The following is a 71,049-nucleotide window of genomic DNA, read 5'->3' on the forward strand; positions in this document are numbered from 1 at the left end:
AATGAGTGTGCACAAGACATAGAATCCCTTCAGTTTTTTCAGGTGTAAAAGCCACAGCAATTACACCCAATTCCCAGTTACTGTAAGGATGAAATTAGATTGTGTATGAATAAGCAGCCCCCCGAGAGCTGTGGGCACTGGACAGTGGGCCAGGCTTACCCACCAGGCTCAGCGACTAGGGGGCCAAGCCGAGAATCAAAGTTACACTCTGGGAGGTTATAAATTACTCCTGTCACCTGTGAACTGTTGAAGCCACAAATGCTAAAAATTCACAGATCTCAAGGGTAAAGCTGTGATAATTCAAGTATAAATTAAGCTTTAAAAACAATCTTCCTCCATTGTTCCATATTCTTTTGGCACGTTGGATACTCACGAAAGACAAGGTTCCTCCACAGATGAACCTAATAGGAAGGAACTTCCAGCAGAAACTCCACTGGGCCCTTTCAGGACCTGCCTGCTACCTGTACACCCAGCTGTTGAGAAGTCCTCAAATGCCACATGGCATTCTGGAAAGACTTCTAACTCACCCGAGCCTGGAGCCACATACTCAACCCACTCGAGCAGACAGCCGTCCACCCAATCCACCCTCCCACCTACCCATCCGCCCACCGAAACATGTTTCTTCTCCATAACCAACCCCCAAGAATCAGTGGGAACTCTCCAGGCAAACTAACAGGCTTCCTTATTATGAAAAATAACTCTTGGTCTGCACAGTCTTGGGCTAGACAGGAATCAAGGTACACAGAAGGACCAAAGGCCTAGAGACGCTAGCTTACTCATCAAAATCCAAAACTTCAGAAGTGGCACAGGACACCTTAGGAAGCTTGAAAGAAACTGATTCAAGTGCCCCTTCACCTAGCAAGAAATAACTTGTTAGCCTAGGAAATGACATTCTCCAGGAAAGCCAAATGGGTCCCAGTTTCTTGGCTGGTAGGTATGGAGGCTTCCTCAAGGGACATCGTGAAAAGGAGTCAAACTTTCCCACAAAATACCCTGAGGGAACCTCTGTCAGAAACTGTCCCCACTGGGTCCACACCCCACCCTTCCTGTGAGGCTTCATCTCATCTCCAAACCACGACCTGGCTTCCCCTCATCTCCCACTCTCCAAAGAAGAAAGTCATCCATGTCATGTCTTACTATGGCAACATTAACACAACAAGGCAAACACAGAGCACAGTGGCTATCCTGAGTCTCCCCTCATGGACTCTGTGGCAGGAAGCAGCTGCATCTCACTCATGTTTCTGGCCATCCGAGGGTCTACCATGATAGGCCCGGTACTTACGACAATCATTACTGTTAACAGAAATACACAGATGAGGCAAAATTTGAGGAAACCTCCCCGTCATCTCAATCAGCTGTTTTAAAATGTCAATATGGGGGTAAAGTCTTCGCCATTTTTCCCTACTTTAAACAGAGGATGGTTAATGATAGCAGAACCTCCACAGGATCTGTGAGGCTCAACTAAGAATCCCCCCATAACAAACATAAAAACTACCCAATCCTACAGAAGGCAAGCAGACTCTGAGGCACACCCCCTGGATGGCAAACCCGAGAACTGTGGGAGAGACTGGGGGGCAGTGGGTCAGAGGGAAGAGCTGGCCCTGATGGTCATGTGTCCTTAGGCGGTCATTCCATCCCCTATGTGGCCGTCAGTTTCCTCATCTGTGAGGAAACCACTAAGGCTCTCCACACACCCCTGTTGTGCGGAGGCCAGGCCTCTTGAGGGCTTCTGCCAGCTCTGGAGCGAATACAGTCTGTCTTATTTATTTTGCGTCCAATGAGGCCTCAGCTCTCTAATTAGAACACAGCACATCTATTCCTTCCATGGAAATCAGGCCCATTGTGAAAGAAAGAACTTTGGACCAAAATCTCAGCCAAGGTGGGAAAGAACAAAATCACCGCTACTTCTATATCCCCGAGGTCCCTGAAATCTTCACCTCAACCTGCATGCCCCACTCTACACAGTGACTTACCCACTTATGCACACACACAAACACACACCCCTACACGTACACATAGCTCAACCCCAACAGCTTCAACGCCAAGGATCTTTTCCTTTAGCTGTTCTGAGATGCTAAAGGCCCTGTGTAACTGCTACCCCCTCCCCCCGCCCCCCGCCCAAGCTGAGAAGCTCTCTCCCCACAGGGATATCAGAGCTTAGTGTACTGAAGTGAACCACACGCAGAATCAGGACCCAATTCGGACTAACATCTCCAGATTCCATGAAAGTCAGACAAAAGTGGGCAGGGTCCTGAGGCTGCCCCTGAGATGTGGCCTGACTGTCCAGTCTCCAATGCTACCCTACAGCCCAAAGATAAAAGCTTGAGAAATGCATTAAAATGCACTGAAATGGACAAAAATCACACCCAAAGTATCTAAAAAACTAGGCAAAACCCTAAAGCCACCTCCTACAGTGACTGAAAAGCCAGTCTGAGGCCCAAAAGTACAGAGAGACTTTGCAGAGATGCTGTTTCCATCCCTAGACCTGGACTGAGCAATGGGAGAGAGACAGAGGATGATGAGGTCAATGCCAGCGTTTTACAGGCGGGAGACTGTGATGCAGACGGGACCTAACAGCCAAAGCACACGGGGACCAGAACCCGAGCTGGCTGCAGGCCCTCGGCTGCAGGGGGTACATCACGTGCCCTCCCAAGAATACTCCCACATCCCAACATGGGGTCATGCTAGCCAGCAATGGGTGAGCCTCCCATCCCACTGCCCCAAGCCAGTCCTCTGAACCAGAAAGCCAAAGCCTGCAGCCAGTACACCACACTGTCTATGGACTCTACTGATCTTAGGAGGGGGCATGTCTCTTGACCTTCTGCCCTGTTCCCACCCATCAAGACCCACATCTAGCCCGACCTTCTCAGATATCTGCCATACACACGGTAGATGGACAGCCCAACCAGGACCTGGTCCAGTGGGGCAAGTCCTTGTCTGGGATTCAGAATGCCCAGGAGTGGACACGCCATGGCCTCTGGTCCTCAGCTTCTGCATCTATGAAATGGAACAGAGAGCCTCCGAAGCCTCCACCGGGCCTTTAACACACAGACCTCTCTGCACAGAGCTCACTCTATCAACAGGGAAAGGGAGGAAGGCATGTAAAATTCCCTCACAGATCCCAGGCACACTCAACCTCTCTAGAGGAAAGAAATTCAGAAAAGCAAGAAACCCAGGAAGCCAAACAACTAGAAAACCCTTCAAACCCGGGCCCAGGCTAACACAGAACTCCACATAGGACACAGCGTTCAGAGGAGCACAGCCTCTACTCATGCCAATTATCAGGCCCTCGGGTTTCTGGGCAATCACAGCCAGGGGGAAAAGAGGAGAAACAGAGCAGACCCCTCCGAGAAAGGTGCCTCCAGTTCAAGGTCACTCTAAAAGGAAGGCCCCTTGTAGACTGGGGAGCCTCTCTGGCCAGGAGAGTGGTGTGACCTCCCCCCACGCTGCGGATCCTGACTCAGGCAACACCCAATCAAAGTCTGCTGAGCGAATGAATGAAACTAAGCATTTGGTCCCACATCTTTCTGCTCTGGGCACAGGGCTGGGAGCACAGGACACATGCAACTAATGTGCAGAACTGAATGGAATTTCTGGACCATATCCACCTGGAGGAAAATATAAGAGGAGAGAGCCCAGTGTTGACACTGCAGTGGGGGGGACCTCCCCCCACCTTAAGGAGCCCCCTCCACAAATCTAAGGATTCTCATCCAACTAAAGAAGTTCCCTGAAAATCCTTCTACAAAGCCAGTCCCTCTCAAGGCACTAGAAAACAGAATTCAGTTGACACGGTGGTGTTCCAAGAAGGCAACTATTGTATGCAGGAAAGCGAACTCCAGTGCACAGCCTTCTATCCAACCCCTCCTCTTTGTGTGAGGGGACAAGCCCCACATTCGGGCTCCTGGAACCAAGCTCCCTCTCCTCCACCCACCCTGCCTGGCCAGACCCCCATTAACGCACTGCTAGTGCCATCAACACTGTTGTTTCGGAATGTGCCAGTAACTCTAGTGGCAGGAACAGCAAGCTTTAAGCTCAGCAGAGAAACCAGCTGGAGAGGCAGCCTCATGAAATAATGAAATGCCAAACCAACCCCTACATCTTCTCCAGTCTCTCAGGTCACCTACCAGATTAGAAGGCCTGTTGCTACGGCAACCATATCTTGCAAGTGCCGGCTGAACTTCCCCATAATATTTAACCCTTTCCCAAGCTCCAGGAGGGTGGTGTGCCCGTGAGCCCAAACCCTGGAGAATGGGCCGGCTCTGGCTGTGCTCTCACACATTAAACCAAGGCTGGAGGAAAACACTGGGCAGGGGGAAAGGGGAATGGGGGAGGTCCCACCAAAGCAAACAGATAAAACCGGAGAAAAGAAAGGCAACACATATCCACCTTCCCTTGCCTCTGACGCCAAGCCACAAAGCCACCGCAATAGGACCACGGCGACAGGCCACCGCGACAGGCGGCAGCAAACTTTCGGGGCACCTGGCAACTCATGCACAGGGCGCGGGAGCCAGGGAGGAGCCAGGAGTAAACAAAGGCAAGATGGGACCGTGCCTGCCCCTCCCGGCCAGGCTCCGTGCCCTTGCGCTGCAGACTATTGCTGGGCCCTTCTGTGGTAAGCAGAAGGCGGACAGGAGCCAGGCGGAGGGGGACAGATGGCCAGGCAAAGCACTGGCACTTTCCAGTTGTCTGATAGGCGCCTGCTGCCAAACAAGCTCCCACCTCCCCACAGCCCTCCCACCCCCCACCGCCCCCTACACACACACACACACACACACACACACACACACACACACACACACAGTTCCTGGAAACTGCGTGCAGGCTCCAAGGCGCTGGGGCTCAGGGGGCCAGTCTGTCCCTCCCCTGATCCCCTGCATCTCCAACAAATGGAAGATGCACCAGCAGGGACAGGGACGTTGCCCCTCTCCTTTCAGGGGCAAGGCCTCCCACCCACCCCCACCCACTAAACACTCTTTGCATTCAACGACCAGAGTTCATGGGGTCCAGAGTTCATGGGGTCCGTGGGGAATAAATCTTTCAGAGGACTTCCCTCAGCCTCTCAGATTTGACAGCAGAAACTTAATAAAACCACAAAGGGGCAAAAAAACGCCACACAGGCTTCAGCACTGGGGTGAAGCCCCCTTATCTCACACACCTTCCATGGCGGGCAGACTTCAAGGAGAAAGGGGCCAGGGCCCATCAGTGGGAGCAGAGGCTCCTGACCCATGAACCTACCAGTGGGGGGCCAGTGTGGTTTCCCCAGAGGACCAGAGAGGGTCTTTGGAAGGAAGGAAGCAAGGAGAGTGGGGCCAATTCCCCATGAGAGCAAAGACAAAGCTGAGGCAGGAGGGAGGGGAGGAAAGGAAGAAGGCACACTGGGAGGGACCCAAGGGACAGGCTGGGCAGCAGCAGGGGGTAAAGGTGCTGCCATGTGTCCCAGAGAGCCTAGCACGCCCCCCACCCCACCCTCAAATCCACAGCAGCAGGTACGGGACAAACGAGGCCACAGTGCCTCACACACATCACAGCCCCATTCCTGACAGAAAGCTGTGGATTCACTTAGAAAGTCAGGTGGTGGGGAATGCCTGGATGGCTTAGTCTTGTTGAGCATCTATCTGCCTCTTTGATCTCAGGATCCTGAGATCAAGCCTCACGTTGGGCTCCACGCTGGTCGCAGAGTCTGCCTGGGATTCCCTCTCCCTCTGCCCTGGCCCTGCATGCTCCCATGGGCTGGTCCTCTCAAATAAATAGAGTATTTTTTTAAAAAAGAAAGCCAGGTAGGGGGCAGGATATGCAACAAGGGGGTGGGCAGTACTTCAACAGGGTTTTCTGGAGCGCAGGAAGGGGTTGACTTGCCAGTGTCCTGACACTATTAGCAGAGAAAAAGGGGAAAATTCAACCCCGCCCACCCCTGTCACCTTACCACCCTCAACAATTGTCCAGCCAGCGTGGCTACCTCCACCTCTCTCACCCATGCAGGGGGACACCTGGGAGGAAATCCAGGCAAGTGATTTGAAGTCCTCATGTTCTCTTTGCCAAGTAATTAATAAGACATGCCACAAAGGGCACGGCACCCAGAGAGGAGTGATGATTTTTATGAGTGTGTTCACTGTCACCTAGGCCCTCTGCACGGAGAGTGGTCAGTCAGTCAAGTTCAACAGGAGCTGAGGAGAGGCCGTGGGGTGGGGGGAGGCTAAGGGCAGGTCCCCATCCCCGGGAAGAGGAAGAGCCGAGCTTTGGCTAGTTTTATCACTGGGCTGCACACCCTGGCCACTGGGATACCCAGAGGGATGCTTTCAAAAGCAGCTGGGGAGGGACACTTCAAGGGAGGACCCTCCAAAGCCAAGCCAGACAGGCAATCAGTGCTTACAGAATACTTCCCATACCATCCAGATATGGGGTGTCCCATACCATCCAGATATGGGGTGTCCTTACAGTAGGGTCTCCTTCCCTAACCTACTCAGGGGCTGGGCTGTGACCATACCTTTATATCCCTCTTAAGGTGTCCAGGATGAGCCAGGAGCTCCAAGAACATTTGGGAGATAAAAAGTAACTGGCTTTTTCCATTTCAGCCCACCAGCTGGGCAGGCTACCACCAAGCTTCATCCATTGTTTGGTCTCATTTATCCAAATCCTTTCAACAAATCCATATTGAGCACTTACTATGTGCCAGGCGCCAGGCAGACAAACGTGAAGACTGACACACCTGTCTGCCCTCAAGGAGCACCTCTCACCTGGTAGCCAGCCCCATACTCTGCCAGCTCTCCACCCCTGCCTTGTGCTCAGCAGGCTCTTGGAACCTGAAGGATACACTATACCCTGGGACTCTCACTGGGTGTGCCCCCAAGGCTTGGCCAGCACGCGCAGTTCAGCTGGACAGAGAGGAAGACAAGGACAGAGCCACAAGGTTTCTGTGTAAACCCCAGTACCTGTCGGCCAAAGCTAACCAGCCAGAAACCCCCTAGAGAATTCCACAACAATTAAACAAACTCAAGACCCTTTTATAGGGGCTGCAGCTCTGACCAGGAAAAAGAGACAAGCAGCCTGGCTTCCAGCCACAAAGGCCAACCTCACTGACCATGGGACTGGAGAATGGGGACAAGCCGACTTCTACCCTCTGGGCCACAGTATCCCCTGCTGTAAACCAAGGAGGCCGTCCTATCTCATCTCTGAAGACATCCTTATAAGCAACATTAGGGGAACAGCACCATCCTGGCTGGACAGGGCTTTAGAACAAAGGACCCAGCGAAGAGGATCCCAGGCAGAGTGGGCGTCCGGCTGCGGCGTCCCCACCCACGCTTTCAACAACACAGGGAAATTCTACCCACGGCTCTGAATAATAATAGAAGTAACATTTAGGTAAGGTTGGGGATTAAGCTAAACCTCACATAAGAGGCAGGGATGTTGGCATTTGGAAGCAGGAAACAGGCCTGGGAACGTACTTAATACCTACCACAGAGCAAAGCCGATCACGGCCAGCTCCTGACTCCAGAGCATCTTCGCCCCGCCACCCTTCTCCCTCTCGCCAGCTCCAGACACTTTGAGGGTGCCAGGTCAAAGAGTGGGGCTGGAGGTCAGTCTGGGAAGCCACCGTTTCAGAAGAACACTGGCAAACCAGAAGCCAGGCGAGATGCCTTCCAAAACAGAACAGGAGCTATTTTAAATGGAAACCCACTGGTGGAGGCGGAGAAATTTTATGGGAAGAACAGAGAACATGAATGAGTTGCTATAATTAACTTACCGCCCCCCCCCAAAAAAAAAAAAAAAAAACATAAGGAAGAAGGAGTCAAACTAATTCTAATTGCCTAAAACTGAAATGTGCCACCCCATAGGTCATGAGTTCCCCATCACGGATGGTGAAGCAGATGCTGGAAAGAAAACTTGGGCTGGGGAGGCTCTCCCCTTCAGAAGGGACTTTATCAATTAATAGAATGCTGATGGGAGGGAAATGCAAAGGGGAGCAGTCAGGCCTTTCATAATTTAAAATAGACTTTAAAAAAAAAAAAAGCGTAGGACTCCTCAGGGATGTGAAAATGTTCTTCCTGCCCCTCACTAACTTGCAGAGAGCTTTTCATCAGCAGAAAGTTTCCCTAGACATCGTTGGTCAAATTCTTCTGGGCTGCAGAGGTCATTGTTTTTCTGGCAAAAGCTGCAGGTGGTGACTGGGACATGGGATAAGTAAGAAAGTTCCATGATGTAAACACGCAAACGCTTAGGGTGCCTCTGCAGAGCACAGACTCGAGAGCAGGAATGAGGCAGGCTGGCATTCATCATTGGGGCGGGGGGGGCGGCGCGAGCCGCCACACTGGCAGCGGGCACCCCAGCATCACCCAACCTGGCATGCCGAGGGCAGACGGTGAGCCGCAGAGAGCAGTCAACACTCACCACCTACACGGGGACAATGTTCAGATCACAGATCAGCGATCACCCACGGAGGAGTCAGAGCTCGACCTCCGGCAGCTGTCGGGTCTCAGTGAGAACCAAGCGTACTGTAATCGCTAGTTCTTCCTTCAGAGCTTTGTTCACCTGCTGAATGCTCAGGATGGAGAACAGTGCCTGGCACCTAACATGTGCTCGAGAAATACTTATAGGAAGAATGGGTATTGAAAACGAATCAGCAAACCAAGTATCTTCTCCTTTAGTTTTGGAGTCGATTACGTAACTTCTTTCCTCCGCTGATTCACCTCTCTCCTTGTGTTCGGGCTCAAAATATTACACGAAAATTATTTTTGCATTCTCCGAATCTATGATGGGATAAAGGAGCTGTCTAGAACCTTAGGGTAAGGAGTTATGGCATGGGAATACGGGACCCTTCATTTGAGCTCCACAAGGGTAACAATTTTGTCTGCTTCATTCGCTGCTTTACCTTCAGTCACGGGACAGAACGCTGGTACGCAGTGCGTACTGGACGGACATCTAAAAAGCATCAGCAAACACCGTCACTGCACTGTCTTGGCAAGTCACTTCTCTTTACAGGCCATCTTTTCTCAACTATAAAATGCTAATGCCAAAGGGCTCAGGGAGTCCCCAGCCAGTTCTAATGTGTTCCAAAGTCTGTGACCCAGGGGAGCTGGCCTACAGATGGCTTTGATCAGAAGCCTGCCTGGGTCTTGCCCAGGAGCTTCCCTGAGGGAGGAAGCTAGGAGGCAGTGTGGTGCCATAGAAAGAACACAGGCTTTAGAGCCCAAATGTTTCAGTTTAAATCCCAGCTCAGTTCAAGACACAGGACTTAAGGGATGTCACTGAACCTCCTAGCGCCTCAACTTCCTCATCTGCAAAATGGGAGGCCACACCTAGCTGCCTCTTCAGGCTGCAGCCTGGATTACAGGCTAATGCATATCAAAGCCCCCCCCCCCCCCCCGCCCCGTGCAAGGATTAGGGTTAGTACAGAGGGAGTTCACAGACCCTCACTCACAGAGGGACCCATGCCACTTCCAGCTCTAAGCCTTCCAATCAAGAACCTCAACAGGAGGCTGCTGATCTGGGGCAAAGTATAACCAAGACCAGTTCACAAAATAACGCTACTCGAAGATTCACGATCTGTAACCTGGCCTGTCCTAACTAGAAAGATATCAATGTCTATCTTACACAGCTCATCTTGAGCTTTTTGCTCCTTTATCAGAAGAATGAACCGAGGTTTGAAGAAGAGAAGGGGAAATAGTTGAAACTGACCACCCCTAACAAAAAGACAAGAGCCTCTCAGAAGCTGCAATTCACCTCTCGCTGATAGCTGGCCAGCACCAAGCAGAGAAACGCTGCCCCCAAGAGAGCTAGCTCTCCCAGGCCCCGGGGAAGACGTAAGGAGGGTGCGGATCCTCCTCCCCACAGCGCAGCCCCCAGCAACACGAGCAAGGAAGGCCCTAATCAGTGGTACGTATCAGCACAGCATCTATGAGCTGCAGAAGTGACAGCCCAAATCAAGACAAGTGACCTTACTGGACACACTGGACACATTCAAGCCCTCTATACCACTACGACACAGTCGGGCAATGCACATTATCATTAAAAGGTAAAAGGCCTCATTTTAACTCTCCCTGACTGGGAGCCATTGTCAGCTCTCCCCGGCCCCGCCCCCACTTTGCCTCTCCCTGCCTCACTAAATGAGTGTGCAACCAACCAGAAGTTCTCTTGGAAAAAGACTGGGGGTGCATAATTAAAACAGCTCAGGAAAGAGGGGTGTGAGGCCTGGCAAAGGTTTCTGGGGTGGCTTAAGGCAAGATTTAGAATTCACATCTCTTCACTCCCAGTCTGGCACCTTATTTGATTATCTTTGCCCAGGTATCCGCCTCCGTGGTTAGGACAAGCAGGGGAGACCACAAGTCAACACGTCCACACAAATATCCTCACAAGGGAAAAATCCCTCCCTTTTCTCCCAGGTCATTCATTTCCTCACTCTGGACCAGGAGCTCCCCCAAGAGCCTGCTGGGTGTTCGCTGCCAGCAGTGGTCCCTCCCTGGACCATCCCCAACACCCACAGCTGCTCAGTGAAGAACAAACCTCAGGGCACCTGGCTGGCTCAGTCAGCAGAGTGTACGACGCTTGATCTCAGGGCTGTGACTTCAAGCCGCACGGTGGGTACAGAGATTACTTTAAAAAAAGCAAAACTTCCTCATGCCCACTGAGTGGTTCTAGTCCACAGAGCAGACTCTCCGTGGATAGTCCTCTCATCCCCAAAAACAGGTGTGGCAAAGAGTGGGGGCCACCAGGGCTCGCTCGCGGACAGACTGACTTAGCTGCTGAGTGGGGCCGGGGCCCCCCTAGGGTTGAGGGGTGGGGCAGGTGGGCGGCAGTCCACCGGATGAGTGAGGGCTCCATCAGGTTGAAACCTGCACCCCACCCCGGGCTCCCCCAGGCGGGTCCTCCATGGGCCCAGGCTCCCACAATCTGGAGAAGGAAGCTTATCCCACCAGGAAGGATGCCCAATGGTCCATTTCCCAACCACTATGCTCCCGGCCTTGAAAGCTTCAGGAAATAGCAGGCCCCCAAATCTAACTTTGTTCATAGACCAGGTAGTTGGTTTTATTTATTTAAGTCCTAGTTTATCTTCTTAAGCTGTCCAAACATTTGCCAGAGTATCTCAGCCACATGCTAGGCCGCCCTGGGGATTAGTTCTGCTTTTAGTGGTGAATTTTTTTCCCCTCTTTCTCTCCCCCCAGATAATAGCAGAGACTTGCATTTCGGAGAGCTGTGTGCTCGTCCTGGGAGCACTCATCTGATGGGCTGGGGGTGGTGGGCTGGAGTGACCGGTCTCAGTCTCAAAGTGCTGCTTCACGCAGCCACTGTGGAGTCTGGGAGAGAGGGCGGGGGCAGAACCCTCCCAGCCTTGGCCATCTCTCTAGAGGGCATTCCCGGGGAAAGGAGGCAGTAGGCCTGTCGGAAGCCCACTCTAGTGCAGCACCCCTGAACGCCCAGAGACTGTTTGCTGAGTCACATCTCTGTTTCCACAGGAAAATGATAAAGACGTTTGCCTGTCGCAGCCATGTGCAATTTTCAATCCAGAACAGCAAAGCTCGTAACGCATACTGCCTTGTTCTGCCAGTCTGGGAAATGGGGCCAAGTGTTCCCTTCTCCATTCAAAAGGGAAGGGCCAAAGGAGGAGACACACACACACACACACACACACACACACACACACACACACAGCCTTCAGCAATAATGTAAATGATGAGCATTTCTTCATCTGGAGCAAAAGTATTATTTAACACAATTCAAAGAAATGACAGACAACCCTGCTACCAAATCAGCCATCTGATACCACACTGACAGTCACAAAGAAGAGAGGTAACCTTTATTTATGCTCCTTTCCCCTCACTAACCACAGTCTCCTCGGGCCCTCAAGGAAGTAGCCTAGAAAAGAAACAAGACATCATAGACGAGTGGGGAGCACAACACTGGTATCCCTGAAAACTACCCTGTGAACCACCAATTGTTTTTATTAATGTCAAAATAGAACACCAAGAAAGCCATACAGTGACAGAAGCAAGCAGGGTTTGATTTTTTGCTCTCTCACTGTAGAGGTGTATCACAGGGAAAATACATAGGGAAAGGACATAGGGGAAAGGTATGCTATTTTGTGGTGAACTTCCTTACTCAGACTCAATAGATAAAAGACTCAGATTTACTCTATCTTACAACTCTTCAGAACACGGCAATCTGCATAGGGCTAGGCACTCCTGCTCTCTAGAGAAGTCCGGACAGGCCACGTCCCCGGTTACCAGAGGGGAAACATTGGGGACAGACAGGTTCCTGGCAAGGTCAAGCCTCAGAGGGCTCAGGTGTTGGTCTCTAATTCAAGTACGAAATTCTTACCTACAGACCAGTCTCGTGCACAAGAAAACATTAAAAAATCCCAAGAGAACACTCTAGAGCTGGGACTGGCAAACTAAGGTCCACAAGCCAAAGGCGGTCCCAAACCACTATTTGTTAACAAAGTTTTACTGGAACACAGACACACCCCTCCACTTCTGTATTCTGTGTGGCTGCGTTTGGGCTCTGAGGCAGAGCTGAGTTGTTGCGACCAAAAGCATACAACCCACAGAGCCTAAAACACTTATTACCCGGCCCTTGGCAGAGAAAGCTTGCTGAAACCTACTCCAGAGCGCAACACAAGGGGCGTAAAAACAGCCAGGTTTCAGGACAAGGACAGCTAGTTCAGCATCTCCACTTTAGAGATGGAGAAACCGAGGCATGGAGAGGAGGAGGTGACCTGCCAGGGTCAGACTGCCAGAAAGACGGAGGGGTGCCTCCTGCTTTTCAACCTAGCACTCCTCTGAACACGAAATAAAACACCAGTGACAGGCATACCTGGATGGCTCAAGAGGTGGCTGAGCACCCGACTCTCGGTTTCGGCTCAGGTCATGAACTTGCAATCCTGACAGCCAGTCCCGTGTGGGGCCCCTCCTCGGGAACCAGAGCTCTGTGGGGAGGTCTGCTTGGGATTCTCTGTCTCTCTCTCCCTCTGCCCCTCCCCCCATCACGTGTTTTCTGCCTAAAAAATAAATAAATCTTAAAAAAAAAAAAAGAAAGAAAGAAAGAAAGAAAGAAAGAAAACAAAACACCGGCGACAGGAAAAAATAGAAACAAAATCAAATTCTATAAAAAAAAATATTAATACTTAGCCCGGGGTTAACATTAGCAATGTAAAAAAATGGGGAGGGGAAGAGGACATGGGATGGTCTAAGCAAATTCATACTCAAAAGGACAGACTGTTTTGAGCACTTTAGAAATACCCCTTCCGGGGCACCTGGGTGGCTCAGTGGGTTAAAGCCTCTGCCTTCAGCTCAGGTCACGATCACAGGGCCCTGGGATCGAGCCCCACATCAGGCTCTCTGCTCGCAGGAGCCTGCTTCCCTCTCTCTCTCTCCCTGCCTGCCTCTCTGCCCACTTCTGGTCTCCGTCAAATAAATAAATAAAATCTTTAAAAAAAAAAAAAAAAAAAAAAAGAAATACCCCTTCCACTGTTTCCCTCCCTTCTCTCTGCCTACTTGTGATCTTTCTGTCAAATAATAAATAAAATCTTAAAAAAAAAAAAAAGATTTTTAAAAAAGGGAAAAAGGGGCACCTGGGTGGCTCAGTGGGTTAAGCCTCTGCCTTCAGCTCAGGTAATGATCTTGGGGTCCTGGGATCAAGCTCCAGCATCGGGCTCTCTGTTCGGCGGGGAGCCTGCTTCCCGCCCCCACCCCCCGCCTGCCTCTCTGCCTACTAGTGATCTCTCTCTGTCAAATAAATAAATAAAATCTTAAAAAAGAAAAATTTAGAAATACCCCTTCCACACATCCAAAGCACATGTGCTAATTACAAATACTGCCCTGTCCCTCCCCAGGCAGACGGCCACTCCTCCTTGCCACAGCGACAGTGAACTTGGTAGTACTGAACCAAAATGGTCTTTTTTTACCAGTTATCTGCAATTCCAGCTTCTCTTGGTTCTCACACAACTCTGCCCTGAAGGAGAACAAATTAGTGAGGTTTGTGCTCATTTTAACACTCTAATAATTAAGACCTCTCCCAAAAGGAGTACCCAGCACTCTCCCCAAGACAGCTGTGGACAACAGGGTTGAGAGGGAGATGAGATGGAAGAGACCCAGGCCCTCACAGAAGGGACGGGGGGAGGGTCAGAATCCACATCCGCCCTTTCCAGAGCTTTCCTCAAACCAGCACCAGGGAGAACATTGGACAACGTGAACGGCGCATGGAGATGAAGCAATAGGACCAAGTGAAAATTAATGAGCTGGCGTGTTGACAGAGGCTCCATTGTGCCGCACGGTGAAGCAATCAAAGGGCAAGGGCATCACACACAATGTCGAAAGGGCCTTGGCAGCCACAGGTACGAGAGGGGAGGACATGCTCAGTCGTGTCACCAACATGGCTCCTTCAAGGAAGGAATGCATACTGTGTGTGTGTGTGTGCGTGTGTAATGGCTAGTACGAGACAACTCTGGAAGTCGATTTTCTTCAATGAACTTCAATAAAGCAATGACCGCAATACCAAGAAGGCTCAACTGTTTCAAATGCTAGAAGGACCATGACGGCGGGTGACGCTTGCCTAGGAGCCACTGAGCAGCCAGCCAGAGAGCCGGGCAGGCAGGTTGGGAGTCATCACTCAACGGGTGGATGCCAGGAAGGCCAGAAGCTTCCCCCACTCAAGGGATGGAACAGGAGCGGGAGGAGGCCCAACCACCACAGATGCTAGTGGCTCTAGGTGCTCCCTTATCTGCTTACCATCACCCTATCCCGCCGTGTCAGGAACAGCCACTCCCCCCGCCCGCACACCCTGCCATTCCCAGCTCTGCCAACAGCTGCCTCCCCCACCGCCCCCAGCCCTGCTGGCCTGGGTTGCTCCACTCCTCCAGCCAGACTCTCCTGGAAATCCAGCGGCCTGGGCCACACAGCCACTGAGAGCACGGAATACAGAATACCTCAGCTCCAGTCCTAGCCCGGACACTTACCAGCTTTGTAACCCAGGGCGGGCTGCTTCCCCTCTGTCTGCCTCGGACCTCTCACCTGCAACGAACGCTATGCTTCCGGCCTCAGAGCTCCCAGCATGTCGGTTTACACGGAATGACGTGAATACCGACTGACACCAACTCAAGGCGACATAAGCTCGTACTATGAAGGCCCCCAACCCCTCCTTCTCAGAGGGCACTTCCCTCAGAAAGCCTTCCCTGGTTCCCTTTGTGGTTTAACTGCTCTGCACTGGAGCCAGGAGCCCCATCTGCTGCTAACACCTCTCTGGTGGCATTTATAGCTGACTTATAGCTTATTTTGTATTCATGGCAATTTATATCATTGTCGTCCATGTGACTCTCAGTCAGGCAGAGTACTAACTACACCCGTTCCCCACATAGCCTGCAACACTGGGGGCACAACCTTGGGTAAGCCTTCTCCTAACTTCATTTGTACCATACGCACTGGGCCATGACACTGCTATCTCATAATTCTCTCAAAACCCCCGTGACACTCCGGACTGTTACCCCAAGGATACAGATGAGGCACTCAACACTTACTTTCTCTTGGATCCACGACTTACCCAAATTACAGAGTTAGTTAGCACGCTGCTATCTAATTCAGGTTTGCTGAAATTAAAGAAACAGAGCAGGCACACAATAGGGCCTCCGGTCAGAATCGCAATGGCCTTCAGGGCTGAGCCAGAGCAGACATTAACACATGGAAATGCGCAGCAAGGGGCAGGGAGATGCTCTTCCCATTTTATTTCACACACCTCTGTGTTTTAACAATATTCAACACCAGAAGTACTTAGGTACTAATCACATAATTAAAAATTAAGCATCGTGTTGCCCTCATCTCCTACAAGACCTTATAACCACTCAGATTTTGTTCTAATAAAACGTTAGAGATTCCCAGACAAAATGCTTACTGCAGTCCAGCTTTGAGTTTGACAGACCGGGCTGCCAGTCTGAGTGCTGTGTGACACTGTTCAAGGTACCAGAACTCTTAGAGCCTGGAATCCCTTGAGCAGGAGGGGAACTTGACCTCCTGCTCTGGGTTTTCACAAGGCACCGGTGACGTGGCATGTGGTTCTGATGTGGTCTGCACACAGGAGGCCCGAGTATGACAGCCTCCCCCGTGGCTTTGAAGGGTTCATTCTAGTCCATACCCACGAGTTGGTTCTTCTCCGAAATGATCTACGTGGGCGAAAACAGAATGCCACCAACCACCGCTGCCCCTAAACCCCCACCCCCGAGGCTCCCCTCCTGAGAAGGCCAGCCACCCTCCAGGAGCCAGGCAAGATCCAGGCTATAAAAGCAGCAACAGAAACCTTCTTGCAAACGAAGCCCCTGATGCCCCACGGTCTCTGTCGTCCCATCTGTGCCTCTTGCACAAGGTTTCAGGGACATAAAAAGCATTCAGATAAATGGGTCTCCGCTACCAAGCTCTTACATGGGGAAAAACATCTAAATCTAAATCAATTAATATGTATGAAGTCCCGACCACTAGAGCCTTCAGCAGGCAGGGGGAGAGGAGATCGAATGAGGGGCCAGATTCCAGCCCTCCAGGGCCAAACTGGCTGGAGAGGGCAGTGCAGCCCACAACACAAGGCCATGCGTGGACTTCCCAGGTGCTGGTTACCAAGGTCAAGGCTTCCAGTGCGGCTGGCATCTTCCGATGCCAGGAACTTTTGCCGGCACCTTTGCCGGGAACTGCGCGGGCAAGTGAGACTCAGAAGCCTGTGAAGCAGTGTGGTGCGGAAACACTCGTGTTTATACAGTGTGCTGTGGATACCACGTGACCCGACCGTTTCACATCTACGAATGCCATCCCATCGATGGGCACAATCCTTTAGCCACGAGGATGTTCATCACAGTGCTGTTTACAGTACAAGAAAAGTGGAAACGATCCCAAAAGTTCCCTAGTGAGGGTCAGGTAAATTGTATCACACTTTAGAAGGCTTTGGGTGATCACTGAAAAAGACAGCAAGTATCTAATGATACGGCTGGGCAAGGGCTTTATGGGAGCCATGTGCCGGACACCCAACCAGACGCTTCATGAAGAACAGACAGCTGTGAGAGATAGAGAGGCTATGCCATAGTCCGGGGAAAGGGACTTGTCCCCTCGACTGACAACTGGATCCACAGTTGTCCTGGGGAGGGGTTGGGAATCGATCACCAACTCACAATGCAGTCACTTCCCACCTGCAGCATTTCTTTCGTTCTTTCTTTAGAGTGGGAGGAGGAACAGAGGAAGAGGGAGAGAGAATCTTAAGCAGGCTCCATGCCCAGCATGGAGCCCAACTCGGGGCTCAAACTCATGACCCTGAGATCATGATCTGAGCCAAAATCAAGAGTCGGATGCCTAACCAACTGAGCTACTAAGTGCCCCCCCGCCACTTTTAGTATTTCTGAAACCATTTTAGGATTCCTCAACCAGGTAAGGTCCTGTAGTCAAACAAGTTTGAGAATCACTGTATTGTGTACTGTCTAGCCACACCTCCACTACCCTCCCCTTCCCCAATTCTCAGATCTGCAATGCAACCCGATGCGCTGAAATCTCAAGAAGCCCTATGGTAAGGAAACCGCTTACCCCTGCATTTCTCACAAGCATCTGGCTGCAGACCCTTCCCTGAAACCTGTCTGAGCATCTCAATGAAGAGTTGGGGAATGCTGACAGACTAGGAAGTACCCCAGAGGTGGCTGGGAGGAATGGGGACCCCATGCCTCCCCCTCACTGAGGCATCACCCCTCCACCTGGGAGCTGGACTAAATCAGAGGGCCACGAGGGGCAGGAGGGGAAACATAAAGGTGGGAAGTTCAGGGGCAGGACTCTCAGCCCCCCACTTCCCTTACACTAGAGGACAGCTGTGTTTTCTGTTTTACTATTTGGTCTCCCACAGAAGACCTCATTTAAAGAAAGGGCTCTCCTACTACAAAGGGAAAAAAAGTAAGTTAAAAACCACTGAATCCTATGCCTGTACGGTCCCTTCTAACCGTTCCAGTTGACTTTCTTTAAATGTGTATTTCATGTGGGAAAAAGTCCTCTCAAATGGAGGGGCCGTGCCAGTCTTCCCGGAGAAGGTGAAGGCTTGAGCTGAACTTACTCCAGAAGAGGCTCCACGGGTTTAGGGTTGGGGATGAACCAGGGAGCCTTCCTGTGGGCAGGAAGGCAGGGAGCAGGGTGACACTGCTGGGGGAGATGAGAGGGTCTGCACAGCTAAGTGGACGGATGAAAAGGCACCTTGGAAACCAAGGTCAAGAATATCCATGTGGAGGCTGACAGCAAGAAATCGGCTGATGTTTGAAGAGTTACATGATCAAAACAAGAGAGCCACTAGTTAGGTGACCGTGGCGGATGGTTTCTGTGGCTCAGTACGGAGGAAAGGCTGAGGTGAAGAAGTGCTCGTGGTCTGGCTATCCAAGGTCAGAAGCAGAATTCAAAGTTCAACTTGAATGAGAACTTCAAACTCAACCTCCACCTGAGACCTGGTGTAGGAAGATACCCAGCACGGCCTGGGTATTCAGACTCACCAACCAGTCTGAGAACGTGTCCCTGGCCTTCTGGCCGAGAAGGGATCCCCCAGGATTCCCCCCCATGGCCTCCTAGGCGCACACACCCCTCGACGTCATCACCCCTGCACCACTGAGAAGCCCCCATCCCATGAGGATCTTGGTGTGGCATGGAGCTCAGGGTGTCTGGAATAGAAAGGAGCTGTGCGGCCTCCTCTACGCTTCCTCCAACCAGGAGGCTTCGATCCTGTCTCAGCAGTTAGTGCGTTCCACCTTTCATCCCCTTCTGGGGCCCCATCTGGCACTCTGACTCAAGCAGTCCTTCTTCAGGCAACCACCAGGCCTCTCACAGAGACTCTCCCGGGCCTTCTGGAAGCTGGTAGCTGGCTCTGGCAGGGAGGTCCAAGGCCTCCAACAGGAATCCAGTTACAGTACACATCTGACTTCCACTTATCTAAAAATCCAAACAATCAGGATACGCACACGACGTCACCGGCCAACTTCCAGCTGGTGCGGGACAATGATGACAAGGAACTTCTCTCACCGGCCGATGTTCTTCAGCTGACCGTGGCTGGCTGAACACGCGAGTGAAAATAACCTCGAGCCCGGGCACAAGAAAGAGTCACCATGATCAGTGTGCCATGTCTGACACAGGCAAGGGAGGAGCACGGGCGTGCGTGCCGAGCACCTGCCATCTGTCCCGTACCCCATGACTAGCCTCCCGACTGGATTTTACTCACAGCCTCATTGTACTCTGGACGTGTGACTGGGGAAAGTCACAAAAGCCACCTACCTGCCTTTTCATCAACAAACCAGGATAAGAAGCCTTGTCCATCACTCCCCCAGGACTGCTGGAGGGTGCCAAAAAGCTCATGTACGGGAGCCCGCGTTCCAAAGTACCCAGTGTGGGGGATTATGATATCTGAGGGATTACAGCTCCTCTCCACAAGAGTGGCCCTGAGGCACTACACGATCCTGAAGAGGCTTCTAAATCAACAAAGAATTAGCACGAGCGTGGGAGCTGTGAGGGTGGCAGCCCCGATGACATGAGGCTCAGTTCCAGACTTGGGAAGGGTTCTCTGCTCCCGGCACACGGGGCCAAGGGCTGCTGGGATAGCGGCGTCTTCACGGATGCTTCCCAGCATCGCTTGCTGCTGTGCTGCGGGGGCGCACACAGCCTGGGGACCTGAATGCCCAAAGCCAGAGGGCCCAGGGTGCAAATCGACAGGGCCGCCGCCTCTCCCCAGCAGTGGGGAGGTGGGAGAAAAGCCATGGCATCGCTGCCAGAACACAACCCAAAGGGGGCCTTGAGGTCTCCCAGCAGCCCCAGAGCTGCAGACGCTTCTCTCTGCGTTATTTTTAGAACTGTACTGGGTCACCATACTGGACTTTCTGCATAGGAGCTGCACATTCTTGCAAGACTTAGGTCTTCCGGACCTGGATTTGGCCAAGGGCAGGGTCATACACCCGCACCCAGGACGACACTGCTGGTAGAGGAGAGTCACTGTCTCGAGCTCAAGCATCCAGGTGGGAGGGGGTCTCTGGTGCCTGGCTCTCGGGGTTTGGATGCTGGGTCTTCCAAGCTGTGTGAGCCTGGAAAAGTCTCCGAACTTCTCTGTGGCCCAGGTTTCAACCGCAAAACAGCAAAATGCCTGCGTCACACGTTTATGGCAGTTAAGTCACTCCACGCAGACAAGACCAGAGCCTGGCACAGACTAAGAGCCCACATGTCCACAAGCACGCTTTGCCCTACACAACTGGCATGTTTAGAAGGCTGTCTCTGAGAAGACCTGGGTCAGGAGTTAAACCTCACCTAACGACACACGGGAGGGCCTCTGGAGCCTTCCCATGATGTAACACAGGAGGGCAGGGACAGGAGTGTGACACACCCAGCTCAGAATCTCCCCGGGTCCTGCCAACTACTGTGACTTTGGACGCATAACCCACCCTCCAAGCTGTTTCCTTTTCTATAAAGTGAAGCTAAAATCACCCCACAGGGCTGATGAGAGGACCATCAATAATAATTACTAATATCGAGAGATAAGACACAATAATGAAAATGACTACTGTTTACTGGGGCTGCGCGTGCCAGTGCTGTGCTGGGCACTTTGCCCACGTTTTATCTAATCCTGCCCAAGTCCCACAGGCTCCTGGCCTCTCAAACAATGACAGTGGGGGAGGGGAGCCTGCCTTACGGTTGAATATTTTCTAAGTTGCAACCACCCCTCCTTTAATTGCTGGGGGTGACAGCCCCCTGCTCACAGAGCTCTCTCTGCGCATGCCCCACAAGCAGACTCCATCTAAGAACCTCACTTTGTTTTCGTGGACATGTGTTATTCTCACTTTACAGATAAACGGAGGCGGAGAGGACTCCCCAACACGCCCAACTAGTGGGTCTTACCACTAGTTCATGAACTTCTGTCTCTCAGCAACTAGATCTGGATCCTGTCAGGCCAGGCAGTGACTCAAGGCCGTGGGGGGTGGTGGGGGTGTCTCTGGAGCCTGGCTCTAGGGGTCTGAATGCTGTGTGCGCCTGGAAAGCTCCCTTAACTTCTCTGTGGCCCAGGTTTTCAACTGCAGAATGGGATAAGGCCGGCCTCACAGGGTCAGTTTCGGGAACTGTCACCCCACACAGGCAAGACCAGAGCCCAGCACAGACTAAGAGCCCACCTGTCAGCTGCTACCAATGCCCACTGCCCACAGTCCTCCAAGACAAAGACCTGCGCCTGCCTGGGATGTGCTTCCCTCCGCTTTCTCTTTCCCTGTCTTCTCTGAAGCCCTGCTGCAATGTCCCCTCCAGAAAGCCCCCCAAACCCTGCAGCAGCCAGACACAGCCCTCTCAGGGCTCCCCTCAGATTCTGCCAGGGTCCCCAACCCAGCACAGACCAAGACCTATCCACTCGATGGTCAAATCCATCTGTTCTTCTGGACCATCAGCTCGATCCTCACCCAGTTTTGCATCCCTGGACACCAGGCTTTTGGCAGGACCTAGACGACACTCAACAGATGTAACTGACTGACTGGCCAGCCACCCTTCCCAGGTTTCCGGTTCTTACACCAGCCATCTTTCACTAAGGAGCTGGGAGTGTCAGGGAAGGTGCCGACCATCACACACCTGCGCTACTAACGTACACCTGTACCTTGCCCCGTTTTATGGACAGGTAAACTGAGGCTCAGAGGAGCCAGGTAACTAAGCAAAGGGCACAGAGCTGGAGAACAGCTGGGCCAGGACAAGAGCAAAGTCTACCCGATTCCAGCAGACCTTGCTGCCTAGTCGTCCTCTACTTTGCCAATGCTTTTCTCCCTTTTCTATTCTTTTGCGTGTACGGTATAACAGCCATGTGGCATCTTTTTGCACAAAGCGAGGGTCCCTGTGTGTAATCTCCCCGCTACTGGGAACAATTAATAGCAAACCAACGGGCCCCCACACTGGATGGCTCTGATGTGCCCAGGCCCTCCTCCCAGTGTCACCTGCACTAACCCACTGACACAGACACTCAAATGCCACCTGACTGACTGACAGCCAGGCTTCCACCTTCTTCCCTCTTCCCCTCGAGGGCCCCCAGAACCAACAGGGGAAGTTGGTTGCTAATGGCAACGGCCTTGGGAGCAAGGTGAGACCTAGCAGCCCGCTGCTAAGGGCTGGAGGGAAATTTGCAAGAGCCTCTGAGGCCTCTTTCCATCAATCAAGTCGGCCTCTTCCCTGCCTGGGCCTCAGTTTCCTCTTCTATATAAAGCAGGCACTGCCCTCCCTAATTCTAGTTGTAGAGCTGAGAAGCGTTACTGAAATCCAGCCAACTGGGCCTGGAGGGCAGGAGGCAGCGGGGGTGGGGGGGCGATGCTGGTTGGACTTAGGTGGGTCAGCAAGTGTTTTTAAAAAACAGGAATGCCGCTCAGCAGACTCACCCCCTCCATCCCCCCCAACCCCGCCAAGGGATGCACACCGAGGCCTCAGAGTTGCGTGCCATGGGCTGGGCCTGTCCCAGGCTATATGTGATTTGCGACCACTGGAGCTAGAGCTGCTATTATTTTCAGCCCATCATCCCTACGAGCCTAGAAACCTGCTCGGGCAGGAAAAACAAGCTATATTGCACCCAAGAAGTTCACAAGGTAGAGACACACGGAGCATCTGGGGGGTGGCCAGAGCGGCCAGGCTGGCTCCTGACTCCCACAAGGCGGACACGGGCTCCTCTGAGCACCCACCCTGAGAGGGCCGTCTCAGCCCCTGTGCCCTTCGGCTGGCCACAAAAGGGCCGCCATCCTTTTCTTCATCCTATCCACTGCCCTGCCCCTCCCAGCTCAAGTTCATGACCTGCTGAAGCCTTTCCAGGATTATCAGTACCAAATACCTAACATTTTCCAGTGAGAAACTGGTTCACAAATCACCCTCAACGATTACCCCACCTAACAGATGAAGATGCTGTGGGTCAGAGAACGCTGCGGACAGTGAAGCTGTTCATGGGCACAAGCTTTTCCTCAGGCCTCTGCCTCCCTCCCTGAGGCAAGCCCACCACACCTGCACCCAGCCTTGGCCCCTGGAGACTGATGTCCACAATACCCACATCCCCCTCCCAACCTGCGTGATCAGGGGAACTGGCTGGCCACCAGGGCAGGAATTTGCTTTGAAATGCTTTCCGTCCTCACTTTGTTGAAAGGTAACAGCCTAAGCCTAAGGACACAAATATGGAACTCTGGCCTGGGGGAGGGGAGAAGAGCCCCCCTGGGAAGACGTAAATGGCAGCATGGCACTCCAGGCCCTGGGTGAACAAGTAAGAGTCTTACCTCGCAACAGATAACTTTGTCTCGTGAAAAAGCAAACAAGACAGAAGAGAGGAGGGGAGAGGACGGGAGAGGACGGGAGAGAGGGGAGGAGAGGCAAGATGAGACAGACAGGCTGGAGATCGCTGACACTGACGAACCCTGAGCTCAGCTCCCCGCACTGCCCACTAGTTTTCTGCCCTACGGTCTCCACTTGTCCGGTCTCTACTTGTCCACAGAGCAGTCTAGGGCCTGCTTCTGTCCCCAGCTGCTAGGCAGGCCCCTCTGGTTGGAGCCTGGAGGACTCAGCGAGCTCAGCATTATGGCAAAAATCACCACAGTGAATCTCACTTGAGTCTCAGGACAGCCTGGCAGAAAAATGCCATCACCATTTCACCAATGGGGAAACTGAGGCTCAGGCAGGGAGGTGGCTCAGAGGTGGATGACAAAACCACTAGGTACTCTTTTATCCCTGCCTGACCATCCATTCAGTTACTGCTTTAACCAAGCTGTGGGGGGGTTGGGGGGTTGCAGAGGACACAGTACTGCTTCCAGCGTGCACCAGACAGCGAAACACGGAATTCACTCAAGGCCATCTCTAGCTCACCAGCCTGAGACTCCCATTCCGAGACTTGGCTGAGGCTGCTCTGGGCCACCCCAGCCACCAGCCCTCTCCTCCAGCAACCACCCTCAACTCCGGTGGATCCCCAAGTGGCAGGTTGTGGCCCCGGAAAACAGGCCCTGGGAAACCACCGTAAGAGAGGGGACATGGGCCACAGTCTCCCCCCCAGAAGTCTTGCCTTCAGGCAGAAAAGACAGTCAAGACAAGCATTTTGGAGTTTATACAGAAACTGCCTTTTATAAAGAACTAGCCTTTTTTTTTTTTGAAAGATTTTATTTATTTGACTGAGAGCAACACAGCGAGAGGGAACACAAGCAAGGGGGAGTGGGAGAGGGAGAAGCAGGCTTCCCACAGAGCAGGGAGTCCGATGCGGGCTCGATCCCAGAGTCCTGGGATCCTGACCTGAGCCACAGGCAGCTGCTTAACGACTGGGCCACCCAGGCACCCCAAAGTACAAGCTTTTAAAGAGAGATGCACAGCCAGGGGCCTTCCTTTGGACTTTATCTTGACTCCACAGGCGGCTGTGGTGGCCCTGCCTGCAACAGGAGCCTGACAGTCAAGACCTGTCAGCCGGGTACCAGGGCCGGGCCAACCCGGAGCCATCCATGAGGGCACAGGTGGTGCTGACCAGGCTCAAGGGCGCCAGGGGAGGAAAGGGGGGACAAAAGGGGAAAAGAGAAAGGAGGGGTCTGGGAGGGGAGGAAAGAGCCTTTGTGCTGGCCTCCCTTCCCCCACCACAATCCCCTGGAGCAACAATCAGTTATGCAAATAGTAACCCCTCCCCACACCCAGAGCTGCCACCACTCCTAGGGCCCCCTCCCACTCCTTCTGGGTCTCTAGGTCCCTCTCTGGTATCTCCTTTGACCCTCTGCCCCCTCTCCATTCTCCCTCCTTCTCTCTCTCTCTCTCACATACATACATACATACACACACACACACACACACACACACACAGAGCTACAAGGCCCTTAGGCCTTGCCCATTCAAAAAAGAACCCTTGCCCCTGCCCCCCACACCATCCCTCAGTGTCTCCAAACTTTAGAAATTAATTTTACCCTGATTTTTACCACCCCCATACTCATTTCTCATTTTGGGGCCAGAAACCGCTGGTCCGGAGAAACAGTGCACAGCTGGAAAAAGCAATGCATGGCTTAGAGCTTCATAAAGTAATGTGAACACACCAGCCACTTCCATTTCATTTTGCTAATTCCCTCAATGAAATAGAGTATCTGAGGGAAAAGTCTGGCTTAGAGGCAGGGCCTGGGCCCGGGCCTGGCGGTCCAAGTGGACCGATGCCATCCACATGGAAAGCCCGAACTGGGTGATGACTTCTGGTGCAGGGGTGGGGCGAAGGGTCTTGGCCCCCACTGCTCTTCTTTTTTTCTCGAGATACATACTTCTGATTGTTTCAGTTTCAAATTACCATCAGCCATCTAAATCGGGCATCCCAGGGCCCGCTACACAGGTGCACCTGAGGTGGGTATTCAAAGCAGCCCTTATTTACAAAGGGTCATGCAAATGCGCCCTGTAAAGCTGGACACACGCACACACCCCGCAGCCACTGTCCATCCTCACCCAGGACCAGGGGTGTGCGTGTCATCTGTCACCCAACATGGTGAGATGGCAAACAATGACCATGACAACAACGACAGACATTGGGCACACGCAGAACCTGGCGGCCCCACAGGTCTTGAGTTAAGCTTTTGCCAGCTTTGAAGTACGGACACATGCAAGACAGAGCATAAATGTTTTTCTGAGTCCTATCTACAGACTGGTCAAGGCTTCTCTTACCTCCTGGGCAAAAAGGCTCCAAACCCAGGGAATTTAAAACATTCCACTCTAGGAATGCCAGAGGGCAGGCCCCGGGGACCGCTTCTCTGAGTCACAGGCCTCAGGCCTCCTCTCGCTCCCAAGACCACCACTCCTTTCCCTCTGGACTGGTTCCCCCACTCCAAAACCCCAAATCAAAACCCACGGGGGTCCTGGCCTCCCAGACAAGGACTGTGTCCAGGCTTCGCCTCATAAGCCCTCAAAGTCACTCTGCAAACCAGAAGGGCCAGAGTGCTCCAACCAGTCCAATCTCCACCAGCGCATTTGCTGGGAGCTCACTGTCCACAGGGCACCATCCCACGTTCTTCACATACTGAATCCTGAGAAGTGAGCCTTCGGCACTATTGTCATCTGTCCTGGATCACACTGGGCACATGGAAAGGGCAGCATCTCCCCCCCAACCCGCTCACCAGCATCAAAATGGGGGGTCTCAAATCTGCCAAAGCGTCCCCAGCAACAGATACCAAGGAGCCAAATGTTACAAATCTGCCCGTTTTCATGTTCTAACGGATCCCTGTGGCTTTGGATAAAATTCCCAGAGACGAAATCCTACACAAATTTAAAACATACCATCTATCAAACGATTCGGATGGGAGTATTGGTAAAACATGCTCGAAAAGTGGGTTAGAAGACAAAAAAGTGGCTTGGGTGACAGCATTTAAGACACGCCAAAAATGGACGTGGAGACCTAAAGTCAATTTTTTTATGTAAGTCGAGAGCAGAAGAGAACACTTCTAAATTTACACATTATCTCCTGTAATGTGATTTTTTTTTAAAGATTTTATTTATTTGACAGAGATCACAAGTAGGCAGAGAGGCAGGCAGAGAGAAGGGGAAGCAGGCTCCGCGCTGAGCAGAGAACAGATGTGGGCTCCATCCCAGGACCCTGGGATCATGTCCTGAGCCAAAGGCAGAGGTTTTAACCCACTGAGCCCCCCAGGCATCCCTCCTGTAACGTGATTTTAAATGCGCATCATTAAGTTAATAACTCAAAATACTTTAAGTAGGGAAAAATACTTGTGGGCAACAACGGAGCCACGCCAGCCAGCCTCGGTTCTGCTCTGCCTCAGCAAACCCAAAGCCGCCTCCACCTGACCTCCACAGGCCTCAGCTCCCTCAAGTCCAATGTGAGGTGCCCGGCCACACGGCCTCAGCAATCACACAGCCTCAAACCCTTGGCCACCAGGTTTGAAACCAGGCATTGGAGTTCCCATTTCAACCACAGAAGACTCACTGGGGCTCATCCTCTCCATATTCTCAACCAGTTAACAGCTAGATTTTTCCCCAAGTTCAGTTTTCCTCTCCCAATCTCTGCTTAACCCCCAAGTGATGGATAGCACCGGTTTAAAGATAATGAAGCCTATCTTATCCTGAAAGTGGGTGCTCTGGGGCCCAGAAGTGTGGTTTTGTCTCTTTGAGAGTTTGCCTATTGTTATTTCTAGGTGCCACACATAGAAACTTGTGACCAAAAGGGCCCCCAAACTGCTCAGGACAGGAGAAAGAAGAGCTCTTAAGGGGACCCCAGGGCCCTTCACCAGGCGGGTGCCCCTGCCATAGCTTCAGCCCCAGATCTAACTAGGGCAGCAGGCTCCCCAACAATGCTGTTCCTTCTGGAGGGGCTACCAACTGCAAGCACCAAACTTCAAAACTAACCACCACTTTTGGGGGGCTGGGGCCCCTCTGTCTGGTTCTGTTTAGTCCACGTAGAGACAGCCCAGCCAGGACCCACTGGCTACTTTCGTTCCACAGGGAGCAGACAAGGCTGGGGCCGGGGCAGCCACTGGAGGCTCCAGTTAAGTTTCACTGGTGAGTGAGTGGCGGGGGCACAAAGGAAGGAACCGCTGGGGGAGGGGAGGCCGCAGAGCTGGAGGGCTGGGACAAAGGGGACAAGAGACAAAGGGACAGGAAAAGGGAGCCCGCTTTCTCCTCTGAGGAAGGAACTCTCCATTTAGCCTAATATTTCACTCACACATCCCTGGGCCAGGAATGCACAATTACACATTCTGGGAGGCGGCTTCGGGTGACAAGGACACCCCTCCCACCTCAGTGGCACATCGGTGGCTCTCCTTGCCACCCCTCACCCCGCCCCTGCTCCTGCCTGTCCAGGCCCCCTTTCCTCAGCCCACTTGTTCAAAGTCAGGGAGGCTGCCTTTGATCAGCTCCCTCTCTCCAGCCCCATCCGCCACCCTGAAGAGAGACAAAGAATTATTTATTTGGAGAAAAGACAAACCCTCAAAGTGTCAGCCAGTGACAGACATGATACTTTCTGCACAGGAACGAGGAGGCAGGAGCGAGGCGCCGGGTTTTCTAGTCTGTGGGGGGCTGTCACCAGCAACCCACACACCAGCCACCCTCTGTACCCTCACACACTCTCAAATCCTACCTGCTTGGCCCTTTGGGTTTTTTTTCCCCTTAAGACCACCACCTGCCCCACCGGGAGACTGCGATAATTAATCTATATTGAAGAGAGGGTCCAGCACCCGGATGAGGTCTGCAATCAAGATGGCAAAATCTGAAATGTGGGCGAGGTCAGACCAGAAAGACCTGGAATGTCTGGCTCGCGGTGTGAAGCCTCTGTCCCACAGTCAGGGAAACCTCAGGGCTGGTCTGTACTGCGGCTCCTGATTTGTTTCATTTTGATTTGATTTTGATTTTCCAAGGGGAGAGACAGGATGCCATCACATTTTACATTAACAAAGCAAATCTGGCGTCCACGCCTGGGTCCAAGACAACAAAGGGGCAGTTTAAGGGTGAAGCCAGGAGGCTGGCTGTTACCACCAGCAGGGATAGCAGGAGAAAGGCAGGAGCCACGGGTGCCCCTGTGGACAGACCACAGCCCTCCTATGCACTTCGTGTTTAGCTCCTTCCCTCCATCTGGCTCCTTCCCTTCCCTCCTTGCTGCCCTCCATGCCTGGGCCATGCCAGAGTCCCCCTCCGGAAACCACTTGACTCCCCGAGAGCAGAGCCCCTCCAAAGCGCCTGGCATAGCACAGGAAGCACAGTCCCCACCCTCCCGGCAAGAGCACCGATCACCGGGCATCAAGTCCTCCGCTCCTACTGTTTTAAAACTCAAGGCTTTTAATGAGCACCAACTGTGTGCAATCACACAGTGAGGCACTGGGGGCTCACTCATTTGTTGGGGACTAGGAAAGGGCACTCCCAGTCCCGCAGCAGGGACAATGGGGGCCTGAGGAGTGGTAAAGAGCCTGTGCTCCGAGAAGGGAAAATGAAACTGGGCCAAAGGAACCAGAGAGAGGTTGGGAGAACTGTGGCAGGCGCCTCCCTCCCATGTGCACTAGGCTGGGCAGCTGGTGGGGGGCATCAGGTCAGGGGTGGACCCTCGCCCAGAGCAGCAGACGCTGCTGCTGCAGGGGCAAGTGACCCTCTCTTCAGCCTGGACAGGCGAAGCCACACCTCCCCTATGGCTTCCCTTCCCACAGATCCTCCTCAGCCCCAGGACCAACACCTGAGTCCCAGTAACACCCGGGATGGGGCCCCTGCAACTGGCCCACCAAATCATCAGGCCAAGGACTGGGCCCCAATCCACTCTGGATCAAAACTCAGCTCTCCATGACCGCTTCTGTCCTCACGAGAAGAATGCCAAGGGGACCCATGGTCCTCATAAACGTTTTCATACAGAAAACAGGGAGGGGGAAAGAAGTCACATGTGTCTCAGGTGTCAAGGCCGCTCTGCACGGGCCAGGCCCGGAGGGGCCCTGGCCCATGACCCTGGCCCTCCCCAGGACGAGATATTCCAGAACTCACTGACTCACCAAAGGAGGGTGGCATAGCGGCACATACCTGTGCCTCCGAGGTGGCCCACGGCCTAGCGGCAATGTCTGACCCCCCAACCAGGAGGAGGATTTGTGCTTTTGGCCAAGTCTGGAAAAATTAACTCAGGTCTGAGAGAATGTGGGTACCTGAGAGCATCCCTAGACCAGCATCTCTTTCATTCTTCTCTAGTTTATGTTCTTGTGGATTCGTGTTTCCAATAACCAATCTTTAAAGAAGTTTTACTAGAATAACAGCCGTGCAAGGTCATTTTTGTTCCACCTCTTCTGTCTCCAAGGTACAATCATGGCTTTCTCCAAACTCGTAGCCAGACCCGACAAGGCCCCCGGTCAGCTCAGCAGTGTGCAGCCGCACACACACCAACACTGGGACCCCGGAGGTATCATTTACTACCACTTCACAGAGAAGGAAGTGAGCAGTCTGTCAACTCCAAGCAGCCAGCCCAAAAGCCAGAGCCGCAGGCCGTGGCGGCCAAGGGGGGGGGGAGGTGCAGGCCGGGACACAAGGGACTGCTTTCCGGGGAGACCCGCTTTGGGGGCCACCAGGAGTGTTCCCTGGTGCCTCCTGGAGGACAAGCCCATCAGACCTGCAAATGTATCTGCATTCAAAGATGCGCAGTTAGCATCTTAAAACACAGAAACCCCAGAGAAGGGGGAGGAAAGGTCTGTGAGTTCTGTGAGGGTAAATGATTTGCTGCTGTCCTGTCTGCGGCCACACCTCAGAGGCACCAACTATCTGACGAACAAAAGACGAAACCATGGGATGAACGTCTGAGAAAAACAAATATCTGCTCTGAGCCCTCCGTGGATTTTGGAAAAAATGTTCCCCCCAAACGGCACCATTAGGACTGCCTCAACAGGAAGTAGTGTCTGGGGGTACCTGGGGGGCTCAGCCAGTTGAGCAGCTGCCCTCGGCTCAGGTCATGATCCCAGGGTCCCAGGCCGGAGTCCCGCATCGGGCTCCCAGCTCAGAGGGGAACCTGTTCCTCCCTCTGCCTGCCTCTCCCCTATTTGTGCTCCCCCATTTGTAATTGCGTTCTCTCTGGCAAATAAAATCTTCAAACAAACAAACAAAAAGGTAGTGTTTGAAGGAAGTGATTTCAAGCCTTGGAAAACCCTGAATGGTAGATTAAAACTAAAGCAGCCCCTCCACTGGGGTGTGGCCGGCCCTCCCCTCCCTTGAGAAGAGGTGAAGAGCTGCCTGCAATTATGAGCGCCCCCACAGCACAAAGTGCCCAGGCCCAAGGCCTGAGCACCCCCCATCTCCGAACTGTGTTTATCCTCCTCGCCAAGCAAACCGTCTTCTCAGATAATGCACAGGCCAACTGTAGACTTGTGTGGCCTGATAAAATCGCCACCGATGCTGAGTGACAGGGGTCAAATCATGACATACTCCTGCCCAGATAAGCGGGAGTCTTGGGAGAATCAGAAGCCAGCTATTTCCCGCAATGCCAGGCGCACGCCGCACTCAGGCACCAGCTGCGGGACGATGTTTGGGGCTCCGGCCAAGTGCCTGCCTACCCTCTCCCCAGCCCTCAATACAAAAGGCTAAAACCAGGCAGAAGAGTCATCACAGGGCTTCCAGCCTCAGAGACCTCAGCAGTGGGCAAAAGGTTGGGCGAACTGAACCCGGAGCATTCTTCCACACATCTGAGGACACTTCATGTCAGAAGCGCCACCAACACATCAAAGCCCTAGCAGGACAGTGGCTAAGGAGTGTGTAACAACTCACCTGCTGAATCAACTAGCCTTGTTTTTTAAAAAAAAGAAAAAAAAAAAGAAAGTCAAAGCCCTATTTCAGAAAAGAAAGGTGAACGGCAGGGGCGGGGCAGCAGAACTCTGACATGCACGGAGGGTATTAAGGCTTCAGGGAGCCATTTAAATATACAGATGGGGGAACCTGGGTGGCTCAGTGGGTCAAGCCTCTGCCTTCAGCTCAGGTCATGATCCCAGGGTGCTGGGATCGAGCCCCACATCGGGCTCTCTGCTCAGCGGGAAGCCTGCTTCCCTCTCTCTCTCTCTGCCTGCTTCTCTGCCTACTTGAGATCTGTCATATAAATAAATAAAATTTAAATAAATAAATAAATAAATGCACAGATGGAGGGGCAGGGAGCCTGGGAGGTGGGCAGCCTCTTGGTACTTCCTGATCACTTTCAGTCCACAAATATGAAAATATCTATCAGGTGTCAAAAGCTCCAAGTTTATGGGTCCTGCCCGATGACTCAAAGATGATTATAAGAGGTTTCTTAGAAGCCAGGGACATCCGAATTGAGACATGAAAAATGAATAAAGATCCCCACGGGGAGAAAGAACAGAGGAAAGTACTTTAAGCAAGGAGGAACAGCCTGTGCAAAGGCCCTGAGGTAGGGAGCCTGGCCCTTCCCTTAACTATAGCCTGGCTATGTTTACTATCTAAGTTTCAGGGTTCACATTCCACCCTAACCATAAAAATACACAGCCAACATGCCAAAATTCCCTCAGTTTTTTTCTTTTCCCAACATACAAGGTTACCTTCTCACCTTTCCCTGCTGACCACCTTTCCATTTCTGCAGTGGTTTCCTTGGTGCCGTAGCTTCTAATTTCTGAGCAGCTCACATGGGCCTACAATTTAGGACACACCCTAGCTTCCCAGCTGGACCGTGGTCACTCAGGCCGCCTGTCCGTGCCTCCTGAACAGGCCTGCACAAGGACAAGGGAGAATATGTTGCCTAACTAAAAGGAAAAGAGAAAACCCAACCTGCTCTGGGCAGCACAGGCCAGGAAGGAAGTAGGAAGTCTTCCTGAGAGCAGGAAGTCCTCGCTCATCCCTAGATGAGACCAGACCAAAGCTGAGCAACAGGCACTCAGTCCTGGGAAGGGAAAGATGATCTGGGGGCAAGGGGTGGAGGTGAGACCCTGCTCTGGCCCTGTACACGGTGTGCTGGGGACACACAAACATTTCTAACCAAAAAGCACTTGGTTCTCTGGGAAGCTCTGTCCTCACTCCCACTCCCCAGCAAAAACAGACTTCAGGAAGAAAATGAATCAAGTTTTACAAGCTTCCCTATTTACCCAGGACTACAAATCTATCAGTGGGGAAGCTTTTAAAATAAACTCTCTCCTAGCCATGTCACTTCCTTTCTTCTATTTGCCGCCACACACACACACACACACACACACACACACACCCCACACCCCCCCTTTTAACCCTGGCTATGGATCCTGAGTCTGAAAGAGGAATTCCAAATTCAGAACACACACCAAACCACCACTTGAAAACACTTCCTACTTTTTATTCAGGCTCTCTCATTTACTCGTGTGTCTACACATTCCTAGTGCAGCTCCCTAAGCAGGGATACTGTCCCCCACAGCACTGGCTACCTTTTAGCCTCTCGTTCTTCTATTCCAGAAATACTAAGGGCATTTTCTAAAGTGCTCGGCATCCTCATCTCAAAACAGTACTGCAAGTTAAGTGCAGCCTGCTTTACAGATGAGGCCACTGAGGCTCAGGTAAGCAACTGGCACAGGTTACACGATAAGTAAAAGCCCTACTGGGGATTAGGGCCCAGGCTGCTTCACCTTGTTCTCTGAACTCTGGTTCCCTAGCGCCCCATATATGTATCAAAATACAAATAGCAAAACTGCTTCCTTCAAAAAGAGACTCATCCTGGGGGCACCTGGGTGGCTCAGTTGGTTAAGCATCTGCCTTCAGCTCAGGCCATGATCCCAGCATCTTGGGGTCGAGTTCTCCCTCTTCCTCTGCCCCTCCCGCCCCCACGTTGTATGCACTTTCTCTCACTCTCTCTCTCTCAAAATACATAAGATCTTTAAAAAACAAATACATACATAAATACATAAACATAAAAAAAATTGTAAAAGACTCATTGTGGATCACCAGCTGCCTTAATGTTAAACTTGAGAACTAATGGCCACTTTAACTGGTGCTTCCAAAACGGATCATGGAAAACTCGGATGGCAAATAGTAGAGCCTGTGCTTCATTGTCAGCAGCACCATTCAGTGTGGTTCCCGGAGGTACGGGGATGATGCCCAGCGGGCCATAAGGGAACAGCAGCCCCGCAGCGGGGGAGCCCAGGGTTAGAGTCTCAACCCACTGTCCCTCACTACAGGACCCAGGCAAGAGCCGGCAAGGACTGGTTGCCTTCTGCAGCGGCCCCTGGACCTCGTCTATGGCTTGCGGCTCTCCAGATAAGATGACCTACGTGCAGAGCACCTTACAGCCTTCAGGGCTGACCACATGTGAGCTCCTGGGAGCTGAGTAGGAAGGTGGGGAGGTGGAATCCAGGCTATGCTGGGGTCTGGAAACAGCTCCAATTTCATCCCCCAGCTCCAAGGCTGCCTACAACCCGTATCCCAGGGTTCGCAGGGGAGGCAATGAGATAGCATCCCCCAGAAAAACCAAATAGAGGGACTTGCTCCACTTTAAAATCAGCCTACTCCATTCATCCTCAACTCTCTGCTGGCTTTCTATATCCCTAGATCCACCAGCGGGCCCTGCCTTCCAACCCCATCTTCCTGCCACGCCCCTCTCCTCTCCGGCGTACGTGCCTAACAGAACCCCTGCCTGTCTGCCTCCCTGCGCACAGCCCTGCTCCCACCCACCTGTCCACCTCTCCTGCAACCCTACACCTGGGTACCTCCGTCCTAGGCCCTCTGTTCTCCTCAGCCATAAAGCAGAGCAGTAAGAACTTACACTTCGTCTGTCGTTCTCACATGGCTGCCCCGTACATGAGAAAATACTCTCTAGAAAGTCAGATATGGCTCTTCACGTGTGCTGGTGTCTCTGAGTCCCACCACACTTCCTATACACAGCTGTTTCCTCACCGGACTCTGTCTCTTGCGGACCACTACTTCTGGGATGTTGGTCAGAAAAGCCCCATGGGGTGAGAGATGAGGGGAGACCCTAAAAAGAACTCTAACTCAATGACTCAACTACTTGGAGCTCAGATCCAACGTCTCATTTAAAGCAAAAACAAAGCTGCCAAACTCCAGGCCATCCATCCTTCAAGGAAGGAAGGATTTCCAGCTAACCCATCCAATGAAATCCAATGTGGCCTCTTAAGTAAATCCTCCCTACTCTATGGCAGGGCCTTCACGGATTATTTTCCCTCAAAAAAAAAAAAAAAAAAAAAAAAAAAACCATAATTTATACACTGAGTGTCTTTACTTTCCAAACCATTCAGAATTAGGGAAAGGGGGAAAAAACACGTCTGTTTCTATTTGAAACTGTCAAAATTAGCATTCAGTAATTAAAAATCACACCCTTTCTCTTAATAACCTAACCAGCATGATACAATCAGGTTGTGCCAACTCTTTAATCTAATTGACTAATTACAGATTTTAATTTAGTCAGTTACTGAACAACTGTTGACAATTTGTTTTCATTAGGGACAGAACAGAATAAATATTTAGGCTTCCAGTCACAAAGACTCCTGTGATTGGTTCTCCACCGTGACCCCAACTTCCAAGCGGGCTCTGGCTCCGGCAACGCCCTGAGACACAGGTACACATCCGGCTCACCAGCCACAGCTCAGGTGCAGCCCCACACTCACCTGCCCCCAATTCCCTCTTAAGGCAAAAGCTGGAAATGCGAGTGGCGGCCTACATTCCCAAAGTACAGGCAATTCCCAAAATCACACACGTCACTCAAGAAGTGGCAAACACTTAAACGTTGTGAAGAAAAATAAATTCAACGCTACATGTCACTGGCTTTTAAGCAACAAAGTAAGTTAACAGTCAAAATAGGTTAACCGGCATTCATCTCACTGGGAAGCAAACTGTCACTGACATCTTTTTTTTTTTTTAAAGACGCACATTTACAGGTTTCACCGGAAATGATCCAGTTCTTTCAAAGTGCATTTTGACCCCCGAGGTCCCCCACTCTGAAAGTCACCCGAAAGTCTGTTAGAATAAATGGCTCAGAAGACTAGGAATGAGGGCCTGGAGGTCAAACCATGACTCCCCTGCTTAATGACCTCATCACCAGTTAAGCCTCAGTTTCCCTGTCCAGAGAAGGGGATAAAAAAGCCTTTGCCTGGCAGAGAGTGACCGGGAATAAACGCCATAAACGTCATGCCCACACACAGGGCCTGGCAAATGCAGGTCGGTCACCGCTGTTCCAGAAATCACTTTTGTATCCCTCAACCAGCCCCATACGACAAATCAGGAAAGTGAACTCAGTCAAAGGTTACCTACATAGCCAGTCAGTGGGGAAGTCTGGTTGTGATAGAGGATTTCTGCCCAGTGAACCATCCCTTCCCCTGGATGCCAGCTCAGAATAGCAGGGAAGGTGGGACTTATTTGCAGGGGAGGGGTCAGGGGTCCAGGTAGCATCTTCTGGAGATGGGAGCCTTCCAAGCAGAGTCTTACAGCCCTTGGGCCACACAGCCCGCCCCCGCCCCAGCTTTCTCCCTACAGGAAGGCTTTGAGCAGCCTGCCCTTCAAAGGATGACCCACCCAGGACAAACTCTGCATTCTGCCCCAGCATTCTGCCCCAGCATTCTGCCCCATTCTTCCCCCAGGGTTGGAAAACACGAGGGCCTTCTCTCCTCAAAGCCCACCCCTGGCCATTCCAAAACCAGGCCAAAGGAGCCTCCCACACTGCTAGGATGGAAGCCACAGGTTCCCAGCCAGAGGATGCTAACCAGGTCTCTTGAAAACCCTCCTGGAGACTAAAGCATGGCTGGTGGGGGTTTTTTGTTGTTGTTGTTGTTGTTGTTTTTCTTTTTTGGCTCAACAAAAATTCCGTCTACCTCAACTGAAATGGAACCAAAATTTCCAATGTGTTCTGTTGAGTAGAATTCTACCAACCTGGTGTGCTCACACCAGCTCCCCTGAGCTGCTAAGCAGCCCTAATCAGCTACGCCATAGTTCTCATTTTTCCTATTTCTTAGTTAAAATGATGACTCGATGCAAGCAATCTATTTGCAAATGAAATATGTTCAGGCATGGAGTCCACAGGAGGTGGCGGAGGATTAATAAAAGGTGGCCTTGTCAGTGAAGAGATGGGAAAAACTCTCCACGGGTGGTATGCAGGCCCAAAGCAAGAGGTGGTCTTCCCAGGCGAGGTCACTGAAAACCAGCCTGGTAAGGAACCATCCGACCCACGGGCAGGGCTTCAGCTCACCCACCACCCTCATGACACACACCCACCTACTCCTCCCAACGCTAGTCCTAAACTACCGTGGCCTGGGCAGTGGGTCGTCAGTTAATTAGGCAGCAAAGACGTCAAATTTGGTACTAATTCCAGCATGGTGTGGTAGTGAAAAGCACTTTCCCTATTAAGTCCACCTCCAACATGACCGAATCCCTCCAGTGCCTCCGTTTCCTTTTCTTTCCTTTTCTACAAAAATGGAATGCACACCAAACCTAACCCACTGGGCTGTTCCGAGGACGACAAGAGATAAAGCCTAAGGGGCTCAGAACAGAGCGTGGCATACAGTTAGCACTTAAACTTGTTCACTGTTCTCGACAGTTCTTCCTTCGTGAAACGGGAAGAAGATCCTCTCCCCTGTGTTGCCCCAACAGGACAAAACTGAATAAGAACACTTTCTTCAAGGTCTTAGCACATAGCAAGTGCTCAATAAACACCAGTTTTCTTCGTCAGACGAGGGACTAGTTGTTACTATGCCCCAACGCCACGGTTTACTTATCCCTCAGCAAGAAACTACCACTCCAACTCCCAACGGCTCAGCCCTCCAAGGAAGGTTGCCCCTCCAGCAGTGGCGGCCAGAGTCCAACACCATGATTTTCACCTCGTCTCTTCTCTTCAAGTTCCCTGGGACAGAGATGCTGCTAGCAAAATAATGCCAAAGAAAGTACGTGGCGACAGTCAACTAGATTTCAGTTCATTTTCTATAGCTTGGGGTCAGAATCGACTGATGCACTCTGGTGATCAAGTTTTCTGCAATTCCCTATCCCACGCATTAGCTCCTGACAGAAATTCACTGCGGTATTTAAAGTGGCAGTCATCACAACTAACTCAAATTGTATTGGCTTCCCCGATGCTGAAATGCTCTGCTGAAACCATCAATTGGCCAATTCGGAGATAACGTGGTGGCTGAAACTCCCTGTCATGCCGTAAACAGCCCCCCACCCCGCCCCCTGTCTGCAGTGGCTCCCCAGCCCGGAGATCCGCGGCGAAACCTGCCACCGGAGCTGCGGGCCAGGGCGGCCTCGTGTAACACAAGCGGGCTCGCTGAGCGGGAGCTGGCGGGCGGCGGGCGGCCGGCGCTGCCAAGAGGAAGGGCCTCCAGAGAGGATAACATTTGCTACTGGAAGCCTTCTAAAAGACAGCGAGAAAAGAAAAGCAGCGTGCACACGCCCAACGCCAGGCCTGCCCACTGGGCCATCTGCCCCCACATCGGCACAGGCCACGGAGGGCCAAAGCCACAGGAAGCCCACGGCATCGCCCAAAGAAAGCTGAAAAATTCCTAGCTGTGGCATAGGCATAGGCGCCTGCTTCTTGAACAAAGGTTTTCCAGACTCAGTGGCAGCAGCGGGAATCAGGTGTCCATCTGACCACGGACGGGCTGTGTTACCATACCACTATGCCTCAGTTTCCCTATCTGTAAATTGAGAGTGTTTCTCAACACACATTCTATGATTTGATAGTCTGTTCACATTCCTTCTCAACAGGGGAACCACAGTTTACAAACCATTTTCACAGGCTCTCACCGGACACCCAAAATGCTTGAGGGCAGGGGAAAAAAAAAAAGAAAATCCAGGCCTTCCTTCACATCATTTCAAATCACAGATGATCCAATGAAGGCTCAGAGAGGCCAAATGACTCACCCAAGGCCATCTGGAAGAACGAGCACTTGGACCTCTGATCCTCCAAGTCCAAATACCACGTACCATCCGTGACACTGCTTCAGTCCCCCATACCGACCAGCACAGAGCCGGCCCACGGCAGAAACCTGGGACTAAAGACCCACTGCGCTCCCACTCCAGTCTGCAAAGCCCCGCTCTGCCTACCCCGAGAACTCACGAAGCTGCATCTAGCATCCTGGGCGCGGGGGAGGCGTGCCACCCCACAGCCTGCTCTCTCAAATGGCCTTTTGTGACCGGGAGAGAAGGATCAGAGGAAAACCTCAGACAGGGGCCCCAGGGAGCAGCCGTGCTTCTTAAGGTCAGAGGACTGTGAAACAGAAGTGAAATGTCAGGCACTTCCCCCAAACACACAAAGAACGGGAGACACAAAGCCTGCCTCAGGGGCTGTGCAAATAGCTGTCACCGAGAGGGGACAGAGAATTTGGGAGGCTGGGCCAACCTGGGTCAGACAGGATGCCCTGAGACCTGTTCTCAAGAGATTCTTGCCGTGGCCAGAGGCTGAGCCCTGCAGATGTTCAAACAACACCCTCTGCAGGGGGCCGGGGACCCTGCCTCGCCCACAGACACCCAGGGCGGGAGGGGCCCCGTGGCCAGCCAGCAGGGACAAGCTGCAGCCTTTAGGTGGGAGCTACTGCTTGTTCAAGACGCGGCAAGCATCTTCCGAGCACCTTTTACGTGTTCTCTGCATGAAGAATACAGCAGCAAACGCCACAGGCGGCCACCGAGGAAACCACGAGGCACCACGTGGGAGGCGAGAGGCACGGTGAGGAAACGGCTCTCTCAAGAACCCGTGGCGGTGGGAATCGTTCCCTCCTTATTACAGGTCACCAAGCAGGATCAGCAACTGCATGTCACTTGGCCTCAGTCAGCCCACCTATGGGTCCCAAGACTCAATCCCAGCCCTCTCTGGCTAGTGGCTTTCAAAATTTAGACGAAGATCCCCAAGAAGACAAACTTGACTTTGCAAACTCAGGACACGTGTGTATTCACAAGGCGATCCCAGAAAACAGAGGTTTCCCCAAATAATACTTATGCTTACTCCGTGTGATAACAGTGGTTTCATTTTTTTTTTGACTGCCAGTCGTGACCCACTAACTCACAGTTTGCAAAACAAGGCGTTACCATGTACCACTTGCCCGTCTCCATCACAATGTGTATCTAACACACTTGATCCCTGGGCAGGGATCAGACCTTTCCTGCTTCTCAAGGCTCAGAGTCCAGCTCCCCAGTATAGGGATTTATTCAAGACTCTGCAATAGGCCCCAGGAGTGGGGGGTAGCACACAGGGGGTACAGATAAGTGTTCCTGCCCTTCGAGAGCTTGCGATCTACAAGTTGGGAAGGGAAGAGATACAACCTTGACCCTAACCATTCTCCTTCTGGGCAGCAAGTAGCAAGTGAATACAGACACAGAGTTCCTGGGGATAAAAGAAGAAGAAAGGAGGGGTGTTCCCATGGGGGTGGTCCTGGCAGGCCTGGCGGAGACCACCATGTTCCAGGCTGGCATCTGCCCTACAGAAGGATCAGAGGGCAGGTGAGGAAAAAGCCCCCATCTCAGGTGGTATGGTACCAAGCAGGGACCACAGAAAGGGTCAGAGGGGGAGCAGGGGAAAGCTCCAGGTTCCTAGGTCAAAAGACGTGGACAGCAGAAGAGAAAACGGTCGCCTGAATAAACAACCCAGTCCAGGTGCTGGCCAGGGTGCCCTTGGGCATGTCTCATTTCATCCTCACGAGCACCTAGGCTGGTCTGGAAGCTGTGTGTGTGACCCCACCCCCCAGCTGCTCAGGGGTACTTGGAAGACGGTGGATTCGAACCCAGGGATCCAGAGCGCTACTCAACAGGTGAGACAGCCCTTGATGGTTCAAGTCCACGGGCACACACTTCCCACACCAAGCCCACTCTGCTGCTGCCGCCCTTCTGGCCACAAGAAAACCGGGATCCATCCAGGGCCCCAGGTGCAGTCACAAAAGGAACAGCACACACTGGTGCGGTGCTTCTGCTGTGCCGGGCCCTATCAGAGAGGCAGGGTGCAGGGTGCATGAAGGCACCTCAGCTCATTTCATCCTCAGGACAACCTTACGAGGAGGCTATACTTCATCAACCCCATTTTTCACCTGAGGAAATCGAGAAACAGAGGCCAATTGACGTGCCCGAGTCTGCACAGCTTGGAGTGCAGCAAAGCAGAGGAAAGTGTCTGGATCCCGATGGGGTCTGTGGGTGTGAGTCCTACTGGGGACCTCAGGTGAGGTACCCCTGCAGCTCAGCTGACCTACTTGTTAGATGACGAGGTGGCCTCCAGTTCCATCACCTCCAGCCCTGCTGAAGACAGATAAACACTAAATACATCTCTCGGCGGCCACAGGGGCTGGGACCATCCATCTTCTCCCACCACCCGTCCTGACAGCATCCTGGTCCCTCAGAAGACAGAGATCGTCCGGCACGAGGACTTTCGGAGCATTTATCCCATCCTGGGCTGCATCTGCTCTTCAGTGAGACGGTGAATGGAGCAGGCAGCCAGTCAGTGAACCAGACCAGCACCGCACACACCTCAGCGATTCCTGCTCCTGGTCTGGGAGCCGACTAACCGCCACCTCCCTCAGGCTGAGCCAGGAAGGCCAATCAGGAAGCAGCCCCAGCACCAGCACCAGCCTCCCACACACCCCCAAAAGCGACCCTTCCCCAGCTCGCTTCCTAAGGCTCCTTCTTGGGACTCCTAGCGCCATCAAAAAGTTGAGTGAGATGGGAGGTAGGCAAGGGCAGTCTCCGTATCGAACAGGGGAACTCGACTTAGCGGCTTTTGACCCCGTCCATCCCTGTCAGCGTCTACATAGCACCTTACCGCACAACTAACTTCTGGCCGGGCTTCCTTGCCTTTCTCTCAACCCCTCTGCGGCAGGATGAGCCAGGACGACCCTGTGCCTATTCCACCATGGAGAGAATGGACCTTGAGCAGCGGAGGCTCCCCCAGGAACAAGGGGTTGTTGTGGAGCCAAAATCTGAATCCTGATTTCTGCTGATGTCAAGTAGCAAGCCCCCTCTGGGTCTTTACCACTTCACCATGCGGGATGGGGACAGGACTTCTCTGCCCCACACAGATAAGGGGTGCAGACGCCTCCGGGGAGCACTTATCGGAGAAAGCTTGTGGCAGGACTGCCCGCTCTGCCCCTTGCAGGGGTGTGGGGAGGAGAGAAGACAACTGGTATGGAAGGGGGACGCCATGGCACATTAGGGGAGCACAGGCACTGGCAGGCACCCATGGGAAATTAAAGTGTCCACTTCCCTCAGGTCAGCTTGCCCTCCTAGAAAAAGATGCCGTTGTCCCCATTGTATTAAAAGGTCTGGGGGGAATCTTTAGGGCTGCAGAGACAAAAGAAACAAACTCACCAGGCACAGAGAGACAACCATTCTATGTAGGGGATACTACTCAATTCTCGTGCCAAGGGATCACCATTCCCCCACCCACACAGCAGGAAACCCGAAAGTCTGTCATCCTACCAGGAACCAACAGTGAGGGCTGGAACTTAGGTGTGTGTCCCAGCCACCAGCCAGACAGAGACCAAGCCCTTCAAAATCCAGAGGATTCAAGACCCAAGGAAAAAAAAAAAAAAAAAAACACGGGAGAGAAGCATTTCTTAAGCCCATTCGCCAGGGCTCCAGAAAACCCCATTACCCTGGCGAATCAAAAACAAACAATCGTTATTGTCTATTTGCTGTAAGCTCCTAGCAACATGTATTAAAGAAGTTTATGTGAATCGTCTAATGCACTTGTGCCGTGGTCAGAATTATTACCAAGCTAAAAAAGATTAATTTTTCTAAATACTCTAAACCCTAGACACTATTATAAAGGCTACAGCTAGTGTAACATTTCTGTTATCTTGGCTGACAGGCCTTCAAGCGCACACACCTCCCTTCCACTTCTCCCTCTTAAGACTTAAACACACACACACACACACACAGGCAGAAAAGTCAGGGGAAGGGGGCCAGGCAGGTCTGGCCTGAGGTCTCCACTAGAGCACCCACTTCCCCTGGAAAATTAAGACAGCCTCAGGGACGCTGCAGAGAGAGCTGGGTGTCTCTGGCTCCTCCCGCCCAGTGGCCCACAGAGCTAACTCTTGGTCCAAGTTTGCAAATGCTTAGCTAACAAAGATGGCATTATGCAGAGACGTGCACACGGCTGGTCTTGGAGTTCAAATGAAGTGACCACTGCCAAAAACTTTGTTTGGGTCCCCACCACTCTACCCGCCCCTGCGCCGGCCCCACCTCCTGCCTTGAAATAAAGGGCAAGGATTTGCAATTTGGGGTCTTGCCGCCACTTGAAACCCATTAAGGTGGCTGCACAGCCTGGGTGCTGGCAAAATGCAATTCCAGTTACTCATTTAGTGTTTAATTAGCTACCGATGGAAGAGTCTGGCAGCCTTTGGGGTGAGAGGAATGGCAGCAAATGGGGTAGGAGCCCGAAGAAAGGATGCAACACAAAGTCTAAGCTCCAAGGCGGGTGGGGAAAGAAATAACTGTGTGTATGTTTTGTTTTTTTAATCTGCCACACAAGGGTGCCAAGGGTCAGAGCCAAAGGCAACTGCTACGAACTTGCCAGGACCTCTGGGCAGATGGCTAGGCTGGCTTATCTCTGGGGAGAGCACTCCCCCACTCCTCAGAGGCGGATCGTGGCCCTTCCCTTCCCATTCTGCCTGCACTGCTGTCCTCTCCCGCCCCCTCCCGCCCCTGCCCCCCAAAGGGTTCTGGCAGGCACGGACACTCCCCTCCTGGCAGGAACCCCAGCTCAGCACATCCAAGGAGAGCCCTCTCAAATATCACTTTGCTATTTCAAACCCACCAAGGACGCTGGACCCCTGCCACAGAGCCACAAATACCTCAGCTCACGTCCACGCCTAGGCCTTTGGGGCACTTGCCTAATCCCGCCTGGCAGCCTGGAGACACAGGCTCACAGCTGGGGGCACGGTGGCGGGCGGGGAGCCAGGCCCTCCTTGTCAGGGGCTCACAATGGCAAAGCAGAAAGGGACCTCAGGTCTTCAGAGCGGAGAAACTGAGGCTCCACGCTCGTCAAGGTCATGGGATTCCATGTCTAGTATCCGCCCCAAGTTCTTCCCTGGGAATCACAGAGGGTCCAGGGTCAGGGGCAGCAGTCTGCACACCTTCCGAAATCTGGTACAAAGTCTCCTTTGTGGGGACACGGGTATTTTCTGGAAGGAAAGGCCAGAGCTTTTATCACATTTTCCCTGCCAAGAGAGCCACTGTACCAGAACAAACTCCCTTCCCGAGCTCCTGTCCCCCTCTGCCAGTGATGCCGCCGTTCACCTCTCAGGGGCTTCAGACTGACTCATTGCCCAATTCATTTCCTCAGTGACGATACACGGGCACACTTGGGGTCAAGTGCCAGCACCTCCCCTCCATTCAGCAGGAATTCTGTTCACAAATGAGGGCTGTCAAAAGTTGAGAGGAAAAACCTGAAAAATCCATATTTGGTCCCGGCTCTGCCACCCGCCCCATCCCCACCCCCGCTACATGCCCCTGCACAGACTATCTGAACTCCAGGCCTCGGTTTCCTCATCTGTGAAATGGGGCTGAAACTCAAGAATAACCCCTGACCCACCATGAGGCCCAACTACAAGCCCGCCCTGAAAGGCTTTATAACGACTGCCGTGACATGAGCCGCGCAAGGAGCCCCCACGGCTCTCCAGCACCTCCAGCTCAGAGGCCGCACGGCCAGGGCACACCTACTCCACTCATTTCTCCACCAAGAAGAAAACACACATTTAGCTACCACACGAGGGAAAGGGCCGCTGGCAGCCAAGAAGGCACCGAAAATACTTCTTTCTACCAGCCACACAGGCCGGGGGAGAAAAGCAAGCGGAGAAGTTGGCCAAGGTGAGAGACACAGGTGGAACAGGTGTCCACCCCACAAAAGGCCAGGCCCCAAACAACAGGGTTTAAGAGAACCCAATGGTACCCCAAGGCCTTTTACCAATGCCCTGAGGAATGCTGCTCTGGTGAGAGTAGAAGAGCCCCCCAAAACCACAGCAGGGTCCCCATGAGCCTCCTCCCAGGGCCTCGGGGCTCTTCTGACTTAGGATAAACTGATTTCTCAGAAAAGTCTATTCTCATACCGAATGCCCAAACACTCCACGTTACACGTGGTCAACATCAGGGCTTACAAACAACGTTCCAGGTGTTTGGGGGCTGGGGGAGGGCGGGAGAGAGGACAGACTGACTCAAATGAAAACTCAGCAATTCAAAGAAAATTTAAGCCCCTCCCCCACTGAGTCACCTGGCTCATTCCAGGCCCTACAGCCTGGCTTTGACCTGAGAGGAACCTTTACGATCTCCTGACCCCTGACCCCGCTGTCAGAAGGGGAGACAATTTGTCAGGAACACAAAATCTTTTCCCTGTGAGAGCGGAGACCAGGATCTTCCCAGTTGAGGTCCTTTCCCAAGACCGTTCCAGCCCCACAGCAGCAACCGGGCAACCCCTCCCTGACCCCTGCCCTGCAAGAACTTGATACTCACTACCCCCACACCAAGTCTGGGTGGCACCTGGGCTGCGCAGACTCCCCACAAACCAGAAGAATCTCTGACTCACCTCACCGGCAGAGGGAAGGCCAGTTACTGCCCACTCTTACCGACAGGATATAAGGTAACTAGTTAACCAGTGTTAGAAGGCCGCGCTCAAGACCACCCAGCAAAAGTGAAAGCACCAAAGGAACATCTTCCAACACGCCAATGGCTGTTCTAGGCTAGGCTCGTCAGTGAGCCCAAATGACCTATTTTTCCTTACCCGTAGGTCCTCAACCCCTTCATTCAAAGAGCACGCACGCACTGTGTGCAAGGTACTGTGGGAGCTACAGAGACGGACAACTCTGTAGACGGATGAACAGCCTCTGGCAGGGAAAAAATTAATAAGCTGCGGTTGGAAAGACAAGCCTAGAAGAGAAAGTAGTGGGAACAGGTGCGAACGAACGACACTCGCCACGGACAGGCAGGGCTGAGCCTCGGCAGTCAGGGGCCGCGACCCTGGAGTCGCTGACGGACTGTGTTTGGATCTTCATTCTACCCCTTAGCTGCGGATTCACCTCTCTGGGCCTCAGCTTCCTCATCTGCGAAATGGGAGTTAACAATCCCCCTCTCACCAGGCCACTGGCAGCTGGGAACAAGAGACTAAACCAAAGTGGTCAGCACGGGAGCCCAGTACGTGGAGAGCTGCCAACAAAGGCTCCATGTACACAGATAGATGATCTCCACAGATAATGAGGTGGGGTGATCAGAGTGTGCTGGAAACTATCACAGAAGCCCACAAAGAAGCTCAGAGATGGATACGATTTGAATGGATAAGAGAGGCACGCATTCCAGACAAGAGGAAGGGAGCCTGGAAAGAGACAACAATTCTAGCAAGAAGGAATGAGGGCTAACCAGATGGTAGCCATGGGAATGGACAGAAGACACGAAGATCTAAGAAGGCCAAAGAGAAGAGACCGTTCCTTTTCTTAACTGTCTTAAATTTCTCTTAATTTACCAGTTGGTCCTCTGTCACCCCGGCAATCCAATGTCACCCCGCAACTCCTCCACCATACAGATGTTCCCTCCCTGTTGCCATTCATTACTCCATCCCTCCCCCCACGCGACCTCACTCTCAAGCCAATGACACCAAACGGATTCCAATCTAGGGAAAAGGGTTTTATTCCCCCAAATCTGTGAATCCTGGGCCTCAATTAGTGGGACTTCAACACTTAGTAGCATCTTCTACACATCTATGCTGATTTCAACTCGCCATGTAATTCTGCCACCATTCCTTAATAAAGTATGGAAAGCAAACCCATGTGAGCTTTCACTGCCACCCGTACTGTTTCAAGATGCAGACCAAACCACAAATTGCCACCACCTTACATCATTTGCTAGAGCACCAAACTTAGTTAAAAATTTTTAACTTCTTCAACGACTTGCAGAAGATAGCAAAGACATCCTCTATCAAGAGATTTACCTGAAATAGGCATGTCCACCTATTCCCCACAACTCTAAAACAAAACCATTTGCACAGCAAAGACTGACCACATAGAAATGCACTCTCTAACCGTTTTTTAAAAAAAAGGAAGATTTTTTTTTTTACTAGGTAGAAAGGTCAAATTCACCAACTATTTTTACATGCTTAATGTTCCTTCTGGCCTCCTCCCCCAACCTCCAACTCAGGAAACCCTATGATCATCACCACGGATTTTCCCAGAAGAACCACATCACAAGAGAACCAGTCACCTCACCTCTTACTACTAAAAGTTTACCAGACCATAAGTACCGTGCGCCAGCTTCTTTCTCAACCTTGGAGAGGGCACAAGAACAGGTCCACTTCCTCAGCGGTCTGGTCCAAGGGCATTGACTTTTCAGTCATAACAAGATTTCATCCCATTGAGTAGTCTCAAAACCAGTGAGCCTCCTGCAGAGCAGCTAACTCAGTCTACTATAGAAGCAATTGTCACCATAAAGACATTCATGGTAATGGCACTTGTGAAAATCAACCAGATGGGTTCTGGTGTCCTAGGCCAGTTTCTGGTGTCCTAGGTGTGTCCCCCCTCTGCACACAGGGGACACACATGGCCTGGCCAAGTGGGTGGGCCCTGACAACATTCAAGAAACCAACTTCCATGCCCTAGAACTTGGAGACCATTCCTACCGACCTCATGAAAAAGTGCAAGACCAAATAAACCACCTCTTGTGTGCATGTGCACACGCACACTCACACTCTTACACACACACACGCACACACACACAGGCACCCATCTACAAGGCCACCAGGAGATGAAGCCTGGAAGGAGGCTGGGAAGAACTGCAGACGCTTCCCCTTCCATCTCCCACCTCCCCCAGATCGTGTTTCATCTGATCATAAATTCTGACTCCAACCCATGTTTGGAGTCTAATTTTTTTTTGAGGGGGACTGCCATGGGAGATGGATATGCGGCAGACGTCGCTCTTATAAGCATTTCATAAATCTTAAGAAACTCATCCAGGTAGAGGATGAATAACAGGGTAGCAAGCACTATGATGTGATGAAATTAACTATCTTCACAAGAACATTTTGGACACAAGATTATGGACCAGCCAAGGACTTCAAAGTACACATGGTCTCAGTGGGCACAACCTGAGCCCTCCAACAAATACACACGTGCGCACACACACACTTGTACACACACACCTCAAAACATAATTTGGAAAAGACTGCTCCCTGGGAAGTAAGGAAGGAGTCCATTTCACCAAGCTCTCACTCAACCACCCCTTCAGCTCTGAAACACAAGTTTCGTATTTGTTTTTGTTTTGTGGCAGTGGCCACGGCGAATTTTTTAATTAAACCAACACCAAGGAGACTCAGTCCCTTCCCAGCTAGCTAACTGTCCGCTCTGAACCATCAGCCTCTTACAGCTGAGCCCTAACACCACCATTTTATCCTCCAGATAGGTATCTATACTCTTTTGCATAATTACCACATTACGAAACACGGTTCCCCAAGTTAGAACGGGGCAAGGGCAGCAGGGAGGTGGGCAGAACAAAAAGGCCAGGAGAAAACAAAGACCACTGCCAAATGGCTGTGTATTTGCTTCTGGTACTGAAGAAGTTAGAGCTATCCAACCCTGTAATTATTGCCAGGATTAAAAATTTGTTACTCACATAATCATGAAAGGCTTTTGCTTCACTCGAATGTTCACAAGTGTCTCGCCTTTCAGGAGCTGCACAGTAAAGGTCCCAGAATACGCTGCAAGTTGAAAAATAAAATAAGATCGGGTTACTAATTATCACTCGCGTATCCGCGACAAGTGCACAACGTACGGGGCTAACAGCACGGGGTCTCCCGAAGGCTCTAATCCCACATTTCCAGCCTTTAAACTCAGGCTTGAAAACACAACGGACCAACGTCTTCTGGCAAGCCAGACCTTTGCCCTAAGAGTATTAGTTCTTGGCCATGAGGCACCTACTGTGCGCTAGATGCCTCCCACCCGTGACCTTGCTTGTACTACCGTGACCTTGCTTGTACTACCGTGGTGCTTTAGGGGAGGTAACTAACCCTACTTTATTCAAGAGGCAACTGAAGTTTGGATGGATTAGTACAACCCATTCATGGGGGTCCAGATAGGACAGGTAGGAATCTGGGTAAGAATCCGGGCCTCCTTCATCTGTGCTCCTTTCACCACCATCCCCCCAACCAAAATGGCTACATTTCACAAAAAGGTTAAACTGTCAAAGTCAGGACTATGATTCATAGGCGGAGCCATCTGGGTGACTAGCAATAAAGGAAACCTACAGGTTCTTAATCCCAGAGCCCAGAGCCCACACCCCCATCCCTCCCATCTCACCCCTCAGTCCCATCCAGGCCCTCCCCCAAGGAATTCTTATGCAAGAACCATCCCCCCCACACCCCTAAAGAATGCATATCAATTAGCCGAAGGAGAGGCTGTCAACAACCCAGTATCTTGTCCTTTCATGTTGAAATAGCCCTCCTCATAGAGGCACCTGTCCACCAATCCAGCAAAGGGCTGTGGGGGTAGGGGGCAAGGGGCAGGGCTAGATATCTCTGCCTCATCCCGCACCTCCAAGATTTGGTATAGTCACTCTAACACTTTGTATTACATGAGAACAGACCCACAAGTCATCTGTCAACCAGTAAAAGCTTACACAAATGGGGTGGTCACTGGTATTAATACGGTGCCTTAGAAAGCCTCTTCGTGTCAGAAGCCCAAGGCCCAGGGCTGGGAACCACTCGAAGGAAACGGGCACCTGGGCATAAATCTGACTCCAAGTCTAGAGCTCCTGTCCCCATCAGCAACAACCGACTCAGCAGATCATCAGACAAGCCATCTCGCTCAAGGTGTCCAAATTCCAGGGCCTGATCAACTCCGAATCAGCGCCTATGCTTCCTCCCACCTGGAGAGTCTCAGCTGTCATTTGCTCAGTGTCGAATGGCACGGAAGCAACTTCTAACAAGACCACAGACAGAGCCGCTCAGAGCCACCACTGCTCAGGTCCAGCACAACAGCCTCTCCCCGTTCCTGGGCCTGAGACAAGGCTGGAGAAGATTGGGGCGGGGGCTGCGGGGGGGCCCTTAAGGACACAACAAGAAAATCAGACAGAACGAGAAAATAGGAGGCTCCTAGTAGCTGCAGATAGAGGCTCAAAAACATTCCTTTCTGTCCCCTGAAGCAGCACACATTGGATTAACTTCTCCACACGCTAAGGGATTTCGAACACTACAAACTCCCTGGCCCCCTTCTCAGTAACTTTTACTCCTAAACCCGAGCTTCTGCAAAAATCCATGATGGTCAGACGCACCCACCCCGCTCACATACTGCTCTCCCAAACCACCCCAGAAAACCTATCACCCACTCCTACAGGTAGAATCCTCAGGCCACAGCACCGCAGTTCCAAGTCTGGCAGAAATAATTAAAAACTCATTTTCTCCGTGCAAGTTAGAACAGACACTTCATCCCCCCCGTATTTCAAAGAGACTCGGAACAGTAACCTGAACTGGTGGTCAGGTAAAAACGCACAGCTAAGATCCCAAGACGTGGCACTCCGATCCTTCTGAACTCCACCAAAATATCAAAAGCCATTCTGCTTTCTTGTCCTTTTCAAAAGGACGCCAGAGACTCCACCAATCGGTCCGCGAAACAGCCAGGTCTTATACTCACAGCGACTCATTCCTGCTGACCTTAAGCCCCTGTTCTTAGGCAAACCTACAAGGAGAGACCGGGACCTACAGAGGTCCCACCACAGCAGGACCCAGATAAAGGAGGGAAAGGGTCACAAATAAGGGAAAGCCACCAACTACCAACTACCGACTACAAGCACTCTGTGAGGTCAACACCAACCAGTTAAGGTTCTTGGTAAAATGAAACTTTGTGGTTTCAGGGATGCTGGGGGTTGGGGGGAGGGCCCACAGAGGAGAGGAAAGTCCAGTCAGTCTGAATCAGTATCTTTAAAGGAAGTGGCAGCCCCTTCTTGCTTTTTTTCTCAGGGTGCCTGGGAAAGGCCCCAGTAGAGCTGCTCTCTAAAGGTTTGGAGCTCACAGAAGAAAAAGGAAGGGACAGGCCAGCTGTAAAACAGACCTGGTATCCTCCCCACCCTACCCCACCCCCACTCCCTCTAATTAAAGCAGCATGCAGAATTGACAAAAATCCTCCAAGGTTTTTTCAAGACCCCCGCCTGGTGCCCCAGAGAGAGATAGGAAAGTAAAGGAGTTTCTATATAAACACTAGACATTATTTAGGAGCTTCTCAATAGAAGGGGAAAGAGAAGCAAAAACTTTGGGAACCAGCCTCTGCTGTCCTTTTCCTCCTTCACCAGCCCTAGTCTGAGTGTCCAGAGGCGCCCTGGTCTGCGCCAGGCCCAAAAGCTAAGGCGTGGGCTTCTGCTCCAGGCTGCCTGTCTTTGTTCACCCAGACCCAGGTCTCAGAACAAAACAAACACACACGCAAAACTATCACACAAACTTACCACCACCACGAGTGCAAAAACCCAGGCGGTTCTCCCAACGTGATGTTTTTTTCCCATCGAATCTGGAAAGCAGAGAGCAGAGACCGCTTAGAGGAGCAGAGAGGAAGGGTGGGCTGGGGGCTTCCCGGAGCCAAAAGGCTGTGAAGACCAACTAACAATAAATGCCAAAAGGTGATAAAAATTCAAAATGGTGGCCACAGTGGCTGCTCCTGAAAACAAAGGCTCTAAGAATAGTGGGGAAGAGGGGGTGTCAAAAAATTGGATGATGGGGGTTGGGGGTGGGGGGGGGAGTTCCACTCACCTCCGACAAGAAGGTCTGTGCAGATTTCTGTGCTCCTACGTGCAGTAAATATTCGTAGACGTATAAAGCTAACCTGGAAAGTGGGCAAGGGGCACAGAAAGAGAGGGAAGGCGTCAGATCACATGGGGCGCTCGCTTCTGGACCTTGCCAGCCGGCTTCCAGCCCTGCCTGCGCTGTCCCATTGTGGCCCCAACCAGAGGTGAGCAGCTAGCTCGACCCTGTCTCGGGCCGCGGGTGGAAGCAGTCAGGGGGGTGGGTACCAGGGGACGCGCTGCCTCGAGCCATGAGAGCTAGAGAGCAGCCCCCCAAACTTGAACTTCCAACTGGCATCGGGGCCAAATCCACCTAGGTCTCTCAAACTCTGTCAGCCTCCCGACCCCAGAGCCTCCCTCCTTTTCCCGACCCACTCATTGCCACTCTCTCTCCAGCTCTGAGGGTCCGGGGAGACTCAGTCCTGGACTCCGGGGTGCTCAGCGCGCTCTGGAGAGGGCAGCAAAGCGCCATCCTCATCAGCTCCCCACCAAGCAACTGTCCCCCAAGCCCAGGGCCAAGCCGGCGCCGCCGTCCCTGCCCAGCGCGGCGCCCGGGAGAGCGCGGGGCGGGCGGCGAGGCCGAGGGGCAGGCAAGGGAGAGCGCTCCCCGCCGAACAAAGCCCCCGGCACGCACTCCTCACGCCGCGGGCGGACAAAAGGAGCCTTCGGGGCTGCGGGAGCCACGCGCCCCCTGCCCGCGCCCGCGGGGCAAAGTGCGGCCGCCGCGGCGAGCGCCCAGGCTGGCACTCGGGACCTCGCCCACCCCTCTCCGCTGGGCCCCCGCGCCCGGCACGCCCCGCGGCCACCAGGTGCCCCCTCCGCCGCCGGCGCCCCCCGACGCCCCGGCCTCCGCCGCCTCCCAACAATGGGCTCTCCCACGTCGCCCGCCGCGGCCTCGGGGAAGGGGCCAGGCAGGCGGCGCCGGGCCCAGGGCGCAGCAGCCCCCGCCCGCCCACCTGCCTCCCACCGCCCTCCCGCAGCCCGGCGACGGCGCGGCCGCCACTTGGAAAATAGGGCTTACTTTTCCCGAGCCTGCCCGTCCGAGGGCACCGCCGAGCCTTTGCCTTTGGCAAACATGGTTTGCGGAGAAGAGGGCGCCGAGCCTCGCCGCCGCCGCCGCCGCCGCCGCTACCGCTCCGGCTTGCTCCCGAGCTGCCCCCTCGCTCCCGGCCCCCTCCCCGGCCTCGCTCGCTCGCCCGCTCGCGCTCTCCTCGCCGCGCTCCCCTCCCACCCCCCCAGGCGCTGGCTCGGCGCTCTTTCCAGCTGTCAAAGCGTCAGCCCCGGCCGCGGCCCCATCGCCCTGGAACTCCTCCCGCGCCGGCTCGGCCTGGGGTGCCGCTGCCGCCGCCGCCGCCACTCGCCCGCCGGCCCGGCCGCCCGCTGGCTCGCTCGCGCGCCCGCCCGCCCTGCTCCGCCTGCGCCGCCCTCTGCGCCTCCGGCACCGCTGCCGCCGCCGCTGCCGCTGGTCTACTTGGAGCTCAACCGAACGTGGCTACCCGGGCGAGGAAGCGAGGCGGGCGTCAACGTCCTGCGATTGATGGCAGCTTCGGCCAATCGGCGCGCGGGGGCGGGCCCGGCGGCCCGGGAGGGACGCCCTGTCAGCGCCCGGCCGCGGCAGTCCCTGCTGCGGCCACCTCCACCGAGCCGCTGCCCCTGCTCCTGCGGCTGAGCCGGGGGTGCCCGGGGGCGCGCGCCTCTCCTTTCTGTGGCTGTGGGGAGGGGACTCGAATCGGGCCGGGGGAGCTCTCGTCTCTTGGCCCCGGCGACGAGGGGGGTTTGCCCGGCGCTCTCCGCGGCGGGGACCATTGGGGGGTGGGGGGCGCTGCGGCAGCGTCGGAGGGGAGGGGGCGCGGACCCCTAAACGGAGCGCCACCGGCTCCCTCCCGCCACGTCCCTCCACTTATCTGCCCCTTGCCTCCTTTCCACCACCCCCCTTGCCCGGCTCGCGCCGGCCCAGCCCTTATCTCCCCCTCTCCCTCGCCGGCCCTCCCCCCCTGGGCTCACACCCCGACCCCCTCCTCAGACTCCAGTCCGCTCCCCGCCGCCCCGCCCCTGGCCCTCCCTCCTGCCCTGTCCGCCTTCCGAGTGCCGGGCCCGGGGCTCCACGCTGCGAGCTGGGCGGCCCGAGCCGGCGCCGAGGCGCGCGGCTGCTCCTTTACTACATCATTAAAATACTTTGGAAAGCCCCAAAGTGGAGCCGCGCGATAGAGGTCCTCGGCGTGCTTTGGGGAGCCTGGGGGAGGAGACGGGGGACTTGTGCTAAGAAAAGGGAGAGTGATTGCTCCCAAATTTCTAAGGTCTGGCAGCCCTGGCAAGTTAGCCCCTTGGCTTCTCCGCAGGAGACGGTGCCGTCCCGGGTACCGGGGCGTCACCTGGGTGCCCTGCAACGTGGAAATGCGCGCCACAGAAATCTGCAAACTTCAAATAAATGGAGCTAAATTCGGGAGGGGGGGGATGAGAGTCAGGCTTGGGGGGAGGGGAAGCTTCCATTGTCAGTGACCCAGGTGTACAATGGGAAATGGGGGGGGTGCTGGCAGAGTGACCCAGCTATTTGCCGCGGACTCCTCTCTGTCCACGCTGAGAACCCCAAGTAGACACTTTGACTCCCTTCTTAGACCAGAAACCAGCGAAATAGGGGAAGACTCCCCCATTTTCAGACTGCTTTCAGAGCGCGGTTCTCTTTAAATGTGATAAAACACTGTCGGCACTGTCTCTTTAAAAGAGTCAAGCAGAAAAAGCTGTGTAAGCGCTGATTGGCTGCCTGTTTGGATACATCTTTAGGGGAGCCTTGAAACTGTTAGCCTAGGTTGATTTTTTTTTTTTTTAACTGCGCTGTTCCAATAAACAAGTAACGCCCCTCCCCCTAACATGCCTCGCACCAAACAATTAAAGGATAGGTCAGTGTCCTGGGGAAAACACGTTTCAAGTAGGAAAACTCAGAACTAAATTTCAACAAAATAAAGAATAATTCCCTACCATTAAAGTTTGCTTATTTTGATCTGTTGAAAAGAGAAAAGGGGCTTTTAAAAGAAATGCCCCGCAGCAAACCGATCTGCATTGGTTCAGGAAGGAGACTCGGTGCATTTTTGGAATAATGTTCTACTCAGTGTAACAGCCTCCCTAAATTAGAATACAGCCAGGCCCTACGGATGCCTCTGGACGCACTCTGTTCTCTGCTGGGACCTGGAGATCGCCTGGGAAGGGTACCGAAAAGGGGAAATACCGAACCCTAGTCTATGGTTGTCTGTATGGAAGCCCCTAGTTTAAAGGTTGTTTTGTGAATGAGGGCAGCATGGAGGTTGGGAGGGAGGTGAAGAAAATAATTACAGTTATTTTTTCCCCTAGGCGGTTTAATTTAATAGGGCTACCTTAAGGTACCTTAGAGCCCACACTAGTTAAATTGGCCTGTTCATCCCCTTCCCCTGGACTTCTATTTTTGATGGGCTAGGAATGGCCAAGGATGGCTTGTCAACAGACTGACTCACAAGAAGCCTGACTCATCTTGGGTCTGCAAGGCCCACAGATTATGAGGATCATGAGTATCGGTCAGGTCCTGCCTAAAGGAAAACACTGCCCTTCTCTGGCTGGACTATGGCAGTGTCTATCTACCAAGTTGGTTATGCCCTATTAGCACCAGGCCTGCAGCACAAACCTGTCCGGACATCATTTTCCTCATCTGTCAAATGGGAAAGGAGGGTTAGAAGATCTTTAATATCTCTTGAGAATCTGATGTTCTGTGATGCTGATTTCCCTTCTACAGTTTTCTTCCCACATCCCCACACCCCCACACCCCCACCGAAAAAAGGACTGGCACCTTCTTGGGGAGCAAATGTGGCAAGAGGAGAGGAGTGGCATTCAGGAAACCTGTGCCAGGCACTCTGTCTTTGTGGTCTGCCCTTTGCTAGGGCCTGACCCAGAATGAGGCCCCGTGTCAGTAGGTTCCTGGTGAGGCTAAAAGAAAGGACTCAGGGAGCCACCAGCCTGCTGGAGAGAAGAGAGTTGACAGGCTCCTGGGAAGTGGGACCACTCAGCAACCCCAACCAAGGGTGCACATGGTGATCCAAGAGGATTCAGTCCAAACCCCTAAAAACAAACAGCATCCCAAGCCCCAGCCTCCCTTTCCCCACGGAATCCCCCGGCTCCACCTTCGCCAGACCACATCTTTGGGCCTGCCGTCTTTACTGGGAATTATTCCCACCCCACCATCCCCCTTGGACCATTGCTTAGGGCTAACATGCTGTTCAATGCCATCTTCTCCTCTAAGACCTTTTTGCTTTTCAATCCCAAAGCAAAACTCATCCATCCCCCTGCTTGGTCTCATTTTGTTTGAACCTCCGTAGTGGCTCTCTGTGGTCAATTCTGCCTCTTGTTGTAGCCGTTGTTTACTGTCTGTCTCCTCCGCCAGAGCTGGCAGGGAGAGGAACGAAGTCTGAGTCATCTGCGTGTCTCCACCACCCAGCACAGGTTCAGAACCTGTGTGTATATCAACTCAGTGTATGTACCAGGGGTTGGGGAACCACGAAAGGAAAAAATGGTCTCATCCCCGAAGGAGCTCCGGACCCAGGGTGGAGATAAGAAAGGGACACCAGCAACAAAGGGATGAGATAAGGCCAGTTTCCCAGCCCCACCCACCTAAACCACAGCCTCGAGGAACTACTGTACTTTTGGTCCTCAGAATACACCCAGTCATTGCTCGTATATCCACCCCAGGCTCATTGATTCTTTCCTCTTCTCTTTCTCTATCCCTCCCTCCCTTTTCTTCTTTCTTCTAGTACCTGTCTATTGAGCATCTCCTATACCAGGCATTGTTCCAGGTACTGGGTAATAAACCAAAGATCCTTACTCCATCGAGCTTATGCTATTGGGAAATCCTCTGTCCAAAAACCTCTTTCTGTGACAGATCCCTCCTAATCCTAAAATCCAGCCTGGGCAGGTACCACCTCTACCAGGAAGCCTTCCAGGGAAGCCTCCCTGAGCTCCCTGACTGGGCCAGGAGTCCCCTGGCAGCCCTTGGAACACCCCCCTCAACAACCCACAACAGACTGCAGTAGGCCACAGTGTGTAGGTGTGGACATGTGTGCATCTCCCTCATGGGAGCGTGAGCTCCTCCTGCCCAGGGGAATGGTCGTCATTCACCCGCGGGTCTCCAGTGCCCACCAACTATGGTGAAAGGAGACTCCAATAACTGAGTGACCAGAATGAGGAGTAAGAGGCAGTTGAGGTGGAAGAGGAGAAGGAGAGGTCAAGTCCAAGCTCGGGCTAGAATAGCCACTCCTTCACTCAGCTGCCAGAAACCAGAGGGCAGAAATCCTGGGCTCTGGGATCAGGTTGGCAATGGCCAGGCCTCCAGAAGGTGGCAGTTAAAGGAAAAAGACTCCAGGCCCATGGGCTCAACCTGTGAAACTGCTTTCCAAGGATGCCAGAGGCTGTCCCTACCTCTCCCTGGTGAGCAGGTCTCTTTCAGAGTTCCTCACACAGCTGCTAGAAGGATGGGGCTCCCCATCTGCGGGGCGAGGGGGGGAGGCGGGGTGCAGCTATTTCGGTGGTCACTGAGAATGCAGCCCATCCCCCTCCTGCCCTGACACAGTGGGCCCTGGAATTGAATGGGAAGTGTCTCTGGTCAAAACCCTGGGCTCCTCTGCTGGGGGTAGCCGGGCTCCGGCTCAGGCTGGTCAGCCCTCATGTTACCCAACGTTTCCCTGAAGGGATCAGGAGCCTTAAGAGGGGGTATAAAAGTCCAGCGTCCAAGCCTCTCTGGTCGATGTCGGGCCGGTGACCTTGCCTTGTGAGCCTGTCTGGGAAAGGAGGACCTCATTGTCCCTGTCCAGGGCAGGCAGGGGAATAGGGGTCCAGGAACTTCGGGGGGAATTACCTGCTGGGCTGTCAATCAGTGCTGGCCAAGCCCGTTCTCCTGATCACCTCTGGACAGTGGAGAGTCACTGCTTTGAAGGCTGTTTGGAGGCTCAGCAGAGAGAGTAACTGGAGAAACATTCTCTAAGTTGAAAAAGATGATTACTCCTGATGTTATTAGCACAGCAGAGCCGGCAAAAAGAGAGGTGCTAAGGAAGAAGGAAGTGAAGTTTAAAATCAAATGTGTTTTGAACTGTCTTCTGCTGGACACACACCTGTGTTAGAGCAAAATGGTTTTAGGCATTTTCTTGAATGGGGTTAGTTCTATCAAGAAAGCAAATGGTTTTAGGCATTTTCTTGAATGGGGTTAGTTCTATCAAGAAAGCACCTACTAAGCGCTGGGCACTGGGCCCTAAGCCAGGGACGCTGAAAAATGCAAGAAAACACAAGGCAAGGTGTTGCCAAGGGTAGGCAGACAGGGGAAGACAATGCTCGGGTCCCTCGGGGTTTCTGCTGTGCCACCCCACCTCCTCTCCAGGATGTCTTGGCCATGAGTTCATTCCCATGCCACCCCATGAAGCCTTCCACAGTGTCCCTTGGCAGCTCCCCCTTGCATGCTCCACTGGCCTTGGGCCACTACGTCTCCATGTGCCCTCACCTGCTGCATCGTTATCCCTGCCATTTCTCTGCCTGAACACCTCCCCCAACGCATGCCTCCCTTCCTCCAGGTCCCTGGTCTGAACATGGCCAGAGTCCACCCTAATGAACCTGTGTGGACTGGCACCTGCCCCTCTCGTCCTGGTCTAGTTTCCTCCCTAGCAACCGTTACCAACTACCATAGTATATGTTTACTTGTTTTTCTTACCTTTCCCCTCATTAGAATTTAAGCTCTGTGGGAATTTTATCCCTATCTCTAGAGCAGGTACTCAGTAAAAATATGCTCAATGTTGAATAAAATAATTGATTTAAGAAAGATTTTCTGAGCATCTGGTATGGGCTGTGCCCCCTGATAGGTGGCAAGAATGCCAGGTGAATGAGACAGTCCCAGTCTTCTTCTGTTCAGAGCTCACAGCCCAGCAAGCAAGAGAAGGGTTAATTCAATAGGCACACAAATAAATATGTCATGACAAACCGTGCCAAGGAGAGGATGCTATGAGCAGAGTCTGATTCTGTGGGGGAGGGAGTGGTCATCAGGGAGGGCTTCCCAGTGTAGGTGACATTTGAGTTCTAAAGGATGCAGGAGAGTTAACTACACAAAGGAAGAACGTTCCAGATAGGGAAGTGAAGTCTGCGGCAGGGAGGAGCTCTGTTATGTGGGGTTATTGATAGCTAGTCCTTGTGACAGGAGCAGATGCCCCTTGCCACAGCATTAGAGAAAACCCCAGAACAGAGAACTAGAGCACCTCTGCACAGGAGGGGAGGTGCTGTCAGGTAACATTTCAAGAAGCCGGTTACTGTAGCTATGGCTGGAGTCACAAGTGGGCTGATCACTTTCATGCTCCTTATAATAGGTAGTATAGCAAAAGGAAGGAAGGAAGGAAGGAAGAAAAAGAAGAAAAAGAATATCAAGTGTTGGAGGATGTGGAGAAAGGGGAACCCTCGAGCAGTGTAGGGGGGAACATACCCTGCTGCAACCATGCTGGAAAACAGGGAGCTGCCGTATGAGCCAGCAATTCCGCCTCTAAGAACACACCCCAAATAACTGAAAGTAGGGACTCAAACAGATATCTGTACACCAATGATCATGGCGGCATTATTCACAGCAGCTACAACACGGACTCTACCCATCAGCTGACTCGTCCATCAGCTGAGGAACGATGGAATGTTACTCGGCCCTGAAAAAGGAGGGAAATTCTGACACAGGCTACAAGGTAGATGAACCCTGAAGATGTGATCCCAAGTGAGATAAGGAGACACAAAAGGACAAATATTGCCTGGGTCCACTCGCGTGGTGGACCTAGAGCAGTGAACTTCACAGACATAGAAACTGCAACGGCGCCTGCCACGGGCTGGGCAGGGCAGGGGGAATGCGAGGTGTTGGCTAAATGGATTCAGAGTTTTGGTTTGGGAAAATGAAGTTCTGGAGAAGGAGGGTGGTGATGGGCACACGGCGGTGTGAATGTACTTAGCTGTGCACTTAAAACTGGTTTAAATGGTAAAGTTTTACGTGACGTATATTTCACCACAATAAAAACCAGAAAGGAAAGGCACTGAGCTAAGAGCGATGAGGGAGGGCACAGAAGGGGTCCAATATGGGACGTCATGAGGCTTGGAAAGGGGAACATAAAAAGGAGGGGCATTTAACTTGTCCAGTGGGGGGAGAGGCGGGACAGAGTGGAAGGTGGTAGGAAGGATCCGGAAAGCTGTTGAGACCAGGCTCGGTCTAAACTGAGGTTTGAGTGGGAGCTGGGGCAGGTATGGAATATGTTCCACACAAGAATGGATGACATTCATGGATTTACTCAACTGAGCTGAGCCATTCAGGGCCCTGGGCGTCACGTTAAGAAGTTCAGTCTTTGTCCTGTAGGAAGGGGCTTTCACCAGGGATGACCTCCTTGTGCTTTAGGAAGAGCACTCTGGGGGCCCGGAGAAAGAGGGCACCCCCAAGGCAGTGGGGGTGAGAGCAGCAGATGTGGTCAGAGGTGCTGTAGCAGGTGAGATGGAAGGAAGCTGATGGAAGAGAGTTCCCTGGGCTCGGTCGCTGATGGCATATGAAGGTGTGAAAGCTGACTCCCAGGTTTCTGGCGTGGGTGAGGGGGCTGCCCATCGGGGGACCCCGGAAGGGAAGCAGGTCTGTGGGTAGCAAGTATGAGGAAGGCAGTCTTGGACGTGCGGAATTGGAAAAGCCCATCGGAGGTCCAGATGGAGATATCCAGGGATAGGGAGACTATAGTCTGGAGCTCTGGAGCGAAGTCTGCCTTGAAGATGTAGCCTGGGGGGTCGCCCACATCTGGAATTCAGATTCAAGCCCAGCAAGGCAGCTAAGGTGACCCGAGCATCACCTGCGGGAAAGAAGACATACCGGCGTGGTGCAGATGGTGCGAACATCCCCCACAAACCTCAGAGCACCAGAGGTCTGGACGCTCCCAAGGCTCTCTTCCCACTCTCTCCTGATTTCCTTCCTTCCCCTGCGGTTGTTCTTCCGGTGATCCTAGAAAGGGTTCTTATTCTCCTGCCTCCTCTTAAAATTCTATTAGGAGAGCTATTGCTGATACAATGTTACATAACAAACAGCCCCAAAATCTCAGAGGCTTATTGTAAAAGCTGTTTATTTCTTACTCACAGGTCTGCTGTCAGTCTGGGCGGCTCTGCTCCAGTCTGCTCCAGGGTCCCCCTTGCTGGGGCCCAGGCTGAAGGGCAGAGGCTGCCTGGTGTGTGTTTTCAGAGGGGTTGAACGGAGCACCAGCTGCCAAGCCGATCCATGCAAGCATCCGCCTGCTCCCCAGTCACGTGGCCACCCCAGTGCTCCCCAGTCACGTGGCCACCCCAGCATCGGCGCGGTGGGGAGGTATCTGCCTCCCATGGAAAAAGAGGTGGATATTTGCTACACAAGCTACCTACCATGAATGAGCTTCTCTCAGGCTCTGTCCTTGACCTTCACTTTTTGCTTTGGGCAAGTTTAGCCATGCCCATGGCATTGACCACACCTGAGCCTCCATGATGATTCCTGAATCCACCCCCTGGCCTAGATTTTTTTCTTAGTACCAGACCCCAACCCGCCACCATCTGTTTAGTTAAAAGGCATTCCCACCTGGATGTCCCCCAGGTGTTTCAAAGTCCCTGTGTCATGAACTGGACTCATTATTTCTCCCTATTCAATTCCTACCCACTCCCCATGTCTGTGCAGGACACCAACATCTAGCTGATTACCCAGGCCAGAGACCTAAGAGTGTGTCTTGTCTCCTTTTCTTCCTTGCCCACTGCCCCCTCTCCAGCACCTGGGTTGGTCAGCTAGATCTAGTAAGCATCCCACGTTTTTCTTTTCTTTTTTAAAAATATATTTTTTTAAGATTTTATTTATTTGACAGACAGAGATCACAAGTAGGCAGAGAGGCAGGCAGAGAGAGAGGGGGAAGCAGGCTCCCCGCCGAGCAGAGATTCTGATGTGGGGCTCCATTCCAGGACCCAGGATCATGACCTGAGCTGAAGGCAGAGGTTTTAACCCACTGAGCCACCCAGGCACCCCCAAAAGATTTTATTTTTAAGTAGTCTCTGCACCCAACATAGAACTCGAACTTACAACCCCACGATCAAGAGTCACATGCTCTACTGATGGAGCCAGCTGGGTGACCTGTAGGCCTCCCACATCCTGTCCACTACCACCCCCACTCTCATCACTGTGATCCAGCCCCAGATTATTGCACAACCCCCAGCAGATCTCTCTGCCTTCAGACTCTCTTCCAACCCTCCGGCCTCTCCTGGCCAGTCAGAGGGATGTGTTGAAGGCACAGATTTGACATGCTTTTTGCTCAAAACTCTTCAGTGGCCCACCTTCTCATACAAGATGAAGCCCAAGGTCCTCTGCAAAAAAGTTCAAGGTCCTTCGTAATCTGGCCCCTGCCTCCCTTTGCAGCCTGTTGCTCCCCATTGTCCTGAGCACTGGGGATGGATGTGCTCCTTGGAAGTTTGTAGCCTGATGGTGGAAGCACGCAAGTCTACCAGTACTTATGATACAATGTGCCAAGTGTCACCATGGAGGGTACAGGCCTCTGTGGGCAGAGTGCAGGGGTATTATGCTGGTCCAGTGGGTCACAGAAGGTGGCTAGGAGGAGGTGGCCTTCCTCAGACAGTGGGAATGGATGAGCAATCTCAAGGAGAAGCTGGAGAGAGAGCTCTGAGGAGCATCAGCAGGTCTGATGGAGGAGGAGCTGATGGAGGTGATGGAGGAGGCCTGTTCAGAGAAACCATGAGGAGGAAATCTGGGGGAAGGGGTGCCTGGGGAAGAAAATGTTGACTTTTAGATAGTGATCAAGCAGCAGAGAGCTCTGCAGAAACTGGATGACTGGTGAGGGCATTTTAGGGGAGCAATCCGGGCAGAAGCCTCATCACAGCAGTAGCAATGTGGGAAGGAAGATAGAGATAGCAGGTGCAGACAATTCTCTCTAGATGCTGGGCTGTGAAGGGGATCAGAGGCCAGTGTGCCAGGAGTAAGGAGCTTTGCTGTGTTTTGGATGAAGATGAGAGAGACTGGATCCTGTGTAAATGCTGATTGGAAGGAGCGAGTAGAGAGGGAGAGGCCAAGTGTACTGGAGAGTCAGAGGACAACGTTATAGTGAGGTCCCTGAGAAGGTGGGAAGGGAAGGGGCTCAACACAGCTGGAGGGCCTCCTTCACTCGCCTCTGGGAACGCAGAGATGAGGAGACCCAGCCTGTGCCCTCCGGATACTCTTGGTAGGGGTACCTCGGTGGCTCAGTCAGTTAAGCACCCAACTTCCTATTTGGGCTCAGGTCATGATTTCTGAGTCATGAGATCAAGCTCCGAGTCAGTCTCCACACCTAGTGTGAATTCAGATTCTTTCTCCCCCTCTCCCTCTGCTCCTCCCTGCTCATTCTCTCTCTGTCTTAAAAAAAAAAAAAAAAAAGATGCTCATGGTCTAGGAGTGGAGGCTGGGTCTTTGCCAAGGAAGTAAACCTGGAACAGGGGCTTTGAAGGTTGAGTAAGAGTCTGCTAGACAGAGCAGCAGTGGTGAAGGGATCCCAGGCAAGAGGACAGCATGAGGCATGGGGGTTGGGGGAGTGGCATGGCGACAGGAGAGGGGGGTCAGGGTGCTTCCCACACCCTTCCACATTGACTTCATGGGCACCCACCTTGGTCACCCATGGATCCTGAGGGAACACAAGGACTGGGTCATGTCCACCTCTGTCTGGCCCAATACCCGGCTTCCACCAGTGTTGAGTAACAAAGGCTCCGCTTCGGACAGAGGAAGTCTATCCTGAGGATGATGTTGAGGGGATAGCAAGGATTCCTCTGGGGGTCATCGCCTCTCTCCCTTAGCGCTGGACACTGTCCTAGGCAGGCCCCAGTTAGTGCCCCAGTAAATGTCAGCTATGTCCCCAGAGGCCCAGTGTTCCAAACCTCCTTTCTAGCCACCCTCTGAGGCCACCGGGGGAGGAGGTGTGGGAGCGCCCTCTCCCCTAACTATCTGGGGCACCCAAAGCAGAGCTTACAGGCTCATTCTCCGATTCTGAGCCCCGTTTCCACGGAAACAGACATCGGCAACCATCAAAGTCCCAGCTTTCAAACACGAGTCTCTTCCAAAACTTACGCTCACGTGATTCATAGACCTCACAATTGTGGGGGCTGCAGGGGCCTTCCAGAGCATCCCACCCTCCCTGTGATGTGAGGGCAGAGTCAGGGCTAGAACACCAGGCCCTGGCTCCCCGCTCGGTGCTCCGTCCTTTATCCAGTGCTGCCCCGACTCGAGAGAGCTCACAGCCATCCTGACCCATTGACCAGGGCCTCAGTTTGCCCATCCATCCATCTAAGGAGGAAAAAGTACCAGGAATCAACACACATCTGTTGGGCACCCCAGATTCCTGCCAGCTCAGTGCAGGGGTGCCCAGAACAATGGGCACAGGGGCAGGGGTAGTCAGCCTCTCTTCCAAGGCTGAGGTCACTAGAACACGAGACCTGCTTCTTGGTCCCTGAGGGCTGGGATCCTGCTTCCGAGGACTCTGGGAGGAGGAACTGGAAGGACACAGGTCACCCACAGGCACTGATTCACAGGAAAGGGGTTTGCTAGGCAGTGTCCTCTGGGCTCTGCCTCTCTCCGCCTCTGGAACCCTTTCTGCCAGTTCTGCTCCTGATCCCTGCCCTCTCCTCTGCTGCATCTTGCAGTCTGTTCCTCAGTCTCTACATCCCTGTCTGTCTCTCCTTCCTCTGTCTCTATGTCTTGACCCATCTCTGTCTCTGGATCTCTCCATACTGTTCCCTCTCAGTCCCTTTCTATGGGCTTCTCTGGGTTTCTACCTGTGTCTGTGGATTTCTCTCTTCTCCCACCTGAGAGACACATGAGGACAGGGATTTTGTCTCTTTTGTCCACTGTCAAATCCCACCGTCTTGGACGGTGCCTGGCACATAGTAGGTACTCAGCAAGCACTTGCCAAATGAATGATGTCTTTACATGTCTGTCTGTTTCTCACCCTTCCAGCCTGTGTCTGCCTCCCTTCTCTGTCCTCTCTCTCGTCCTCATCTGCTGCTGTTGTGTCTTTGGACTTCTGCTTCTCTCTCCCCCTTTCTTTCTTTGTCTTTTTCTTTCACTCCGTCTCTCTCATTCTCTCTCCCTCTCTCCCTGTTCTGTCAGTGGCTGCTGGACTCTTTTACACATGGGGGCATGCGTGTGAGCATACCCACACACACACACCCCCACACACACCCATCTGCAGCATTTTTTCCTGTAAATGTTTCCTAGGTTGATGTGGGTTTAGGAAACCTAACTTCAGTACTGCAGCTCCAACCCTCGCGGTCACCATGCACTCCCCCATCCCCCTAATTACTGTCACAAACAGGACCAGGTGTCCAGCCCCATAGCAAAACTGGGAGGTTGGCAAATTTGTTTCCAGTGCCTTCAGCTGGTTCCTGGGTCACCGTTTCCTTCTGCCCAGTGTCTCTCCTGAACAGCAAGACCCCCAGGGGCTGAAATATTGGACCCTCCAATGATCTGCTGTAGAAAAGGTTCTGAGACCAGCCATTCACAGACCTGGTATTACCCTAGTCGCTGTCAGACTCCTTTGGGACCTGTCTAAAAATTTGTTCTCTGGGGCACTAGGGGAAGATGAAGGTTTTTGCCTCCAGGAGGAGGTGTGTTACGCCCCTAGATGCATAGGAAGGCAGTAAGTGGAGGTTTACAGAAAGAGGTTTATGCCCCCAGATACCAAGCTCGCAGATAGCCCCCTACCCAACAGACAGCGTGATGTGACCATGGGAACGTGGATATGGAGACCAGCAGAAGACCTGTTTCAGTCTTACCTCTACTCCTTATTTGCTGTGTGGCCTTGGCAAACCACTCAACCTCTCTGAATCTCAGCTTCTTCATTTGGAAAATGGGGGTCATGCTGTCGTCCTGTTGGAGTGAGATTCAGAGCGAGGTATATAAACCATTTCACACATAGTATGTGCTCAGTGCATGATCATTTCAATTGCCCCCTCAGCATGTTGGATATGCCAGGAAAGATGGAGCCAAGACGCAGTACATGTCTATATAGCACTAGTTCCTGAGCTGGGGCTGTAGGCCAGTCTTGTGCAATGATTACTAGCTCTAACTTTGGGGTCAGAGGGGTCACTTACTGCTGCGTCACTGACCTTCTCTAAGCCTTGGTTTCCTCTTCTGTAAAATGAAGGTCATCACATCAACAGTTTAGGGGGTTTTGGAGGATTAAATTAGATAATAGCTATAAAGTGCTTGGCCAGGTGTGTGATCAGGTATGTGATCAGGAAACATTAGATGCTACTAGTTTTCTAAATGTTAGCTTGTTGGCTGTCACGATGACCCTAAAAGTACATGTTCTTTCGCCCATCTTCCAGGGGAGGCAGCAAAGCTTGGATGGAAGGGGCAATTTACCAGTTCAGCCAGCTAGCAGGAGACAGGGTTAGGACTGGACTCCAGCCTCCTTCTTGGCATTGTCACTATTTCAACCTCTCTTTCCCTTCCAGAGCTGCCCAAAACCCGAAGCTGGGTCCTAGCTCATAAGTCGTCCCTGAACATGCTCCTGTGTGCCCCCTCACCAGGCAGTGCTGTGACTGCATGAGGAAGCAATATGTGGAAGCAAAATCCCTGCCCTGAGAAGCTCATTGAGGACAGCGCAAGCTCTTGAACTTGACATGGAACCACAAATGGGAGAGGAGCTGGTGGGGGTGGAGAGGGAAGGAGCCATGAATGATGGAACATGTGAAATCCTTCAGAAAAGAGTGTCTGCTGCTGTGCTTTTCAGGAAATGTTATTCACGAGTGTGGTTCATCTTATACACTGGCGTGGAAACAAGAATAGTAGGCGAGGCACCCCACCGGCACTCCAAGGCCTCCCAAGGAGGAAGGAAGAGAGGGAGGCTTTGCTCACAAGAATTATCCTGGAGACAGCGAGGGGTTCTCAAGGCAGAAACCCCAGATGGGCACACCTGGAGTCTGCTCCCTCCATGGCTAGGTCCCCCAGATGCCTTGAGGTAGGATCCAAACCCAGTGGGCAGCCTGGAGTGGGATGAGCTAGCTTGGTCACAACATCTGGACAACATATGCCCCATTCTGTCCCCTAAATGGCTCAATTCCAACCATGGGATGAGATGACTAACTGAGCCTTCCTGGGGTGGGGGGGGGAGGTGAATGGAGGGGTCCTTCTGGAAAGAGGGCAGGAATAAAAATTATCAGCAGTGTCTTTAGTTGATAGGAATACCTGAAAACACTAACCACCACCACCACCACCCCCTGCAATTTTTATATTTTTCCAGCTTGTCAGAGCTCTGAGTCACCCTCTAAGTGAAGAGATTCCCATGTCTAGGTGCTGGCTGGCTGGCAGATGCCAAAACAAATCAAAGGCCTAGAAGCAGAGTGGTTGGCTGGGTATAGCAAGGTGCTGGGGCAGTATTGTAGCTGAGGAACTGTCACTTCTTAGAAGATGAACTGTCTTCTGAGCAGCAACTTTACTAGCATTTATTTATCCTCAGCCACTCTGCAAACATGATTCCAGTTCAAGGAGCTTGCAACAAAGAGATTCCATTCCAGGCTTTTTAAAAAGAAAAAGAAGAAGAAAAAGCAAGACTAGGGAAAAAAGAAGAGAATGGAAATGAGCAGCACATATGCTGTGACCGAGCACTGGATGAAGCTGTAAGTTCCCTACCGGCCAAAGCAAAAAGGGAAACATGATCACTTAAGGAACTCTTGACATAAAGAGGGTAGAAACTGACATTTGTTGAGTACAATCTAGGATTTTTAACAGATAGCCTCTCATTTCCTTCCTAGTACCCATGCCAGGAAGCCATGGTCAGTCCCATTTTCTGGGAAGGAAAGTGAATCTCAGATGTTGCCGTGGGTTCTGTGCTAGTGCCTCACTGAGATTCCCTGTCCTGGACCAACAGCCTCATCCCACAGCTCCTGGGACTTTGGCTGCTGCCAGCCTGCAGTAATATTCCTCCCTGGGAGTCTGGCTGCAGGGAAGTACTTCATCCAAAGTCACATGCCCTTCCAGAGGAGATTTCTACTCCTACTCTAAGGATCTAGAAGTCCCAACAAGCTCATGTTTCCATCAGGGGACACAGGGAGAGTTCCAATGAACTTTAAACAGTGGCTGCTGCCTGATTATTTTTGAACTCCTTGAGTTAAGAGATCATCTGCAAGGAAAAGAACCCCCAAGCTAGCAGAGGTAATTGACCCTGGTCAAAAGGAGATGATACAGCCACACGGTTAAGCAACAAGAGCAGGGGAGAAGGTGTGTCATGCCCAGGTGATTTCCAGGGGTGTCCTTTGTGCTATTTGCCCAGTTTTAATGGCACATGGACAAGTCAAGCAGGTCATGGTAACACAGGGCTCAAACCCTTTGTGGTGCAGGTCTGGGTCTCCACCATGAAAGCTCCCTAGGTGAGAAGAGACACTGGCAGAGAAAGTGAGGACACTCCAGGTGAGATGGTGTAAGGGCAATCACCAGTATCCATTATGACCTTGAAGCTTCTGCAGCTAGTGAGGTGGTTCATCCCACTAACCCTTCTCTTTTAAGTCTCCCGGGAAACAAAGCCAACCAGAATCCCTGTGAAGTGATTTCCATGTGGGTCAAACTTCATGGCAGCCAATGAATCAGGACAGGGCGGGGGATGGACTGTAGTGGATGCTCTGGTCGTCCAACCCAGATTTCCTCTTCAAGGCACACCACCCCTCCTCAGCTTGAGATAGTGACACATGGGTCCTCACCTGATGTTACCCTCCCCCCACTCCCAAAGGTGTCTTAACATGGAGCTGCAGTGCCTGCTACCTTGCCTTTTCTGGGACATTTCTGAAGGACCATCCCAGCTCCAAGTCTCTCTGTAGGATCAACCGAGTTTTCAATTATAGCCACATTGCTGGTCAGTTTCTGCCTCCTACCAATCCTGCCTTCCTATCTGCCTTACAGGCACATCTTCCAAGAGCACTTCACAATAAACCTTGGGCTGCAACTCTCAAAGTCAGGATTTCTTTCCAGGGAACCCATTTTTTTTTTTTAATAGTCTCCACACCCAGCATAGAGCCCAGTGCAGGGCTTCAACTCATGACCCTGAGATCAAGACCTGAGCTGAGATCAAGAGTCAGACACTTAAAAAAAAAAAAAAAAAAAAAAAGAGTCAGACACTTAACTGAGCCACCCAGTGACCTCCACCACCAGGGAAACCAATCTTAAGTAGACATGTTGACAAACTTGCTCAAGGTAACAGCGCAGATAAACATGCTCCCCCTTATGTCATGGAGGCAGATTCTCAAGGAGACAAAAGTGTTCTTGCATTAAATTATAAAATTTTAATTATTTGAGAGTCAAATGGTTTAAAATGTGTACACTAGGGCGCCTGGGTGGCTCAGTGGGTTAAGCCGCTGCCTTCGGCTCAGGTCATGATCTCAGGGTCCTGGGATCGAGTCCCACATCGGGCTCTCTGCTCAGCAGGGAGCCTGCTTCTCTCTCTCTGCCTGCCTGCCTCTCTGTCTACTTGTGATCTCTCTCTGTCAAATAAATAAATAAAATCTTTAAAAAAAAATGTGTACACTATTTATAAGACAAATTCCCAGTTTTCCAGGTGCTTTTGTTGCATAATCAACTACCCCAAACGTAGTGGTGTAAACAATGACTCTTCTATGATGCTCAGGGATTGCTGAGACCTTAGACGGGGTACAGTGGGGGTGACTGGTCTCTGCTCTGTCTGGGAACTCAGCTAGCAAGACCCCAATAGCTGGAGGCTGGAATCTTTTGGAGGTTTCTTCTCTTACACATCTGGCACTTAGGCTAGGATGACTCAAAAGTTGGGCTCAGTATATTGTAACTTGGGCATTTTACTCCCTGGCATCTGGGTTTCAAAAGGGAGAATCCTGAGAAAGAGCATTCCCCAAAGCCAAGGAAAAGGTACATGACTGTATGACCTTGCCTCAGAAGGCACGGATTGTCCCCTCTACTGTACTCTCCTGGTGAGAGCTGCACAAGTTCACCCAGATTTCAGGGAAGAGGATGTAGACCACACCCTTTGATGAGAGGAGTATCAAAGAATTTGCAACCATTTATTTCTTGAAACCAAATACCATTGGTAGGGATTTATCAAAGGAAACAGATATACTTGTCTAACATCTATGTAAAAGGAAGTTTACCACAACATTGTTTATAATGCTGAAAAATTGCAAACAATCTAAATGCCCAATGACCCATAGGGATCGGTTAAATAATTTGTAGTACAGTGTGTCAATACTATGAAATATTATGTAGCTATTTTAAAAAATAATACGATATGATGGAAAGATTTTTATACTATATTGTGAGATGGAAAAAGTTGGTTGTAGGCAGGGTATAAGGGTTGCTACACCCTGATTTAAAGAATAGTTTTTTTATTACAGAAATTTTTTTTAAAGATTTTATATATTTATTTGACAGAGAGAGACACAGCAAGAGAGGGAAGACAAGTAGGGGGAGTAGGAGAGGGAGAAGCAGGCTTCCTGCTGAGCAGGGAGCCCAGTGTGGGGCTTGATCCCAGGACCTTGGGATCATGACCTAAGCCGAAGGCAGACGCTTAACTGACTGAGCCACCCAGGCGCCCCTCTCCTTTTAACCCAGAAAGGATTTGATCAGATTCACCATCTCAATGGCGGCAGAGAAAAGAGATGAAAAGAGCTGTTTCCTCAATGTTTTTGAACACTATACAGTGTTCATCTTGCCGCCATGCCAAGTGAGATAATGGCTTTCCTGATTGTGTAAGCCAATGAGCAAAAGGATGTCTTGTTATTTGCAGCTGAAAGCATGCCATTGCAGAACATTCCAGGTACCAGGAGTAGATGAGGGAGAATGGGCTGCAGTTCCGTGTGGCTTCAGGAGAAGATAGATGGAGAGGAGGAACGCCAAGGGCTGACAACAGAGAGGTTAATAGGGCCAGGTCATGACAAGATTATGCCATTGAAGCTTCCAGGACCTCGTCCTGAGGGCAATGGGGAGCTGGCCAAGAGTTTTATTATTTCTTTAATTTTTTATTTTAAGTAAACTCTACACCATGCTTGGGGCTCTGACTCAGAACCCTAAGATCAAGTGTTGTCTGCTCTCCCAACTGAGCCAACCAGGTGGCTCTGGCGCAGGAATTTTAAACAGTGAAGTGATTTGTTCAAATCCACATGAGGAAAACCACTCTTGTAGCAAAGAACAATTTGCAGGACAGAGAGAGAGAGACAAAAAGAGAGAGAGAGCAAGAGCACATGCAGGAGTGAGCGTGAGGAGATAGTTGGTGTACTTATAGGCGAGGGCAGAGAGGTGGGAGCAGGAGAAAGTCAAAGAGGTGGGAAAGGGGCAGAGCTGCCAGGCTGGGTGAGCAACTGAGTGTGGTAGAGGGGAGGGGGATGGGGCTCATGCCAGGGTTCAGGCATGGGCATCTGGGGGAACAGAGGTGCCATGCACTGAGAAAGGCCATGCAAGAAGAGTTGTGTGGGCAACAAAGCTTGGTTTGGATGTGGTCTGTGCATGGTGCCCCAAGATGCTAGCAGTGTAGAGAAGGCTGCTGAGAGGCATCTGTTACCTTTCTTCTGATAGCCACCTCGACTGGCTTTGGAGAACCATCCCCCAGACACTAGGTAGAGGCTTTGGGGCTTGGGGGTGGTGGTGTCTGCCATCGATTGGTCTAAAAGGTGGACCGTGATCAAGCCTGGACAATTAAATCGTCTCCCTGGAATCCAAACCTTAACTTGTCTCACAATTGAACCATTCATCCCCATCTGGTCTCCCTTGAACTTAGTGACTGGGCAAGGGCTTCTGTGCAGGAAATGTATTTGGGAAGTAACTCCAAGGAGCAGGAGAGAGGAACTGGGAAGAGAAATCTAATTCAAGGTTATCACATTGGATGCTCCAACCCACCGGAAACTTCTGAGGAGGAAAGCATGTCTCAGAATAGTCTGCAAG

The 71,049-nt window shown here is 52.3% G+C and overlaps 1 protein-coding gene across 2 annotated transcripts; it reads right to left on the minus strand.

Annotated features, from left to right (window-relative positions):
* Positions 1-21,349: 21,349 nt before the first annotated feature.
* On the minus strand, positions 21,350-52,447 carry LOC116862855 (single-stranded DNA-binding protein 3-like). 2 transcript variants are annotated; one of them, XM_032850280.1, is made up of 5 exons: positions 52,129-52,447; positions 51,076-51,148; positions 50,775-50,836; positions 47,955-48,039; positions 21,350-21,445 (listed from the first exon to the last, which is right to left on the minus strand). In XM_032850280.1, the coding sequence occupies exons 1-5, from the start codon at positions 52,182-52,184 to the stop codon at positions 21,365-21,367; spliced, it is 357 nt and encodes a 118-aa protein (XP_032706171.1). In that variant the 5' UTR covers positions 52,185-52,447; the 3' UTR covers positions 21,350-21,364. The 2 variants fall into 2 exon arrangements, with proteins under 2 accessions (XP_032706171.1, XP_032706172.1); XM_032850281.1 differs by lacking the exon at positions 21,350-21,445 and adding an exon at positions 37,296-37,343 and having other exon boundaries at positions 52,129-52,444.
* Positions 52,448-71,049: the final 18,602 nt, after the last annotated feature.

The sequence above is a fragment of the Lontra canadensis genome, unplaced genomic scaffold (genome assembly GCF_010015895.1).
Source record: "Lontra canadensis isolate GAN:19392208 unplaced genomic scaffold, GSC_riverotter_1.0 scaffold358, whole genome shotgun sequence".
Classification (NCBI taxonomy): Eukaryota; Metazoa; Chordata; class Mammalia; order Carnivora; family Mustelidae; genus Lontra; species Lontra canadensis.

Coding starts and splice junctions, on each gene's coding strand:
- LOC116862855 (XM_032850280.1), bottom strand. CDS start 52,184: ATGTTTGCCAAAGGCAAAGGCTCGGCGGTGCCCTCGGACGGGCAGGCT. Junction 48,040..50,774: donor TTTTTGCACTCGTGGTGGTG/GTAAGTTTGTGT, acceptor TTCAACTTGCAG/CGTATTCTGGGACCTTTACT. Junction 21,446..47,954: donor CAAAAGCCTTTCATGATTAT/GTGAGTAACAAA, acceptor AGTGTCGTCTAG/GTCCTGCCAAAAGCCTGGTG.